This window comes from Onychomys torridus, chromosome 9, assembly GCF_903995425.1.
Source record: "Onychomys torridus chromosome 9, mOncTor1.1, whole genome shotgun sequence".
NCBI classification, from domain to species: domain Eukaryota; kingdom Metazoa; phylum Chordata; class Mammalia; order Rodentia; family Cricetidae; genus Onychomys; species Onychomys torridus.
In genome coordinates this window covers 92,649,872-92,721,960 of record NC_050451.1, presented here as the reverse complement: position 1 = coordinate 92,721,960, position 72,089 = coordinate 92,649,872, and positions in this window count along the sequence as shown.

Here is a 72,089-nt window from a genome sequence, read left to right as displayed (position 1 = left end):
ACTATACTTTTAGAGTGTTATCTAAAAAGCCATTGCCCAGACAATATAATTGAGATTTTTCCCAACTATTCTTTCAATATCTTTATGCTTTCAGATCTTAAATTTAAGCTTTTCATTTTTAAGCCATTTTTATTTTTGTTTATGGTTTGAAATAAAGGTACAGTTTTATTCTTCTGCATGTGTGTATACAGCTTTCCCAATACTATTTATTGAAAAACTTGTCCTTTTCCAATGTATATTTTTGACACCATTGTTAAAAATAATTGTCAGTAAATACCAAGGTCTTCTGAGTTTTGTGTCTTGTTACATTGATCAGAATATCTGATACTCCATATATATACCTCAGCATATCTCATACTAGTACCATTCTGTTTTAATTATAGTAGCCTTACAGTATATTTTGAAATGAAATACTATGTTGTTTGGGTGACTTTTGTTTGTTTTTGTTTCAGTTTCTTTTGCTCACATTAGTTAGGCTGTTATGTGGTTTTTATGATTCCATAGAAATTTGTCTGCTGTGAAAGATAGCATTAGGAATTGAGGATGTACTACACCTGTAGGTCACTATTAGTAGAATGGAAATTACAATAGTATTAATTCTTTTTGTATGTAAACATAGATATCTTTGTAATTTATTTCTGTTAACAATGTTTTATAGTTATAAGTATATGTGTCTCTTATTTCCTGGTCACACTCACTCCTAAGTAAGCTATTATAAATAAGATTATTTTCTTATTTATAATAAGAAAGTCCTACTTGGTTCCTTATTTTAGTGGTAAAAGTTTGAGCTGTTCCCTGTTGGTTGAAGTATTAGTTATAAGTTTTCCCATATATGACCTTTATTATATTAAGGGATTTTCATCTTTTCCTAAACAACCAAAAATTTTTATGAAATGCTTTATCTGAACTGACTGAGATGATTATGTGGTGTTAGTTTTCATTCTGCTGTTAAAGTGCATTGTACTGATTGAGTTGTTTCTTTTAAAACAGGCTTACATGGCAGGAAAAATTTCACTTGTTCATGATGCACTATTTGATGTGTTATGGAACTTGTTTTTTGCACCAATGGTCATTTGAGATCGACTCTTTTGTTTGGCTCTTTTGTGAGGGTATGTCTAGATGTAGTCTTTTTAGTCTTATTATGTGGGATAGAGCATCGAGTATTGAAAATAGTTCTTTGACTGTTTTGCTGAACTCAGCCTTAAAACCACATGGTCCTGCTTAATTTTTATTGCAAGTTTTAAATTTTTTGTTTTTGTTTTGCTTTGCTGTGTATGTGCAAGTACATGTGTGTATATGTGTATGAGAGAGAGAGAGAGAGAGAGAGAGAGAGAGAGAGAGAGAGAGAGAGAGAGAGAGGGAGAGGTGTTGGGCAGGGTGTCTCTCTCTAGAACAGGCTGGGCTGGAATTCACGATGTGGTGTAGGCTGGCATTAGACTCGTGACAATCCCCCTGCCTCTTTCCCTCTTTCTCACTCTGCCAATTGTTGAGAATATAAGTATGAATACTTACACTCAATTGCTGAAAGACTTTCAACTACTACCTTAAACTTTATTTTTTGTCTGTTCAATCTTTGTATTTACTTTAATTCAATCTTTGTAAGTAATATTTTTCTATGTGTTTATCCATTTTGTCTAAGTTATTTTGCCTTGCAATTGTTCAGAATAGTCTTATAATTCACTTTTCATTCCTGAGGAATCTTTTTTAATGTGTCCTCTTCCATTTTTTATTTTGTGTTCTCTGCCTTTTTGTTTGTTAATTTAGCTATGGTTGGTCACTTTTGATTATTTACTTTTTAAAAAGTCAACTCTATATTTTATTGACCTTTAAAAATGCTTTTTTGTTCTCCTTTTGCTTTATTTCTTTTCTGATCATTGAATCATTCTTTGTGGACTATTTATTTATATAAAATCTAATTACATAATTTCCTCACCTTTCCTCCTTTAGCCCCTTCCATACCTCCCCTGCTCTTTTTCAAATCTGTAGCCTGTTTCCTTTAATTGATTTTGTTACACACACACACACACACACACATCCACACATACATACACACACACAGAGATAGAGATAGATAGATAGATAGATAGATAGATAGATAGATAGATAGATAGATAGATAGAGAAGTATGTCAATACAGTCTGATGATTCCTTTTAGTGTTGCTTATGTGTTTATGTTTTTATGGCTCACCATTTGGTATTGGATAAGATTTTAGGGGGCTCATAACAGTTAAACGCTATGCTACCTTTTTCAGCGGTTGTTAATGTCTTGTACCTCTTTACTTAAAGGTTTGTGGCACCATAATATTTCCCCCATCCACATTGGCATTTCCACTGGTATTGTTCAGATCTTGTGTAGGCAACCATACTGTTGAGGAATCCTGAGTGCAGCTTCCCTGTCATATCTACAGGACAGAATCTCACAGCAGATTTCCTGGCCCTCTGGCTTTTACCATCTTTCTGCCCCTTTTTCCTTGTGTGATGTTCCCCGAGTCTTGGATGTAGGGATAGTATTGTAGATGTACCAATTGGGATCGGACACCTCTTCATTTTGAACAGGTCTATAGTGTTTTTCATCTGTTGTAAAAAGAAGCTTCTTTGATGAAGGGTGAGAGATAGACTATCTGAAGGTGTAAATATAAGTATTTAGAATGCAGTTAGAAATTATATTGATTTAGGAAAGTGGTAGCTGTGCATTCTCCTCTAAGACACATAATCTTACTAGTCATGGATAGTTGTCTAGGTTCCTAGTACCAGGCATGGTTTCCCTCATATTGAGTGGGCTTTAAGTTCAATTAGACATGTGTTGTTGATTACTGCCAAGATATAAATGCCACTATTTCAACTTTAAGGATCTTGCCATGGTGATCATTGCTGTGTTTCACAGGCATAACAGCTGAGGAGGACTATTAATTGCTTTCCTTAAATGGCATCTTGTATAACTAACATCTAGTACTAAGCATGTAGTCTTCAGGGAGGATGATTTGGGGCCAGATCCAGCTCAACTCCTGTGTCCAAAGCGCCTGGTGTCTTCAGCAACAGGGACTTGACTTCAAGCTCTGGGAGAGTGAAGGGCAACAGCAATTACTATATTGTTTTGACAGTATCTGAACTCCATTGGCCAACAATTAAAAAGGATGTTTCTCATGCTTGGGTATTGAAGTTTTTATTAAATCATCTATGGCTCTTGGGGGAAGCATTGTTATCCCACATGGCATAAATTCATTTAAATTATATATAATTATATATATGTGTGTGTGTGTGTATATAATGTGTATGTGTATTCTATGTCACTTCAGATGAATATACAACAATATGAGTCCCCATGGCTTTTCAAACATTCTTACTGTTACTGACCCCTGCCCTGTTATTATTGCTCCCTCTCTCTAATTTTAAAGTCAACTCCTGTCTTTCCCATTTTCCTCTTTGTGTCATCTGTATCCTGCTATTTTCCTCTTTAGAGTTCCTTCCACCACTCTCCATGATCCCCTTTTACTTTCTTAGGTTTTGTGGTTACCCAAATCTGAAAATTTGGATCTAGAAACCACAAATGAAAGGGAACATGTGGCACTGGTCTTTTAGGTCTGCATCTGGGTGTCCTCACACAATGTGATATAAGATCAGAAACCATAATATATAAGAAAAAGGCCTGTAAGGTAAAACAAACAAATAAAAAACCAAACCAACCCAAAACACCTCCAAAATTCCATTGAGTTCATTTTGCGTTGGCCGGGCATGGAGTCTGTCCTTAAATGTGGTTTGTATGCTTAGCAAGACTCTGTTAGAGAAAACTAACTTTTCCTTGGCAAGCAGTTGTCAACTGGACATAGCTTATAGATTGCGGGTGTCCATTTGCCCTCTCAATGCTGGGACCGTATCTGACTGACTATGCAGGGCCTGTACATGCAGCCACAGTGTCTTTGAGCTCATATGTGCATTAGCTCAGTTGTTTCTAGAACGCCTTCCTTCATGGGTGCCCTCCATCCCCCACTGGCTCTTACAGTCTTTCCACCTTCTCTTCCACAGAGTTTCCTAAGTCCCGAGGGGAGGGATTTGATGAAGACATTTTATTTGAGACGGAGTGTGCCAACGTCTCTTACTCTCTGCACATTGTTCATTTGTAGGTATTCTCTGTATTTGTTCCTATATACTGCAGGAGGAAGCTTTGCTGATGGTGGCTGAGCAAGACACTGATCTATGGGTATAGCAGAATGCCCTTAAGAATCATTGGGATTGCTACATTTGGTTCCCTCCTATGTCAAGGACCTACCTATCTAGTCTTATGTTCTTGACTACCTCAGCCATGTCAGACATGGGTTCAATCTCCTGGAGTGGGCCTTAAATCCAATCAGATAGTGGTTGATTACTCCCACAACACTTGTGACTTTATTGTACTAGCACATCATGCAGGCAGGCCACCATTGTAGATCAAGAGGTTTGCAGCTGGGTTGATGACTACCTTTCTCCCCTGGTGGCAACTACCCTCTTCTCTTAAATAGTAGTTGTGTGGGACACCATCTAATCCAGTAGTTCTCAACCTCCCTAATGCTGTGGCCCTTGAATACAGTTCCTCATGTTGTGGTGACTCCCCCGAACCATAAAATTATTTCATTGTTATTTCATAACTGTAATTTTCCTACGGTTATGAACCATAATGTAAATGCCTGATATGCAGGATATCTAATATGCAACCAACAAGGGGGTTATGACCCATAGATTGAGAACCACTGTTCTAACCTCTTCCTTTCATCTAACTTGCGTTTTTAAAGCTCAGATAGTTCTCATACAGGCAGCACATAGTTGAAGCAGAATGACCTTCAGTCACTTCATGTCTTTTGATGGGAGAGTTTAATAAATATAATTTAAATGTGTTATTGATACATATGTACTTACTTATTGGCTAATTGTTTTCTGGGTCCTTGTAAATACTTTGTTCCTGCATTTCTCTCTTATTCTCTCTGTGCTCTGCATCCTATAGTGCTAACCTTTTGGTTCCTGTCTCTTTTCTGTTTGTGTAAGTGCTCTGGCTTCTGTCTTGTTATCATGAAGCTTCATGAAACTTGCTGTTTCTATACGAGCAGTAAATTCTGTCTTGAGTTGGTAATGACAGCACCCATATCTTCTTGGCTTTCTCAACTGTTAGGGTGAGCAGTATAGAAAGTCACTCAGTAACCATGTGCTAAATTCTTTCCTGGATTTTCACTATTACAAATACATTAAAATTAATCTCTTTAAATCTGTACATTTTTTTAATCTCTTTTGAGCTTTTAATACATCAAGCTTTATGAATAAGGGCCTAGTTTTCATGGCTTTTTGTATGACATATTAAGATTTCCATGAGTTTCACTAAGTATTGTTGCCATAATGGTGTGTAAATTTAACAATTTATTGAAATTTTGGCAGAATTTGATATTGATATTAATATTGCTTTTTTCTTGTAACTAGACATTTTAATTTTGTACCCATTGCACAATGCAACTGAATACTGCCAAATTTTCACTTATTTAACATTCAATAAATTTCTAGAATTTCTAGCAGGATTCTGGAAATGTGTAAAGGGAATCCCTGACTTCATGGATCTCACACTGTAATCATTTGCCTCTTCCTAAAATATTCTTCATATCTGCCTGCTTCTAGAGTTTCCCCTCATTTGTTATTTCTATTTTGCTGGTATCAGAGTTTTCAATGTGCTTTCTACCCATTATTTAGGGCCCCTATACTAATCCCACTTCTTCAAGAAACCTTTTATGTTCATTTTACTCTTGTGCTGAATCAGTCTGTTCCAAACATCCCCAAAGAATGATGTTTCATCTCTATTATGATATTTGATCTTTATGAGCTTTATAATAGAGTTATTGATGTATACTTTTGTCTGTTCCACAAGATGATGGCACTCAAGACAATAGCAATTGGCTCCTATTTAACTGTGTGTATCCCTCTGTGCCCATGCCCATGTTAGAAAATCTGTACATATTTGTAGGCTTTTTTATGTTCACTCAATTAAAAGCTCAAAGTCCAAAACTTTAATCAACTGCTTCTATGTAAAATAAAATCAACATGACTTTTGGAATGCATGAATTTGTATTCATTAAGAGGTGGCTGACATATTATGCTTTCCATATAATGCTAATTTAATATCTAGTAGATATTCAGTAATTGACATTAAATCTGGGTAGGGAACATTCAGTATTGTTTATTAAACATCTTGTCTTTCTTGAATTTCTGTATTTTTGCAATTAAAAATGGTACGAAGCATCATTTGAATGGCTGTCAACTAACGTTTGCTAAAATGGTTTGATAGTAGAAAATATTGCTTTAGGACTAAGCCAAGTGTTAATTTACATAGCTTCCTGTGTTTACACTTTTATACAAAGGTTTATTTCACAACTGCCAAGTGGCAGAGGGGTTTAGGCTCTTTCCATCAAGTATTAATAAAGCATCCTGTAATACAGATCCCCTCTACCTGCCCACTGGGGACTTGTTTGGATGAGATCCATTTATTTCACTTAAAGTTTGTTACATACTTCCATCACTGTGCTAAATCCCAAGGCACCGTCATGGCCCAGAAAGGCTGCTGTTCATTTGTTTAGAGACTCAAGAAAGATTACTCTTTGCAGACAGTGTCAGGATGTGTCAAAAGTGGGGTCCCTCTTTTATTTTTACTCAGTAACCCTAGGAATGAAGACAATCTGATGTTTCTAATGAAAGTGACTTTTATAAACAAGTCATCTCCCTTGGCTTGCTTGACAAAATACCAAGGCCAGTCCTAGGGAAAATTGAGCAGCTGAGAATGCTTCCATTTAGCCATTGGCCAACATGGATCTCTGTGCCACACTGCCATCTTGGGATGCCCCCACCCCGTTGTCTCTGCATCATTCTCTCCACATCTTCTTGGAGCCATCTTTCTGTTCTACTTTTTCTCAGCATCTGCCATCATAATAGGGATGAAGGAGAACATGCTGCTCTAACTACAACTTGACAGTGTACCAAGCATGTGTTGCCTTATCACCATTCCTTAAGATAGTCCATGAGTGGCTGTTATATTTATCACTATTCTTTCAAATAAAATAATTAAGTTTTCATGAGTTTAAAAGGGTCAACCAGAACCGAAGGTATTGGTCAGTATAGCACTTGCATAACATGTTTATGGCATTGCTTTTATTCTTTAGTAGTGTAAACACACACACACACACACACACACACACACACACACACACACACACGAGAAAGAGAGAGAGAGAGAGAGACAGACAGACAGACAGAGAGAGAGACAGAGACAGAGAGACAGAGACAGAGAGACAGAGACAGACAGACAGACAGAGAGAGACAGAGACAGAGACTAGGGTCTCAAATGTAATGAAAGAAGAGGTAATTTCTATAGAAGGCACCACAATAGCTCTGGCATGTTCTCAGTTTGACCCCACCAGTCTTTTGTTAAGGGCTCAGGTATATGTCCCTTCCTTTTTAACCTGGGTAAATTAATGGTAACTTCATCCAACAATCTGTCTGATGGGACTTTTTCTAGATATAGAGGGCACAGTGACTTCTACTCTGATAGTTGGAACATTTGTGCCCAGACGATTGATAAGAGAGAAGACAGATTACCTTGAGGCCATTGTGTTGTGCAGAAGCTGAGCCGCAGGGAGCCATGCTCCAAGCTCTGGCCAGCAGCCATAGCCTTCCATTTAATTTCTAGTGTTAAACATGCAGATGCAAGTGAAGTGGTGTTAGATGCTCCAGACTGGGCCATCCTCTAGCTGAAACTCACCAAGTGAACCTTTGTAAGTGCTAGACACAGAAGTATTATGAAGACCAGCAAGATGGCTCAGTGGGTAAAGGCACTTGCTGATAAGCCTCATAACCTGAGTTCTATTCCTAGACTCCTCATTGTGGAAGAATAGAATATTCCCATAAAATGTCCTCTGAACTTCATGTGCACTGTGCACTGTGGTATGTGTGCACCAACTCCAAATGACTAAATACATAAATATGGACAAAGTATCACAAAAATGAACATGTCCATGAAGGCCTGACCTACAAAATTTGAGAGCAAAATGCATTGATGTTGCTTGGAGTCACTGAGTTTTGGGTTTCTTGGTTATATATCAAAAGTATTTGGAATAGTCCATAGGAAAAGAAGCTGAAGATGAGCTTGGTGGCATTGTGACTCAAGAGTTCTTGTGCTTAATATTTCCACTCAAGGTGAACTAGCTACCTGATACTACTAGCTAGTAACCTGCTACATACTTTCTGTCCAGATTTGTACATTACAGGAACTCCCTCCCCTTCCCTCCCCTTCCCTCCCCTTCCCTCCCCTTCCCTCCCCTTCCCTCCCCTTCCCTCCCCTTCCCTCCCCTTCCCTCCCCTTCCCTCCTCTCCCCTTTCTTTCTTTCTTTCTTTCATTCTTCTTTCAAGTAAAATAGACATTTATTTCTCTTACTTAAAATAATTCTGGAGGAAGCACTTACTTCTCAGCCTGTGGCTTTCTTTCTTTCATTCATTTGTTTATTCTCTTTCTTTTTCTTCTTTCTTTCTTTCATTCAAGATTTTTTAAATTGAAAATAATTTTTTTACAATATATTATCATCATGGTTTCTCCTCCCTGATCTCCTCCCAGATTTTTCTCATCTCTTAACCCACCCAATTACATGCCTACCTTTCTTCCTTCGCTTCCTTCTTCCTTCCTTCCTTCCTTCCTTCCTTCCTTCCTTCCTTCCTTCCTATCTTCCTTCCTTCCTTCTCTCTCCCTCTCTCTTTTTTCTCTCTCCCCCTCCCTCCCTCCCTCCCTTCCTTCCTTTCTCCCTTTCTTTCATAAACAAACTTTAGAAAAAATATAAAAAATCCCCTAAACAAGCAACAAAGAAAATGTACTATAACACACACACACACATACACACACACACACACACACACACACACACACACACACACCATAAAAATACAAAATTGGAAACTATATCATACAAGCAAAAAACTAGTAAGGTTAAAAAATATCCAAACAAAGCATTATGAGCCAAAGATAAAAAACAAACAAATAAAATTCCAAAAATAGTGTTGAGTTCATTTTGTGTTGGCCACTGACTGATTGGCATGGGGCCTGAAGGGCCAACTCTTTAATCGGGAAGCTTCTGCTAGTGTGTTGGTGAAACCTCAGTCAAGTCAGGGGCTCATGTCATGCTTGCACTCGAGAAACCTTATCCCTGGTCTCAGAATATGGAATTTAATTTATTTCAATGATTAGAAAACATTTTATCAACACACATACAGAAAAATGTATGTCGTAAGTAAATCATTAATATAGTATTAGAAAATGAATTCTTCCATATATTCAATACTTGGGCAAGCAATAGAGCATCGCCAGGTTCCTCTACAGTGTTCCTTTAAATGTATCCTAATCTTTGTTTCTTTTGCTACTGCGTGTGTGTGTGTGTGTGTGTGTGTGTGTGTGTGTGTGTGTGTGTATGCCCCAGTATGTGTGTGTTTGCATGTTTGTGCATATGCAAAATGTCAGCCAAAGGCAGCCTCATCTCAGGTGTAGCAGTAGCATTACTGTCCACCTTTGTTTTTAGACAAGGGCTCCCACTGACCCTGAACCTGGCACGCCAAGAAAGGTAGGCTGGCTGGTCCTCAGGAACCTGACTGTCTCCACCTACCCTGTCCTGGATTATAAGTATGTACTGTGTGTGCCTTTTTCCCCAACGTGGGTTTTGGGGTCAAACTTAGGTTCTCATGCTTGCAAGACCAGCACTTTCCTGCCTGACTTGGTTCCCAACTCCTCCATTGTCTTTTTATAACTTTTCTCCCAGCTCTACAAGGCTTTGTAACTTGCTAGAGTTTGATTAGTGTTATTCTTCTGGCTTATGGCAAGAGAAAGGTGTTGATGGAATTATAGCTTTCATTGTAAATTTACATTTTTTTTTAAACTGAAGTATCAAATTAGTGAACAAAATTGAATCCTGCTTTTCTTTTCCATTTCCTTTTGACTTTTACCTTTTGTGTACATTACATCGGGAAAAATTGTACCAGGGAGAATTAAAACAGAGCAGGCTGCTGGAATTCCTTTTCTGGTTCAGTTTTGCCATGAGACTGTTTGCTTCTGTGGAATCTTGGGAAAAGCTTAAATGTCTTGGTTCTGTCTCAGGGCAACTGTCTCAGGGCATTGAAAGAAGCTGTGTGTCTGGGGCCGAGGTGGCTTAGCAGGTGCAAGTCTGCCGTGTAAGCTGAGCAGTCTGAGTCCCATCCTTGATCCCGTGGTGGAAGGAGAGCACCAACTTCCAAATGTTGTCCTCTGACCTTCCCCTGTGTGATGTGCACACACGCTGTCTCCCCCAAGTAATGATAAAATAAAAGAGCCCAGAGCTGCATGTTTGTTTGAACTCTTTTTATCCAGCTCCTCCTCAGCCTCTGAATCTGTGGATGAGCACAGGCTCGGTCACCTGGCTACCACAACCGATAGTTTCAGCTATTGCTCTTATCACAGGCATCAGCGAAATGACAAAGATTTAAAGAGGGATTTGTTTCTAGAGGCATCTCAGTTCAACAAGCTAACGCACTGAAACACCAGGACTATGGATTTGTTCGCCTATCTTCAGCTGACTTGTAGTACTAACAGTCTGTGTTCCAACCTTTCCCACTCCTAACATACAGTGGGTGTACTGGTTAGTTTGGGTAGTTTTAATTTTCAACCCGACACAGCCTGGGAAGAGGAAACCTCTACTGCAGAATTGCCTCCATCAGATTGGCCTGTGGCCGTATGTGTGAGAGGCTGTGTTGACTGGTGACTGATACAGGGGGCCGAATCCATTATGGCTGGCACCAGGGCTAAGCAGCTGGCCAGGACTCTGTAAGAAAGCTAAGTAGGATATTCTAACAAGAGAACTATATTGGATAGTTTTTCCAAGAGAAATACAATGCAATTCATACATATGAACTGTAACTATCACATTGAAAGAAAATAAAAAGAAATAGGATTAATTTAAAATCTATTGTACTTAATCCAGTACAAATATTTTATTTCAACATACTATGACTTTAGTATTTAACCAGTATGCTAATGATCAAAATGACCTACCACTCTTCATTTGTGCTGGTTTTGAAATTCATGGGCATTGTACACTTAACAGCACAGTTAAATTTTCATGAGAGACACTTGATCTGTATTTAGAGATTCAAAACAGTTACATTGAAAAGTTTAAAGTTTGGTCACACATACATTAAAGGTTTCCAAACATTGGATGTAGTATCTACTTTTAAATTTAAAATTAACTATTTTTTTTAGGTTTTTGTTTTTTTGAGACAAAGTTTCTCCATGTAGCTTTGCACCTTTCCTGGAACTTGCTTTGTAGACCAGGCTGGTCTCAAACTCACAGAGATCCACCTGCTTCTTCCTCTTGAGTGCTGGGATTGAAGGTGTGCTACACCACTGTCCAGCTCTTAAATTAACTCTATTAAAAGCAAATAGAGCTAACTATTCAGCCCCTCAATTTTAGCAACTACTCACAGCACTATACTGATAGTAGTTACTGTATTGGACAGTGCTAATCTTGATGAAAACTATGTAGCTTATGTTCACACAGAAACCCATGAGTCAAATCTTCAGCCATTCACACATATTAGAAATGTATTATTTGATAAGAAACCTTTTCCTGATTAGTTTTACATTTGTTCCCTGAGTTCCAATATTCTTTCTATTTCTAGATAGACTCTTTATCACATATTTTATCATTTTTTTTTTTGCCTTGATGAGAAAGCACAGGAAACACCCCATCATTTCTTGTTGAGCTAAGACCGTGACTGTCAACATCAGCTACACTGCTGGACTTGAATACAGTAACGCCTTTAAGGGGTTATTGGAGTACCTGATGCTATTGAGTATACCAGGGCATTCCAAACTGTATCTTTGGACCAAGGGTGCCCTCTATTCACCTTTCAGATAAATCCCATTGGAACAAAGACACAGACTCCTTTGTGTATTGTCAGTGGATTTTTTTTTTTTTTTTTTTTTTTTTTGGTGCTATAGTAATAGATACCACATGACCCACCAAGCCTGAATTATTTACTCACTGGCCTTTTTCAGAAAAGGTTTCCTGGTCTGCAGAATAACTACCTAAACAACCCAAACTAGAAGGGTTTTAGACACCTCTCTGATTGTCCTTACTGCCATGGTTAGCAAGAGGCTGTCTCCCTATTGATGTCAGGCTTTTGTTTGTTGGTTTGTTTGTTGTTGTTGCTGCTGCTGTTACTGTTGTTAGCTTTTGTTTGTTCCTTTGTCTGAGACAGAATCTTACTGTTTAGACCAGAATAGCCAGATATCCACTGTGCAGCCCAGGCTGGCTTCACGTGAAACCCTCTGCCTCAGCCTCCCAAGTGCTGGTATTACAGCTGGGAACTGCTGTGGATATCGCTCTGTGTAAATAAAGTTCTGATTGGCCAGTGGCCAGGCAGGAAGTATAGGTGGGACAAGAGAGAAGAGAATTCTGGGAGGTGGAAGGCTGGGTGGAGAGAGACACCGCCTACCGCCGCCATGAAAAGCAACATGTAAAGACACTGGTAAGCCACAAGCCATGTGGCAAAATATAGACTAACAGAAATGGGTTAATTTAAGGTAGAAGAAGTAGATAACAAGCAGCCTGCCATGGCCATACAGTTTGTAAACAATGTAAGTTTCTATGTGCTTTCTTGGTTGGGTCTGAGCGACTGTGGGACTGGCGGGTAAGAGAGATTTGTCCTGACTGGGCCAGGCAGGAAAACTCCAACTACAAATGGTGTCCAACGTGTTGGCAAGAATTTCCACCTAAAACCTGAGAAAAAAGATTCTAAAACGGAGCTAAAAACAGCTTTCTAGTTGTCTCTCTCAAGTTAATGGCAGCCTGCTGGTTTGAGCTACTCTGGCAGATTCCTGGCGTGTGCGTCTGACCTGCAGTGTGGCGGGAATGAGGAATCTATAAGTGACACTTTACTCTGCTGCATAGTGGATTTAGCCTTTGCTTGTTTTTTTTTTTTTTTTTTTTTTTTTAAAGATTTCTGGGCTATGCGCTGCTTTGATAGAACTGCTTCTGAGAGCTGATGGTACACATGGCTCCAGACCCAGAGCTGGTGGTAAACTGTACCACCGCCATGTTGAGAAGCAGAGGTGGGCGGAGCCAGCAGCCAAAGCAGCGTTTCAGTCTTACAAAGATGGATATTACACAGAAAATCTGGTTTATGTTGTCTTTGGGATTTTTAACTACAGAAAAAGATTTGATCGTAAAAGCTGTTGAGTTAAACAAATATGTAAATTTTAAAGACACCTTGACTTCAAAATTTGGATATAAGGATATGTTGCTTTGGAAAGGAGTCTCTGCTTTTGTTTTCACAGAAAGCCAGAGGCTGTGGATTTGTTCCAGACTAAGATACATCAGGTTTGATCAGCCAAGACCACCTGAAAGGTCTCCGATGACACCATGGCCCAGATGATCTGACATCCAGAATGGTTTCAAGGCAACTGGCTCAGAGGTTCACCCTAATGGACTACTCCATAATCCTAAAATTTTCTTTGTGTCCCCATAAGATACAGCGCCCCCCTCCAGCAGGAAGTAGTCAGAGAAACTACGCCCACATTCCCAAAATTATCAAGCTGGCTTTGGAGATGGAATTGGCTCACTCCTTCTCTAAACCCAGACATATTGCTAAAAGAAAAGGTTAAGAGATTCTTATGTCCCAAATCAGAAGAGCCCTCTGGTGTGGGACAGAGAAAAACCACTATTTTATTTTAAACAGGTTGATTATAAATGCAATCTCTTTCTAAAGATAAAAACGGGATATGATATAGATATGATAGGATGAAAGGGTAGATTAATGAACTTACTTCTAAAGAGCAACAACTCATTTAAAATGTTTTACATTGGTATAGACTTTAGTCTATTGATACAAATTTTGTTATACTGTGTGCATATTTCTAATCATATTTAAGGTATTATGTTTGTATAGCTCATTTTAAATTGTAATAGATTATTAAAAATAGATTAATAATTAGTCACCTATGATAATCATACTCGTAGCCATGATAGTTAAGTCTTCTAGGTATACATAGAGATATTTCAGACAGATAGGTAATCTTCAAATACTTCAAAGACCTACAGAATATGGCATTTAAAATACTTTTAAAATTTAGACTTTCTGGACAGTGAGACATGTCTGCTCCTGGCAGCACCAATTTACTTCAGAGAGGAGGATGGGCATTGAAGACACTTCATATCTTATCTTCACCTTAGCAAAAATAGCCATTTGGGCAAGAAACTGTTCTTGCCTGGACTGCTTGATCGACTGGACATGCAGGACCCATAGAAAGGTGACCACTAAACTTTGCTTGACATAATGGTCCTTCAGGTTCCTACTTTGCAGAGGAAACTGCCAGACATTCTACAGGACACTGAGAGAAGTGACTGAGAGACTCTAACCCTGTGGGCTGAAGACAAATGCTCCAACTTTACAAAGGAACATTAGGTGACTGTCCAGGCTGCCAGCTGTCTCTGTCTACTCTTGCAAGACTCCCGAAAAATGCTTGCATCCTTCTCCCGGTTCTCAGGTAATATTATATCCTTCTGAGGTCTTTGATGTGGTTGAAGGCTAGATAGTTATAATTTTCTCAGTTATGATAAAAGGTAAGTTAGATATAAAACCTTAGACTCACAAATATAAGACAGATAGGATATCTTCTTTAATATTGTAACTGTGATTCTTGCTTGATAATTGTTTTGTTATATGTAATTGTACTATGTAAAAGTTAAAACCTTCCTTTAAAAAAAAGAAAAGGGGAAGTGCTGTGGATATCGCTCTGTGTAAATAAAGTTCTGATTGGCCAGTGGCCAGGCAGGAAGTATAGGCGGGACAAGAGAGAAAAGAATTCTGGGAGGTGGAAGGCTGGGTGGAGAGAGACACCGCCTACCGCCGCCATGAAAAGCAACATGTAAAGACACTGGTAAGCCACAAGCCATGTGGCAAAGTATAGATAAGCAGAAATGGGTTAATTTAAGATAGAAAAGGTAGATAACAAGCAGCCTGCCATAGCCATACAGTTTGTAAGCAATATAAGTTTCTGTGTGCTTTCTTGGTTGGGTCTGAGCGACTGTGGGACTGGCAGGTAAGAGAGATTTGTCCTGACTGGGCCAGGCAGGAAAACTCCAACTACAGGGAACTACCATGCCTATTTTCTTTCTCTCCCCATCCTCTCTCTTCCGGTTAAAGTTCCTGTATATAACAAGAATTTTTTTGTTAATGTATAGTGCCACAGGCTTTGGAAACATGACAAAGTGTGGCAAGCATTTGTTATATCCAAGCAACGTGACTATCAGAGATTTGAGTCTTGTGGCATTCATTTGATTCTACAGGTGTGTCTTTTCTATTTCCAAGTTCTCAGATCCATTGGCCATTGGTCAGTCCTTCCTCACCCACCATCTCTCACCTCAAACAGTGTTCTAAAGCCATAGATAGCATGTGTGTTGACTTTCTATTTTATAACTGAAAGGACTTTGATTCATTTCAAGAGCACAAGAAATAAAAATAGTCTGCTTCCAAAAAGTGTTCAGTGAATATGAGATACTGTCTTTAAACTATAATTTTTCAGCTACTTTCTTTAAAATGTTAAATGGTTCTAGGGCTAAATGTTAACAATGGCATCAAATTTCCCATGGTACTAGTTGTACAACAGGTACGTTCAGGAGACTTCATTGTGCTCTGTGATGAGTGCTGACTTCCCAGGTCATAGGACCAGACAACATGGATGGAAGAACACAAGCTTTTGACAATTATAGCAGAAACTTTTGTGGGATTAAAGCTTTATCTTTCTAAAAGACAGTTTTGTGTAGCTCTTATGTTGAAAGCAAAACAACCTCCTCACAGAGCTGAGTGTTAGGCTTGATCCTGCATTTTCCATGTGTAGTTTGACTTTGAGACACAGGCCTCAGACTCACTCAGTAATCAAGGATGGTCTTGAACTTGTGATCACACTGCCTTAGCCTACCAAGTGCTGCATTTATAAGTGTGTGTTTCCATGCCTCGCCCAAAATTTGTAATAAATGGCTCTCCATCCCCCACTTTTTTTTCTTGTCATGGTGAAAAACTTCCATTGTGTTAAAATAAGATAAATAAAACAAAAAAGCATGAAGCTACTGAGGACATGTGTTATAAAAACAAACTGATATCAAGAACTTGGGAGAGAGGTTCACTATCAGTGACAAGGGCCTCATGTGTCTTCTGCCTGGAGAGGCAGCTTCTGAGAACGGCTCTTGGAATCTCTCCAAATAAGAAGATTCTGCTCCCTAAATCTCTACATACAGTTGGGGATCAAAGTCAATACTCGGAGGAGACTTGTGATCTGAATACCACCATTTTCAGGTAATAAATAATTCCTTATTTAGATCAGAAATATAATACAACAAAAAGGTTGGAACCGCTGAGCTCTATAATCTGGCACAAAGGAAAATCTCATTCTTCAAATTGTTGCTCGCCTTTCTTTTAGATGGAGCTTAAAAGATTTTGTTTGTAAAAAGCTGGTGAGAGGTTACAAGGCTATTTCAGCTACAAAGATCCTTAGGGTTTTCAAAGTCTCAACTGTTCCCCAAAGGCGCCCTTTCCCTGGGCAGTGTTCAAAGATTCTTCAATATTTTCTTTTTCTACAGGCAAACGAGCATCATTGTTTAGAACAAATAGATTAGATGAGTGTCTTTGAACCACATGTTGAATCGACTATGAAGTTAAATGGCTTTATACAAACACATATAAGCAATTTATGTGGAGGAAGGATTTCAAAATGTTATCTATCGAGATGGAAGAGCTGTGGCTGAAGGGCAGTTATGTTAAAAGCAAACAACTTCCTCACAGAGTTGAGAGTAAGGCTTGATCTTGCATTTTCCACGTGTAGCTTGATTATAAGACACAGGCAACTCTGTCTTTTTGAAGTGGAGCTATTCAATTTGTGGTAGTGCTTAAACTGTGACAGTACTGAGCACTGTGGACAGAGAAACAATTTAAAGCCAGGTCAGAAAAGCCAGGCCCAAGCAGCTACTACTATCAAATATCTAGCTAGTGAATCTTCATTGAGCCCATACTATATACAAGACAGCACGTAGTTCTGAGGGCTTGTCTTTAAAGTCAAAGATTAATTACATACTCTCCAAAACTAGTTAAAGGAAGATGTATGTCATTTGTATAATTGAGGCAAACAGACCTATTGACGTTTGAACCTGCTGCTACCAAGAGCCACATGTAATGCCTCCTCTGTGGATTGAAACAGGTCAGAAGAACCTCTCTCCTTCTCCTTCTGGCTTAGTGATGCCATATGCACCCTGGGTGCTAAAGGATAAAGGAGTCTTTGTATGTGAAAAGCTTAATGGAATTTCTATCAATATATTAACAATTGTAAACAATTGAGGTTCTCTGACATTTGAAGAAAACTGGACATAGTTTTAAAATGTCTTTCTAATAGCCTCATCCTAAAAAAAAAATCTCACTTCACATGTTTACATTGTGATCAATATGTATAGTCACATATACAGGCACATAGACATATACACACACACCCACAGTCACAAACAGAACACAGACACACACATACACAGACAATGTCCACACACAGACACTCCATACACACAGACACAGACAGAAATACAGACAGACAGACAGACAGACACACACACACACACACACACACACCTTGTTCTCCATACTTGCTAGGAAGATCAGAGACTGTTTTGAGATGTATTGAGCCAGATACCACTTGTTTCAACTGTCATTTTCTGATAAGGAGCTTGAAGATTAACCTATATAAAAGTAATTATTTATCCTCAGATAGAAGTAACACAGAGCCCAGGTCTCCTGACTGCCAGCTAAAGTTGTCTTCTCTCTAACACCTCATTCAGATATAACATCACATGAATGGTAAAAATCAAAGACAAATAAAAGCAAGAATAGATTCCCAGTTTTCTACAATTTGAGAGTTCAGGAATACGATGTTTGGGTAAATTGACAACAAATGTTATCATTCCACTTAGACTTCTTTCTTTTCTTTCTTTAAGAGTGATAAAGTATTACGGGTTGCACAGCCTGACAATCAACCAATCTGAATGAGTGTTTGTGGAGCTAGGTGTGGAATGTAGGCAACCCGCCCATCTCCAGGCACTCTCACTCTTTACTTACTGCCTTATTTTGTTTTATAGTCCTTTATTGGAGTTCCATATGGCATCTAGAGACCTGAACGTGTAGTCATTCAGTTAAAGGGTCAAAAGTTCTATCTTGTTCTCCCAAGAATCCCCTTTCCATGTCATGGAGCTGCCAGTCATTGCCCCGTACCTGAAGTACCTGTTATGAATCTTATGATAAACTGCTCATCACTCTGAAAGACACCCCTGCTACCCAAACACACACACACACACACACACACACACACACGAGAGAGAGAGAGAGAGAGAGAGAGAGAGAGAGAGAGAGAGAGAGAGAGAGAGAGAGAGAGAGAGAGAGAGAGACAGAGAGACAGAGAGACAGAGAGAGAGAGACAGACAGAGAGAGAGAGAGAGACAGAGAGAGAGAGAGAGAGAGAGAGAGAGACATACTTTGCTCAATATTGTCCTCTATTTGTCCAGTTAAAATCTATCTTTCCCAGTCTTGTGGTGTTGGCAAATTTACTTAGATTCTAACCTTGAACTACATTGTTATCTACTTGGGGAATCACTCCACCCCAAATCTCCTAACTATGTAACCACCTCCATAACCCCCATCAGCCGATCATGTCAGATCTTAGCCTCTATGATCAGCATTGCTTACATGTTACTCTCATTCTGTGTTTATAAGTTGACAAGAAATACCTTAACAAATAATGTGTCTGAGCTAAACATCCATCCTTAGTAAACTGAGCAAACAAACATCGGATTGTTATGTACTTATTTCATGGATGTCTACTAACACATACTTGTGAATAAGTGAACTCCAATAGCTTTTACAACACAGGTCAGTATCTCAAACCTTATTTTGAGCTGGAAAAACCATGCTTAAAATATGTTTTCTTTTCTGGTCCCATTTCTATAAAATCTAAAAGCCAGCTGTATCAGTGTCTGTGCTAGTCACAGTCACTCAGTCCTTACAGGTGTCCCTGTGTGAGGAAGTGTTGGTGTGGGAGGAGGGTTCTTGGCTACTTCCCTTCCTTGAAAAAGTTGAATGAGAAAAAGGAGATGAAGTCTGGTAGACAAGCAGAATGCACCCACCAGAAGTGACAGCTCTTTTCCTCTGGGGAAAAGAGCTGTCCTCTTCTCCCGATGCAGGAGACTATCCTCTGGCTTTTGATTGTCCCTCAGAGAAGAAGGGAATAGGAAGGGCCCTGGACTTTCACTTGAGAGTGTGTCTGCTCCTAGGAGCCATTTGTATGTAATTCTCCCCAATTTCCTACCTGACTTAATCTCTAGACATGCTAGAGTATAAAGGCTTGGAAAGGCTAATGGAAGGTTAGAAGTCAGCCCATGAGTCTATGGGGAGAGCCATCATCTTTGCTGGGTGAAGTGCAGTTACACTCTGGTTTATAGCTCCTCACTAATGCTCTGTAGGTAAGCCCCTAAAACTCATTGAGTCTCTGGAGTGCACTTGAGTGGAATGCTAGTTTGTTTTGGGTGTTGGGACCTTTTAAGGAGAGGTAAGCATTGCTAAAGTCTCCCTAGGGAAGGGATTCTCATAAACCACCCCTGAGCACTAAGCCCCGGTTTCTTTTTATCCTGTATATGTATAAATACCAATGCTTCAGCAGGGTAGCAATGGTGCATGCCTTTAATTCCAGCACTTGGGAGGCAGAGGCAAGTAAATTTTTGAGTCTGAGGACAGCCTGGTCTACAGAGTGAGTTCTAGGACAGCCAGGGCTGTTACACAGAGAAACCCTGTCTCAAAAAACAAAAAAAACAAACAAACAAACAAATAAACAAACAAATAATGATGCTTCTTGTTGGTGTAGAGTGAACACTTTTCTGCCTATTAGCTGCCACCCCCACCCCCACCTATGAATAATAGAAAAGATGTCTGAGCTTTCAAGAGTCCTCTGGATTCTTTCTTTGGTGTATCCAGAGAGTACTCTGAGATTCTTGAGGGACTGGGTTTTCAGAATGCCAAGAAAGCAATCTATGGAACTAGCCATTAGGATACTGGTTGCCTTTCAGGGAAGCAGAGGGAAGGGTTAGGGTGTGGCTCGAGGGGATTCTGGGACAGCCATCCTCCAGCTGTTGTACAATGTCTCACAAAATCTAAACACTAATAGAAAGTCCCACAAAAGTTACTCAGAATTGCTCAGTATAAGTTTTCCATGTGATGAAATCCCTTTGTGTATTTCTACAGATAGACTTTATTTTTAAATTTAGTGGTGAATTAAGCCTTGCAGGGGAACTTTGAAATATATTGGATGTAACTCTCTCCCAAATCAATCAATCAAATAGGCCAATTTTTTGTGAGTTACAACTATTTCTGAGGAATCTTCTAAAATATCACTAACTTAAAAATTATTTACTGTTTGTTTTCAATAGATCATGACCTCAGTTCCCCTCCTCTACTCCTCCTAGACCAACCCCTCCCTCCCCTCTTCCCCAGATCCGCTCCTCCTTCCTTTCCCTTCAGAAGAGAGCAGGCCTCCCCAGGATATTCACCAACACAACCTTAACAAGATACAATAAGACTAGGCACAAACCCTCACATCAAGGCTAGGTGAGAAAACCCCGTAGGAGGAAAAGGGTCCCAAGAGCCTATGGAAGAGTCAGAGACACCCCCACTCCCACTGTAGGACACAAAACCATAAAACTAACAACCACAGCATATATGCAGAGGACCTGGCACAGGCCCATACAGGCTTCCTGATTGCCCCTATGAGCCCTGGCATTGAGGGTATAGTGGTGAGCATAGCTGCCTTCCAAAACATCTTTTTTTTAAATCTAAAAATCAAAACAAACAAACAAAAACCTTCTCAAAGATAAAGACAGAGGTGTAGTGGCAAATGGATATGTGAAGCAACTTTTATAATTTTTTTCTCCTCTTCAGCTTGATTTTTGCCATATGCTAGAAAATCCATAAACGCTGGGAATGAGGAATGGTAGAAATGTCAACTTTTGGTCACCACCAACTTAAGGAGGCAGCTAAGGCCATGATAGAGTAGAATCTTTGGCACTAAGAACTTTGACTTTTGATTAATTAGTTTAGAAAAATCAGAACTGCAGAACATGCCAGAGTGCCACATTAACCAAGCACCAGCTACAAACATGCTACACGAGAGCATGCTTCTCAAACATGCTATACGAGAGCGTGCTTCTTGAACATCAGCTTTTGCTGCTTTAAAAATAGCAAGTGCTCACCTTAAAATTATTTTTAAGATACAGGAAAGTATAAAATAAAAATGATTTCTAGTTCCACTGAAGCAGCACCTTGACAGTTTGTGGCCTTTTCTCTCTCGTCTTATATGTAAAATATGGTGTGTGTGTGTGTGTGTGTGTGTGTGTGTGTGTGTGTGTGTGCGCGCGTGTGTTCTCTATTGAAATGAAATCAGGGTCTGTACTCAGCATTAGAACTGGCTTTTTTTTTTTTTTTTTTTTTTTTTTTTAAGACTGGAGGCTAGTGACAGGGATTCAGGTGACATCCATTAGGATGAAAATGACTAAGCCTCCATGTTTTTGATCCAGACTTTGACTCCTTGACAGGCTAAATGAGCCTTCCTTGTTTGCTTGTCTCAAATCTTGAGACTCCTTCAGGTTACCTGAGTTTCTGATGCTTTCTGCTTTCTCTACTCAAACTCCCAGGATACAGTAATCCTACATAATCCTACACCTGCCTCCTAAATCTCACAGATTAGTTTGTTTCATTAAACAAACTCCCCAAATCCTACTTTGATCTAAATGCTTTCTTAAATCCCTGAAGTCACTGTAAATTTTGCTGAAGATCTTAAAACTTGCCTCATCATTACATAAAATTAACCTTCCTTCTGGTATTCATAGTGTAAAACATTTACTGGTTTTATTTCATGATTGTTTTCATTTGTGTGGTTTTAAGTGTTCTGCTTTTCTGCACTGACAAAGATTGATTTCTATATCATAAAATGGGGGAGGATTGTGCTCCAATTAAACTACTGATCTGCAATGGTGGTGGTGGTGGTGGTGGTGGTGGTGGTGGTGGTGGTGGTGGTGGTGGTTTGTGTGTATGTGTGTGTGTGTGTGTGTGTGTGTGTGTGTGTGTGTGTGTGTGTATCTGTATTTTCAAATGCCCAGAACTTCTTTGTAATTCCATTCATCACTTGTTTTTCCCAAATGATCTTTATAGTTATAGCCTCATATGTTATGCTTGGACTCAAATGCATTCTGAGACGTCTCTTTGCCAAACCCAAGGTGTATAGAGTGGTAGACATAAAACTGGGAGTTTTATTTGGCCTTCAAAAAGAAAACCTTCACTTGATCTTTCAGAAACTTGAGGCTATTGAGTGTTCCATCTTAGAATGATGGAACTAAATAATGGCTCAGACCCTGTGGCTACATCACTGTTGCTAAATATTGGTTGAAGTTGTAGAATGGATTTATTGAGTATCCCTCCATGGAAACATTAAAATATGCTAAACCTGGGCTTGTAAAGCAGACTCTAAGATGCAGGGATTGTCCTCAAGAAGTTGACAAGGTGTAAGATTTATCTGGAGGAACAATATGTATGTAATTAAAAAGTGAAAGACATCCGTAAGGTACAGTGTTTGGCTTCACATTAAATATAAAAAGTCAAAAGTAAAGTCAGTTTTCAAAACAAGATATGCAAATGAATAGTGAAGGAAGTTGATTTCACTGGCAGTCAGAGAAACTAAAACAAAAACGAGATGCCTCCTTTATTTCCTCCCTCCCTCCCTCTCTCCCTTCCTCCCTCCCTCCCTCCCTCTCTTCCTTCCTTTCTTTATTCTTTCCTATTTTCTTTCTGTTTTAACCTAACTCTTTCCTTTGTGATGCTAAATTGTGGAAAGATTGGAGGTAGCCAGTACTGTCAAGAGTGTGGTGAAACAAACCCTCAGAATGTTGGGGGTGGGTGTCTTTGAGACATTTCAGGAAAGTAAACTGGAAATATCATTAATAATGTGAAAAATCTCAAAATAACCATTAACTCTGTCCTACTCCTGGAGTCTGAAGAAACAAAGGCACAAGAACAATAGGTGTTTATTTTGTTCAATACCATTATGTCAATCTAGCAAATGGTAGCATGTTATATGTGTACCAATAGGGAAATATCTAAATACTCTGTGACAGGGCTTCACAGTGGAATTTTATGTCAGTAGTAAACATACATGTAATTTGTGGAAAAAAGGTAAAGAATAAGGTGTATAACAAATAGAAACACACTCATCAGGTGAGGGTGCAAGTGCAGGCAAATGAGGAAATGTGGAGGGAGATCCCCAAACAACTGGCTAACTGCTTGTACAAGGAGCAGTTACTGAAACTTTTGATTTGTCCCATGCTGTGCTAGACCCCAGAGAAACACAGATGTGTGAGATGGAGTTGCTGACCTCCAAACAGAGTGGAATTGTGTTTGGACAGAAGCAAACACATAGAAAGCTTAGGAACAAGACAGAAGCGTACATAATTGCATACCAAATTGTTTGGTCTGTATTCCAGGCATGAAAGAGATTGGGAGCTGATCCTGAAGAACAGAGGTAGGCGGCAGGGCAGGTTATGGACAGAAAGGATGTGAGTTGTGTCCTTTGGGAATGTTGTTGAAGTTGTTATCTCTTTCTTTCTTCACCCTAGGCCTTTGGTGATCTGTATCTGAGTTATTTGTTACCAGTCATTTTTGTTTTTGTAAGTTCATGCTCGCTTAATGTTTTGTATCTTGAATAAGTTAATTCTCAAGAGTGGTTTTGAGCAAGACCCCAGGGTTAGCATCAGATGGATTTTAGTTAGCTGCTAAAATTCAGTCTGCTTCCATCTTTAGGAACGTGGTAAACATGGCTAGTCTCAAAAAACTTAGTTCTCCTGATTTACATTGGTGACTGGGAACCCAGGAAGGACCCGCTGGGGCTTATTCAATTCCTTCTTTCCAGTGAGAAGGGTGACTGAGGAGGTGGAGTTTTGTCACTTGACACCCGAGAATAACCATTGCACAGATCCAGCCCCAAGAACTCTACACATTGGGAAGGGTCAGCTGGCAAGGGCACCCGGACATCTGCACAGATCTGCATTTGTGTTCATCACAACAGCACTCTTGTGTATTTATTTGCACGCACACTCACAAGTGCAAAGATGCAGTCTCAAACTTAATTAAAAATTGAAAACAACTTAAAGTGTGCTAGTGTTTCGCCTGACTTCAGCATGATCTACCACGTTGACAAAATTTCATAAATCTCCTGCAATAGAAAATTCTATGGCACAAAACCATTTTATGCAGCAATATAGGTACTTAAAATATTCAGCAACTTTCATCATGTTTTGCCTCTTGGTACATGAGATTTTTATGTATTTAATAGTTACATATGTTATATATTTTAAACAGTATTTTTTCTAATGGCCCCCAACAGTACATTTTTCTAAAATTCTCACATCTGTGTTTTGTTCTTGCAGTTTAGAATGATAATCTTAAATTGAATACATCTAGTCACAGAAGGTATGTTGATGGGAATTTCCTAAAGGTGGCTGGATCCAGTGCTGAAGGCACCAGAAGGCCTCATATCTTGGTGAGAGAAATGCCTCCTTCCTTTTTTTTGGGGGGGGGGGTGCAATTCTGGGAGGCATCAGGAGGTTCCCGCTGTGGCCAACGTTGCAGCAGGTACACAGAAATGCAGAGGGAGGAACTGCGGGGGTCATTTGTTATTTATTTATAAACTTGTTGTGCCACATCATGCAAAATTAACACCTTTAATGGGCTCCTGACTCAGTTGCTTAAAGGACTGCATTTGGCCAGCCAAGACCACCCCTGGGTTTCCAGAACTGTGGCTGCATTTGCTCTGAGCAACTGGCTTTGGGGAGTCTACCTGTCACCAGAATCCTTGCACTCAGCGGTTCAGAAAGAGGACTGTCCCATGAGAGACCGACCAGTCAGGAAGTGGAGTCTATGGGGCATTTGTGCTTGAAGAGAAGAGTGATTACTTTGAGTGTAAGTTCCTTTCTCTATCTGGTTAATGAAGAGGTTTACTCCAACATTCATTCATTATAAATTGGGGGGATGGCTTCTCCCATGTGCCAGCGTCCAGAGGGTCTCCTTCCTGTAAGAGTTCATAAATAATCAACGTTTACAATGAAAAGGTTTTGTAAGCATTAGCTTTTCCTGTCATAAAAATTCCCTCATGCTTCTAAAGGAAGACCAATACAATTCGCAAACAAAGATTCTGGAGCCAAAGTGGCTTTTAAATGGAAAGGGGATGTGCCTGGGAATTTAGGAGAAAAATCTCCTCTTCCATACACAATTGGCTCTGATTTCACACTAAAATATTGTTTGAACACTACTGATAGCCAAGTAAATAGAGAAAAACATTGAGTTAATCAACAAACATTTGTAAGCTCACTAGGTACTAAGTATTGTGTTTAGTAGATATACAGGTTCCAGCAGAATTCATGGTTTAATAGAAGGGAGAAGCCAGTGACAGGTCACCGAAATCCAGCTTAAAGTGTTACAGTAGAGGTCACAGCTTAGTGCTGAAGAGGTGAGGGGAAGGAGGAAAGGGGATTTATGGAAGACACTGGGGCAGGCTGCCTAGAAGAGGTGACAACTTAAGGAATTTTCCTAAGCAGAGGAGTTAGTTTTCAACCAGCCACCTGAGCACAGGAGGGACAGGGGCGTGATCTGAAGTCCTGCCAGGTTCCTGCAGTGCCACCGTGTTGTGCTTTGGATGTGGCATCAAGTTCAATTCTTCCAATAGGAGAACGCCATTTGCTTCTTACTTGTGAGAGAACAGAGGAGGTAACAATTACCAAGCAACTGCCAGGTTTTGGAATCTGCAGGTGGATCTGCTCCCCTCTGGTGCCCTTGTTCGGACTCTCCTGCATTCCTGGATACCTGTTTCAGAGCAGAGGGAGCCTGATCTGCTGGGGGGTGGGTGGCACACCGCAAGGCAGCGAGGTGAGGAGGAAGAGGGTGGGCTTGCAACCAGATCACAAAGCGTGCTGAGTGCTGTGAGAAGTGTGAGCTTTAGTCTGTATTCTGTAAGAAAGGGGACACCACCCATCAGAAAGCTTTGATTGTGCGGTGGTTGGGGCCAGAAATGCAGAGAGGGAAAGAGAGATGTTTTCTTGTGTTTTTGTTTTGTCTTAAAAGGATATTGTAGCTAGAGTTTTTCTCTCCGGTCCCACCAAGCCCCGGCAGTCCCGTAGCCCACTTATAAAATAAACATATAGATGCTTATATTATTTAAACTGCTCGGCCATTAGCTCAGGCCTGCCGTTGTCTAGCTCTCACTCTTATACTCAGCCCATTTTTGTTAATCTATATGTTGCCATGTGTTCCATGGCTTTACCTGTCGCTCCCTGGACGGCAGGCTGGCGTCTCCTCCTCTCCTCCTTCCTGTTTTCTCAATTCTCCTCTCTGCTAGTCCTGCTTATTCTTCCTGCCTGGCTACTGACCAATCAGTGTTTTATTTATCAATCAATCATCCACAGTGGTAGTTAAACTTTGGAAGAAGTTAGTAAGAGTGGTAGGGAGGATGAAATGGGAGGGCAGTCTGCTATGAGATATAACATAGCTTAAAACACTTCCAGTAATTGTGCTACAAGGAATAGCCGTTCTAGGATTTATAGGCGTTGGAAGTATACAAACATGAAAATTGTTAACCATGATGTCTTAGGTGAATTCTTGAATCTCACCTCTGCCTTCACCTAGTGTCTCCTTCATCAGAAAACTGCGAGGGCTGACAAGATATTCCCCGCAAAGCATTTGTCCAGTTCCTGGCTCACTGCACTTTTCTAGTGACTGACAAGCCATTGGACTATGAGTACCTTCCAGGAAAGTCATATCCGTCTGTTCGGTGAGTTGCCCTGAGTCAGGGTACCCAGATCACTCACGGACAGGTCCAGTGTGGTGGTCAGTAGAATGAAGGTGCAGGAGAGTCGCAGAGATCTAGAAACTCTTCCCAGAGGAGCAACAGCTGCATCTGGAAAAAGATGGAATGAAGTCTAGAGCAGGGCAGGGGAGAGGAAACCAAAAAAGCTTGAGGCACTTGAGGTAAATGTAGTTACATTTTTATATTGTGATGGTGTTACCCTTATTTCTGTTAATAGCAATGGTTAATTTTGGCTTTCTTCCTTCCATTCTCTATGGTGACATATGGTGGGCATTCTTTATAAATATGGAAAAAATTATAGAGGTCAAGTGCTACAAGAGTATAGCAAAATTTGTGAGTATGGTATGGATTTGGAGACATAGGACAGAAAGATTTTATCAGGTGCTTGACTGTGCTCCAGTTGTCTGGCAGAGCTGGGGGCTGGGCTCCCTTGTTTCATTAAGATGTATGCCCTGCAGAAGTGCAGACAATGCTTGGTGTGCTGCTTAAGGATTACCACCAACACAGATTCTGAATTCTTATACTGTGCCATGGGTTATGGACTTCTGTGATGCTCGATGTATTGTCCAACTCACTATCACCTTAGAGTCACACAGACCTAGGTCAGAATCCTAATCGCCTGTTAATAGCCACATGGCCTTGGAAGATTATTTCCCTGCCCTGGTATTTAGCCTCCTCATCTGCAGAGTAGCCATTTGATAATAAAGATACATCAAACCTGCAGGACAGTCATGGGCACAAGTAAAATGATAAGAAACACAGATCATAATGCAAACAACAGAAAAAACATCCACAGGAGTTATCACAAACATTTACCAAATACTTATATTTCCTAATTCACACTCATGCTGATTAGTTTTCATCAACTTGGAAAGAAGGTAGGGTCACCTGGGAAGGGGGCTCATCAACTAAGGAACTGCCTCCACCAATTGTCCTATAGGCAAGTCCATGGGTCATTTTCTTCATTAATGATTGATATGGGAGATTCCAGCCCATGGTCTGAAGTACCAGCTCTGGGCAGGTGGTCCTGGGTTGTGTAATAAAAGTAGCCAAGCAAGCCATGGAGAGCAAGCCAGTGAGCAGTGTTTCCCTATGGCCTCTGCTTTAGGTTTCTGCCCTGGCTTCCTTCAGTGACGGATTATAAAGTGTAAGTGGAGGTAAACCCTTTCCTCTCCAAATTGCTTTTGGTTATGATATTTACCCCAGCAGTAGAAACCAAATTAAGACAATATCATAACTACCTGTGATACCTAGAGTTTGTGTACTTAGTAAGTACAGAGCTGGCTCATGTACTTTGAAGGAGTGGGCAACTATTCTCTTGCCCAGCACAAGGTCTGGCGCTTGCTGAATAAATGGGTGAACGGATACAACTTGGACAGGAGGGTGAGGGAGTTCATTGTAGGCAATTTACGCTTTGTAGCTTAGGTTCACTCAGACAATAGTAAATGGCCACTCTCATCAAAAGGCTGGGAGACTATCAATAGCACATCAGCCAATATCACTTTTGCTTTATCTCATTGCCAGGAGGATTTTAGGTAAAAGTAGATGAACAAATAATCTAAAAACAGTTAGGTCAGTACAGGCTGTGGTGGTGAGCAGGCGGTGAACATATCAGTTTCACACTATCCCGGATCTAGAATGTAAGACACTGGGTTACTTACTCTCCTAAGAATGCCTTAATTCCCCACCCAGCAGCCTCAGAGGTAGTGCTCCCAAGATTTGTCTAATCAAGATGGCCCTTACTGGCCCTCGCCTTGAGAACCTCCCCCTGGCAACCCTTTTCTGGGAGACTTCTTCTTTAGAGAAAGGGCAATTATAAATTCAATCTCTGCTCTTTTGAGAGGTAAATTTTCTTCCACTTGAAAATGTTAGAACTTAAGAGCTATCTCTTTGAAGTATAATCAAGGAAGAAGTTAGCACCCCCTCTTCTTTGGGAAGGGAGGAGCCTAATTTAGCAAAGTAATGTAAACTCCTTGACAAACTTCACTAGCTGGGAACTCCAGGTTGCCACTGACTCAGGTCAAGGTTAAAACAAATAAAGAGAAAAAAACCAACCAACCAACCAAACAAACAAACAAAAAACAAAACAAAACAAAACAAAAAAACCTTCCTCTTGATTGAGTTGAATTGAGTTTAATCTTTCTTTTGTTGCAACTTTCTTCAATAGCTTTCTTGGCCACTTTAAGAGAATGTTTGGTACTCTTTTCTTTTACAGCTCTGTAAGTTAAAGATTAAATTAAATTAAAGTCCGATTCCTGGCTCTTATTACAGTTGGCCGACACACATCACACTCTACTTCCATGACTGTATTAGCCATTAGCTTTGTATTAAAGGCTCCCCCTCTGTCCTTCACATGGCAAACATGGCCTGTCCTCCAGGAAAATTCCACCCATCTCACAGAACAGGGCTAGTCTCCTTCTTGGTGTCCCTTGGCACACTTTGCATGTCCCTTAACCTGAACTCCTAAGACATGTTCCTTGCTGCCCTTTTAGCATCTGTATCCTCAGTAGTGTGAGGATTCTGCCTGGTCCACTCTGCATATTCTCTATGGAATTGTTGATCATAGATGTTTCTGAAATGGTTTCTGAGATAACTGATATGTGAGCATAAGGAATTCAGGCAGAGTCTGTAAACAGAATGGAAACATAAGCCTACAAAAGCACAGCTTCTCTAGGGCTTCTGAATGGGAGCTAGATTTCTAAGAAGTCTTTCTTTATCCATAAAAGCTAGACAATTACTAGCCATAGACTTTTCTAGAAGCAAAAGAGGAAAATTCTTTATTGACCTTAAAGACCCTGAATGGTCCTAAATGTTTCTTGAGAGTACATGATTCAGAGGAACTGGTCAGTCCGTTCATTTGGGGAGTTCTGCCTTTTAAGGCTTTGTGTTTTACTTGGCAGGATTCCAGCCATGCCTGAGCATCATGTCCTGTATGTGGTATGTGTCCTACAGCTGAAGGTACCAATGGCAACAGGAGAAGTAAGGAAAGGTCAAGGGAAAGAAAGCTACAGCAGCCGGTTTCTCTAGCATTCGGACTGGTAGGTATGTCCCATGCAGGACATGATGGCAGTCTCTATTGTTCAGGCTGTCCTTACCACTTTGCTGATGTGCCTCTCATCATCCTTCAGTCTCAGGTTTGCCATGGAAGAACAGGGGTACACGGAAGTAAAACTGTGGGGATTCACCTAATACAGGGATCATGTTCCTGCATCAACCCTGATTAGTCTGAGTTAGAGAATTTTCTTTAAACTGTACCGCAACCTGGCTGGTGCCCTTGTAAGTAACGGGGTCCTCTTGGAAGGATTATATGGGATACAGAATAACCAATGTCTCTATTTACAGGGCTGCAAACAGTACTGGAAAGAAAATGAGAAGGGGGATTAGTCACAAAGTTTGAGAATCTACTCAGACTTTCTCCCTCTAAAACCTTTTGCGATAGGTAGATCTGACTTTTGAAACATTCCCACTAAACATTTCACTAAAACTATTCATTTTCCAGGGTAGGTATAGTGGCATTGTCAAATTTCACTTTCTTCAAAGATCTTACAAGATTATAACATAGACCCATAATTATTTTCTGATGACACTGTTGAACCCAGTCCAAGCTTCTAATCCATGAGCAAATAAGTAGGTGATGTTCTAAGTCAATTACCCGGTTTCTTATTACACAACAGTGGTTAACCAAGGCATCCCTCTCATGTTCAGTCACTTTTTACACCCTGTGGAAGATAACACTTGGGAGTCAGAGTCATTCAAATGTTTCCTAAATGAATAATAGAATTAATGAACAAATAAATGAATGATTAATAATATTATCACACACACATTATATATATATATTCAATCAAATTTCAGTTTTTGGAGAGGCCACCTTTCTCCTGTGGATGTTGTTTCCTCCAGTAGTGGCACGCCACCTGACGTATACTGTTACTCTAGCAACAGCAGTTGTGTTACATTTTGGTTATTTGTTCATACATTTCATTAGAGTATGGGCAATTTGAGGGCCAGTGCTGACTAGTAATTATTCTGTATCTTTAGGGCTTTAATATTGATGTTTCCAAAAGATGCATTCTTTGAGGTTTTAGAAATATGATTTTTATCTTTAGAAACAGGATAATAGGCAGACCTGTAGGTTTGTAAGTGATTTTTAATCCTGGATGAAAATTAAAATGTTCTGAACTTAAAAAAAAATTTAAAAAAGTCTACATGCTCAGCATCGTCCCAGCAATCAGTTAGGAATCTGGGCCAAGGATGAGACAGAGCAAGTGTTCGAGCAGGGCCGAGAACCTTGGATTTTAAACAACCACCACATATCCTGCATTAGCACCTGGGGAATGGCTCTCCAGGAAGACTTACAGGAGATACCTGAGATCACCAAATGTTCCAGTCTTCCAAGCTAAAGCATGAGTGATAACTGAAGAGCTGTGACGGCATGCATGAGTCCACAGACCCTGCACAGAGGGATCCAGAAGCTAAGGCTGCTGTGGACGATTGTACATGGGCTTGTTACCTTTTTCTTTCTTTTTAATCAAAGCTGAAAATAGTTTTTCTTTTGCAAATGCCGGTTTTATTTTCTTATAAGGAGTTTCTAATGATTTTGGAGTTTGTATCTTAGTATTGCTTTTGAACATTTTTTAAAACATTTTAAACGTGTTTATTTAAGAAACTTGTTTGCTTCAACAATAGCTCACTTAGAACAAATCACTAAAGATTACCTCTCATATAAATGGAATATTTACACTCTAAGATCTGAATTTGACAACCGTAACCCCTGTATTCTGATTTCTTAAACAACTAAGACATATTTGTCACTTGGTTTTAATGTACTTTTTTCCCACTTGAATTCACTATGATTAAAAGTTCACAGCCTTGGTTACGTTATATAATTTGAGAAATAACCAACAATGTCCCTAGTGATTAAATATTCAAGTTTGCAATTATTTTGTAACTTTTGTTCTGCTCTTCGCTCACTCTAAAAATTATCATAAAATTTTGAAAGATGTCCTCAGTGTAGAATATGTCCATAAAATATTAAATATTCAATTTTCCTCTATCATGGCTTGAAAAATTCATAATTACATGATGATCCACATAATAACTCATTCTGAAAAGTCATATATGGCACTCCCTCTGTGACTGAGTTAATAATTTACTGCTGTGTGGGATTTTCACTCTGCACTGTTAGTCTTGGGAACATTTATTAAGCAAATGTTCATTTGCAAAGATCAGGATGTGAATGAAGAGGGTAAGAATTTAATGAGGAGTGACAGACAGGTGAACTGATTCCATATAGAACTTTAGTACGAGGGGAAGCAGAGAGCTTCATCTTCTGTTGCCTCGATAGACACCTGAAATGAAATATAGAGGACAGAGGGCAGGGGGGAAAATGATGCTCTCCTGCAGGGCCAGCAGAGGGATAAATCAGAGGAAGGGAGAGATACAGTTCAGGCTATTTGAAAGGATGCCAGGGAATGTGCTGCTTTGGTTTGTGTAGCAGGAAGGATGGGGACTTTTTAATTTTAAAGTCCCCAAATGCTACCAAAGAGAATTTCTGTTTTCTTCTTTTCCTTTGTTATTATGTTTTCACTGACAGTAGCTTGAGTGATGAAAGCATGCAACTGAATATTAACCAGGCAGAGCAAGGGTTTCAATGGAACTGGTTACAGTGGAGGCTCAGAGTTGCTCACAGAGACGGAGATGGCTGGGCAACATGGAAGAGTGAGCCTTAGGGATGAATAAGCACTGCTCTATCATTTGGATCACTTCTGTGGAGAGGTATGCAACCTAAGTGAGGCAGTTTTGATTTATTGGGTAAGAAATTACATCATATTAGTAACCTGAGACTTCACAAGTCCATTTTATTTTGAACAAATCTGTTTTGATTTTTTTTTGTTGTTGTTGTTTGTTTGTTTGAGACATGGTCTCTCTATGTAGCTTAGGCTGACCTTAAACTCCTTATCCTCCATTTTCTGAGCACTGGATTACAGATGCAAACCACCACTCCTAGCTTACCCAGACCTGGAGCATGCAGTAATGATGGGTCGCCAGGAGAACTCTACATGTATGACTTCTGGTTAAAACAGTCCTGTGGTCTTATTCTAATATTAGCTTCTGACTGGCACATGCCAGGACTCAACAACATGGGTAGCTAGCTTCTGAGTCATCTCCAGTTGCTTTTGGAATATGATGAGGATAAATAAGTACATAAACAAAGCCAAGTGGAATCTCAGTAGAAGGAGCCATAGAGTCTAAATTTTAACTTGTCCTTGCTGAACCCTACACTTTATCCATGATCAGTTTGCCTGTAATTTCTTACAACAAAATCATCAACCCAAGGAGCTCAATCTTCAAGACTGATAGAGACTGGAAAAGGATTTATGACCAAGTTCTTTATACCATAATAAGTCAATTTCTTCATCAAAAATATTAGCTACCAAGGTCTAAATGAGGTCATTTTCAAATGCCAGGCATAAATATGGTGATTACTTACTTGTATACCTGCAGTAATTCTTCTGACTATAAATTTTAACATGATACAAGGCAAAATTTTAATAATATCATTGAAAAAGCCCAAATTGTGTCCCTATTAAAGAGGTAGTTAATATGATAATAACATTAACAGTAGCTGTTGGACAAACATTTTTCTTCAGATATCAAATAAAGAAGTTCATCTTCAATATGTGTGCTGGCATGGTAATGCTAAAAGCATGAATATTTATATATAAAATAACACCCCACACAGACCATTAAAAGTTGCCAACAATATAAAAATATACATTTTGTAAATGCAGTAAAAATATTTTGTAGGGTATGTAAACTGGAGACTCCAGCGAGTTGCTCAAAAATTATTTGGTTAAAGGGTAAATACACCTTGTACATCATAATGAAAGTCTTATAGGTAGGGGTGGAGATTAACACTTCAGGCTGTCTACAGAATATTAATAAAATTCAATATATTTTCTAAAAGGTATAATTTATATTTTGTGGAAATGAGACCCTTTTCTAATAAAATTCTTCTGTCCTTCATTCTGTTCATATAATTTTGCTATAAATCATCCTGTAGGAATTTTTTCTCCTAAATATTCATCTCAGGGAGAGCCTATTTAAATAAGCCCTCTTAGCAAGATCTTCAGAATTAAAATTACACCACAAGCAATACTTCATCCAATATGTTTCCGTCTATAGAATTTTCTTATGCCTAAAATAATATTTTTTTGAATTACATTATGTGAAGATGGTGGATTCATGGTGACTTAGAAGGGAAGACACAGCACATGGAAGACAAACAAATTATCCTTTGTCTTTTTAATTGCACTGTCTTTGAGACTACACCACTGCTGCCCCTTTCCTATTCCCATCTACATATATCGTGCAGAAAACCTTAGGGCATGATTCTCTGCTCACCACAAAGAATGAGAAGGAGGAAAAAGGCTGCAGGATATACTGGCTTCCTGTAAACTAGAACATTTGCTCTTTCATGCTCATTTGAAGCTGATTTTCCTCCTCCCTGCCTGCTTGCCATTAGAGAAAATGCTTTCATTTTGCTCCTGATAGGAATATAATAAGTAACTTGAATTCTTAGGATTTGAAGCACAGTATGGAGAGTAGACAGACATATCAGGCATCCACACATATATGTGCACACTTCAACACATGTTCATACATGCATTTGTGTTGATGAGAGGTCTGTTATACTGGCATGCTTCTAAAGGTCAAATTGATGCTTAAGAGATTGGAGAGGAATTTTGATGGTGAAATTAGCAAGTCCCTAGAAACACCTGTGTGCTCTGATTTATTCATTTCCCTCTTTCTCACCCCCTCCCTCCCTCCCTCTCTCCCTCTCTCCCTCCCTCCCTCCCTCCCTCCCTCCCTTCCCCATCTCTTTTTCTTTTAAGACAAGGTCTTAGTACATAGCTCAGACTGGTTTGGAACTCACTTTGAAGTCCAAACAGGCTTCACATTTGTGATCCTTCTGTCTTAGCCTCCCAAGTGTTGCTATTAGTCATGCCTCACCATGAAACCATTTCTCATACCCACCCTGTGAAGCAGGTGGAGCAGGCTTTATTGTCTCCCTTTCCCACAGGAACTGGACCAGTCCCACTAGGTGGCTTCTCATGATTACAGGTCATACCACTGTTTTCTGATGCTGGTAGGATTCTTCCATGACTGCAGTATGATGTGACATGAAGTCAACTGTCTGTTCAACAACTTTCAATCCTCCTGAATGTTTATGAGATCCTTATTCCACCTCAGCATCTAGCAGGAGATGAAATAGAACCTCATTCTTAATGTGTGCATGCTAGAGATGGAGAGATGGCCCAGTGGTTAAGACTGCTTACGGATCTATCACAGGACTGGGGTTTGGATCCCAGCACCCATGTCTCATAGCTTACAAATGCTTTTAGTTCCAGTGCCAAGGCATTCTATGCCCATCTAGTCTACATGGGAACTTGTGCATAGTTATGTGAATGTATACAGACATAAGTAAAATAAAATAAAAAATTAAAAGTGTTGTTCTGAGATATATCTGGGAGATGAGGAAGGAATTTTTTTGGTCCAGTGATGCAGCAGGAAAAGAAAGATGAGTGAGGGTTTATCATTCTTTAGTGTTGGGAAATGGATCCCAAGGAAGGATCAGAGAAGCCCAAAGGCAAAAATGGCACAGTGAATCCTGGGACTCTCAAGAGGGGCTGACTGAGACGCAGAATGTCAGTCAAAGATGGGCAGAAGCTAAGGAAACATGACGGCCAAGTCATAAACTTTGTGATTCATGCAAAGTAGGCTGAGTTACATCACAGGCCAAGGAGGAGTAAAACGTTTTCAGTAAAGAATCACATGCAATTTTTGCTTCAGTACTCAACCCAAGAATTGACAGGGGAGGTAGTAGTTGACATGGAGGAAAGCCAACCAGTTCTTCCAAATTGCTGTGAGAAATGAGGACATTGAGAAGAAGGCAACTTGGGGCTTTTGTCCTTGTCGTCCTAAGAGTATTAATGTTGGTAGTTCCTTTGAACATCTAGACCAGGTTCACCAGGTTATTCATCTGTCTTGGTGGATGTTAGGAATGTTTCAGAAGGATAGCACATCTGTTTGGAGACTTTCAGTTTTAACGAAGACTCCAAGTAGAAACAGCTAGAACAAGGAGGCAAGTTTATTAATTCACGCAAAAAACTAAGTCAGCCCATGTGGTTGTTAGTCAGGAGCTCAATGACCATGTCTAGGAATATTTCTCCAATCTCTCTGTTTTACCACCCTTGGTGTTACCTGTCTCGCATCTGTCTAGGACCCCTCATGGCATGTTATATGTGCCCCTTCATCCAGTCTTCTAGTATATGTGAGGCAAGGCCAGTGGGGATGAGTTGTCTGTAAAGGAGGTTAAGGCTAGTAAAGGAAGTAGAAGAAGACATCATCTTAGGTTCCAGGAGAATGAAGAGAGCAGAAATGTGTGCCATTCAATTTTCCCGTCCTGAGTTTGGTGTGAGGAAGTGGCAATAGGTGTCAGGGAACAGTGAGAACTCAATGCCCACATTCCACCACCTCATTTGGAATTCTGGTAGGATGGTGAGCTCCAGAACAGTGATTCCCAACCTTCCTATTGTTGTGACCCTTCAATTCAGTTCTTTATGGTGTAGTGTTCCCTGACCATAAAATTATTTGGTTGCTACTTCATAATTGTAATTTTGCTGCTGTTATGTATCATAATGTAAATATGTGATATGCAGATATCTGATATGGGACTCCTGTGGGGATTATGACCCACAGACTGAGGACCACTGCTCTAAGATCCTTACTCTGAAGGAACAGAAATGTGGTCAGAGAGAACAAACATCTAGCTGGTACCATTGAGGCTTTCTCTATTATCATACGTTGTGGAATTCTCATTGACACATAACTGTCCTGTCTTGGAGACAACACAACAAAGAACTGAATGACCCCTGAGCTGAACTCATAGTATAATGCACATGGTAGAGATTTGGATTTTCCCAGAAGGCTCAGGAATAACCAAAAGTTCTCCACCTGCAGTATTTCTAGACTCAGGACTTTGCAGAGAAGGTGGAGTCAGCATGCTGAGTCACTGGCAGGCACAGCCAGTGTAGGTCGAAGGGGAGTGTATAGATAGTGCTGGTCTCCACTCTTGCCCAGTTCCATACACTCTTCCTCTTTATATCTGGAAGCTGGATTTGGGGTAGAAGCAAGGGAAGCATTTGTTTTCTGATAGTTGAACCAACCAAGATGAAGTGTAAATTAACATTTCTATGGTTAGGATGTCTGGTCCCCTGAATCCCTAACCTCTAACTGAAAATATTAATAGATAGAGGATTTTGGAATTTATTCAGTCACAGGACAAACCTCATGAATGAAATTAGTGTTATTTTTGTTTTTGTTTTTTTAAAGGTGAAAGAAAAACTCTGTTGCTCTTTCCTCATATCCAGGTTCTAATGAAAAGACAGCTATCCGGGAGCCAGGGAGTTGGACTCGACAGATACATCCAAACCTACCAGCATCCTGATCTTGGACCAGAACTGTAAAGAATAAACTTCTGTTGTCTATATGTCACCCAGTGTGTAGTTATTTTGTTATGGCATTCTGAATAGACTAAGAACTGCCCTCCATATAAACGTTACTCCTGACCTGTAATAGACTCCTGAGATGTAGGTTTCCACAAATGTTTCTTCCTCATTAATGTCTCAGGTCTTCTGGTAGGAGCTGACTGTGAGACATAAACATTTCCAGCAGGCCTACTCAGGTGTATAGCTTATCTACATGATTGCTACTATGTCCTACTCTAAGGATATTTTGTTTGTTTGTTTTGTTTTTCGAGACAGGGTTTCTTTGTACAGCTTTGGAGCCTTTCCTGGAACTCACTCTGTAGCCCAGGCTGGCCTTGAATTTACAGAGATCTGCCTGCCTCTGCCTCCTGAGTACTGGGATTAAGGGAGTGTGCCACCACTGCCTGGCTAGGATATGTTTTTAACTCCTGTTCATAAATCCCTACTTAGGGGCTAATGTAGCTGATAAGCTAAGCAAATCAAAGTGTTTGTGCTCAAGAAGTCTTTACTCAACAACATTTTTTCTGAGATAAGGACTAACTCCTTAATTGGAATTAATTTGTGCTCAATTAATAGTAGGTACTATAAATTGTATTAATCAGTGAAGGAAACAGAAGCATTGAGAGGTTGCAGGTCTCTAGGGAGTTTCACCTAAAGCAGATAAGTCCTAATGTAAGTGGTGACAAACAGCTAGTTGGCTTTGAATACGTAAAGGGTTGTGTTGATAAAATCAGGAGTGAGAAAAATACCTTGAAGTTCTAAAGGTTTTGTGGAGATGTTAGCGCTTCCTGTTTTATTGTGTTGTCTTGTTCTTGATGTCATAAGCAGAGCCCATGGGTCAACACTATCAGAAGATGGATTGCATCTCCACTTATGTGGCATGAGAAAGGTCTGTCGGTAGGGTTCAGGCCAGCATGCATCTCTCCTTTTTAATAACTTTTATATTTATTTATTTTGGGATTCTCTCTCTCTCTCTCTCTCTCTCTCTCTCTCTCTCTCTCTCTCTCTCTCATGCAGGATTCAGCTTTTCCTCTTCAACACTGTTGATCCCAGAGATGGAATCCAGGTTGTCAGGCTTGGTATCAGGCCCTTGTCCACTAAGCGATCTTGTCAGCTCCTCTCCTTGGGGATTATTACCCACTTAAGGCTCTAAAGTTATACCATTCTGAGGCATAATATTTCTTTAGTAAGCATTGTTGATTTGTGGGGTTCCTATAATAATAATAATAATAACAACAACAACAACAACAACAACAATAATAATAATAATAATAATGATAATGATAATAATAATAGCCTGGAGGAGTAACTCAAAGGCAGGCACCTAGTGACTGTGGGTTTTCTACTGGTGGGAGCCGGAGCCAGCCACTGCACAGAAGTAGTTGCCTGTCTGGGTTTGGGCTTCGACAGCACCTCCAGGATCACCTGGGAGTTAGAGGTACAGCTTCTAAGTGTGCTGAGAGCTGGTTAGAGATATAGAATCAGGGCCCCGCCCCTGGAGCTGAAGTTGGAATCTGCATGCTGTGAGGTCCCCAGGTGATTCCCTGCACACTGAATTTACAGAGATGCTAAGCTAGATTCTCACAGTCTTCTGGGTTCACATGCCTTGAGATCTTGGGATTCTTCAAGCCCCAAAGGCTGCTCCCTAAGAACAATTTCTAAATCTCACTGAGAGGCTTAATTCTCATCACTGAAAAAGAGGAAAATTATTATTCTCCTTTTCTCAGAATTTATACCTTAGAAATCATCTGCTCCCCTTTGTCCTTTAGAAGACCTTTGGGCAGCTTCATGACCTGGGACTGTTTTCTCAAGGACTTGAATCTATCTCTTTGAATGCAGTGCTAAGGGGAGCCAGGGGCCCTCTTCCAGCTTCTGTGAGAGGCTAGGGTATACTTTAGGTGGCATTTCTCAAGCTGCAAGAATATCTCTTCCCCTAGAGGTAGTCGTTAATGTTTCCTCTAGACGAAGGCCCATAGCTAACTTAGATGAGGACCCCAAGTACCAGATATACTTCAGAGTGTGATACAGAGGAGGAGCCTCTGACACTAGAAGGAGCATTGTGACTGAGGGGACCACCAAGTACTCTTGCCTGATCAGTGATTGCTTCTCTCGATGACATCTGTGGCATGGGTTGTCTGTGCTTAGCTACATAAAGGGGTGTGATTCTTCTGCCTTTGCAAACTCAGTGGAACATAACGTCACATCTGGCTTTACCAGTTCTTCAACAAAAATACCAGTGCCTGCTTTGACTGCTTTGTGGGAGATTTCTGTGTGGAAAAAGAGTTTGCTCTTCCTTTGTCCAGTGACTGATGGAGGCAGATACAGAGATCCACGGCCAGGGACCAGGCTGAGCTCTGGGAATCCAATTGATGAGAGAGAGGAGGGATTCTGCAGGTGAGGGACATTGAGATCATGATGGGAGGACATGCAGAGATGACTGGCCACACTAGTGGAAACCAATGAACTGTGGACTGGTGGCTGTGGAGCCCCCATGGGACTGGACTACGTCCTCTGGATATGGAAAACAGTTGTTTGGCTCGAACTGTTTAGGGGGCACCCAGGCAGGGGTATAGTGATGTGTCCCTGGTACATGGTTAGGCTTCTGGAATCTGGTGCCTGTGGTGTGACACCTTGCACAGCCTTGGTGCAGTGGGAAGGGGCTTAGACCTACCTAGGCTCAGTTTGCTGGGCTCTGCTGACTTCCGAAGGGAGACCTTGATTTGGGGGATGTGAGGATGTGGGGTGGCTTGGGAGAGAGGGCTGGGGGGTGGGAGAAGGGAGGAGGGGGATCTGTGGGTGGTATGTGGAGTGAGTAGAAAATTTCTTAATAAAGAAAAATGAAAAAAGAGTTTGCTCTTTAATTATATTTTCACGACACTATTATTATATTGGTAAATTATTATTATTATTATTATTATTATTATTATTATTATTATTATTATTTTGGTTTTTTGAGACAGGGTTTCTCTGTGTAGCTTTGCGCCTTTCCTGGAACTCGTTTGGTAGACCAGGCTGGCCTCGAACTCACAGAGATCTGCCTGCCTCTGCCTCCCAAGTGCTGGAATTACAGGCATGCCCCACCACCGCCCGGCTGGTAAATTATTATTTTTATTATCTGTCTATTTCAGCATTACTGTATCTTCCTTCCTCCCTCCCTCCCTTCCTTCCTTTCTTCCTTCCTTCCTCCCTCCCATCCTTCCTCCCATCCTTCCTTCCTTCCTTCTTTCCTTCCTCCCTCCCTCCCTTCCTTCCTTCCTTCCTTCTTTCCTTCCTCCCTCCCTCCCTCCCTCCCTTCCTTCCTTCCTTCCTTCCTTCCTCCCTCCCTTCCTTCCTCCCTTCCTTCCTTCCTCCCTCCCTCCCTTCCCTCCCTCCCTCCCTCCCTTCCTTCCTTCCTTCCTCCCTCCCTCCCTCCCTCCCTCCCTCCCTTCCTTCCTCCCTCCCTCCCTCCCATCCTTCCTTCCTTCCTCCCTCCCTCCCTTCCTCCCTCCTTTCCTTCCTTCCTTCCTTCCTTCTTTCCCCTTTTTTGGCATTTTTTTTTTTTTTTTGAATTGGCATACAAACTTTTTTTTTTTTCCCAGGCAAACAGTTCTTGAGGGACAGGTGGAAGATGGTGTGAGCAGGTGTGTGTGTCAGAGATGTCCTGAGGAAAAACAACAGCCTCTACATATGGCTTTAAATCCAAGAATGCTTTTCTGCACAGGGAAGAAGCTTTGGGAACTAGATCTCTGCTTAATCTGTGACCATGGAACAAAGAAGGTTTTTTTGATTCACACAGAAAGGTGTTTAATTTGGGAAGATTGATAAACAAGGAAAACACAGACCTTTTCTCCTAGAGAATTGTCAGGGTAACACTCACAGGCCATTATTTTTATCATCATGTCAGTCAATTACACATTCTCTGTGTGTGTCCTCTATTCATCTACCATCATCCATGTAGGTGTATGTGAGGAATCATCTCATTTGTCCTCTGTGGCACTGGAAAATATTTAGTGAAAATACCATAGCAAACCCCAGTGCCAACAGACGAGGGAAATGCGGTTTATTGTCGTTCACTCCTAAGGTGACTTCTTAGGTTATAAAGCCCATCCAAGGATCATATTAGCCAAACAGGACATTTGAACACAATCTGCATAATAGAGCCAAGCAGCATTAATATTTTTTTCTACCACTAAAAATGTACAAATCTTTGTTTGAGAGGAAGTTTCTGGGGGACGTTCCAGAGCTTCCTAGCTTAGTCTGCACAGCATTTGTGTCCTCCAGCCTTTTCATAAGCAAGAGCAGCAGCATTTCTGATTGAATAGCCTCTTTTGTCAGTATCAATACACACTTAACCTTTTGAAGCCAAACACACATTTGAAGTAAACAGTGAAATATTTCTTTATTCCCCCAGAAGGCCAAGACTCAGATTATTTGCCCATAATGTGACTTAACTCCTGAATATTGCCCCCTTTTCACCTCTGATATTTTGACCCCATTCTTGACAGAAGCCATGAAGCATTTTCTGCCTTAAAAAAAAAATAAAAACAAATAAGACCTCACATTCTGCATAACCTCAGAACACTAATTCCACATTGGAAAGCATCATTTACTACTATCCTACAATTTTATATACAATTTTTTAAAACCACAAATTTAAAGCTATCTGGTATTACTTTTCTTAATTAAGCTGGGCTGCTCCCACAATTCAAAAAGCTTCATTTTTTTCCAGCTTAAATTAAACTCCCTGTGCAATGCAGTGACCAAAACAAATAATCTATGACCTACAAACAAGACACTCACAGTCCCTGAAGAATTACGCTCTTGTTTCCTGTAGGTTATACATCTTTGAACCTCTCTTTGCTGTAACGACCTTCTGGTGCTCATTAGCATGCTGATTACCATTAACACAGCTATAATGCAGCAATTTTCTTGGTGTATGTCGAGGAGAAATGCTCATCTGAATGCAGTCAAGGGACAAAATTAACTGCATAAATCTACAGCGTGAACTGGATCTCATCCAACTTTGCATGGGTTGTCTCTCCTCTCCTGGTTGTGACATCATCATCTAGATTCCCACTGATGGCTTAATAAGTATCTCAGGGTTTCATATTTAATTTCCTTTCATCTCTGTATATTACATTTTGACTTAATTTCAAGAGTGTCTGACCCCCTTATTAGCATGTCTCATAATATATATTTACCTTTAATCTTTCAGCAGTACCCTTTAATGGCTCCTGTATAAGATTCCTATCTATTTATCTTTACATCATTTCCTGCTTTTACATCCTTAGTAACAGTAGATTTTAAGTACATTCATGCACAGTGACATATTTCAAGAACTAGAAAAAGGTTGGGCTATGTTAGCTGTGTATGTTATTAGAGGGAGACATAGGTATTTTGGGAAATAGAATTTGATGAACATGCATGAAAGGAAGTGATGCTTTAGCAGGATGAACAGTGCATAGATGAGACCTCATTTGCCTCCTGCCACTGTCACAGGCAGTCAGGGTTTCTCCGAAAACACCTGTCTTCAAGTCCGAGCTGGGTACTGCTCTCAGACTCCAAGCTGTGAAGCAGACTGGAGAGCTCACATGCCACTAAAAATTCTCACTCCAGACTGAGTGAGTGCTTCTCTGAGAGTGCTTCTTTAAAGATTATTGCTAATGAATGGCATCAAGGAGATTTGCAAAATCGGCTCCCATAATGTTTATACATAATAGGAACTGTAGGTAATATGACAGAACCAAAGACACCATTAAAACGTGATTTGATGTAGCTACAAAACAAACCACAGCCTAACAATGACTCTAAAGGGGAAGAAACATTATGCATGTTATAATCAAGTATGGGCAATATTCAAATTTTATTCTTTTAAAATGCTGAACTCTAAACAATACAGATTGAGAAAAGTATAGGTAGGCAGGTTAGGTGACTACCTACTAGCATTCATGAACATAGACAGGGTGTATCCAAGTGTCTTAGTTAGGGTTTATATAGCTATGAAGAGACACCATGACCATGGCAACTCTTATGAAGGAAAATATTTAATTGGGGTGGCTTACAGTTTCAGAGATTTAGTCCATTATCATCATGGTGGGACATGGCAGTGTGCAGGTAGACATGGGGCTGGAGAAGCTGAGAGTTCTTGATGGGTAGGCAACAGAAAGTGAACTGGGTCACTGGGCATAGCTTGAGCATAGGAGATCTCAAAGTTCACCCCCACAGTGACACATTTCTCTAACAAGGAACATACCTATTCCAACAAAGCCACATCCCTAATAGTACCACTTCCAGGTAATCATTTTCTTTCAAACCATCACACCAGGACAAGCTGGTTATCTACACTACCTGAATTGGAGAGTGCTGGGTTCAATTGAGAGACTCTACCAAAATCCATAAAGTGGAGAGTGATCAAGGAAGACATCATGACTGCCTTGTGCCTTTACACACACACACACACACACACACACACACACACACACACACAGAGAGAGAGAGAGAGAGAGAGAGAGAGAGAGAGAGAGAGAGAGAGAGAGATATTGGCGGGGAGGGGAGTTACAAAATAAAAATCTTGAGTTCTGGGTACCTTAATTTCTAATTTTTAATCAACCATATTTAATAATTTTTAGTCTGCAAGCATACTGAGTGCCAATTGCTACCCCAAGGCTATTCAAGCCAATAAGAAATTGCATCTGATGATTTCCTAGCACTTCTCAGGATGGATGGAGCCAATGGAAGGGTGGGACAATGGTCAAATTCTACCAAAGTGCCAGTCTCAGCATATTCTGATTTATTCTGTATAAGCAATTGCTCTGGAGACAGGGTGGAGAGACATGACAGAGAGGGTATGAGAGCTGAAGGAAACTACTTGCATTGGGTTTTGAAGGTAGGGTAGGATTTCATGGACTCAGAGGGTGAAGTACAGCATCCTCTTCTCATTTTGATTATTGTAATTGCAGAAATTGAATCCCTGGGGTTGAAAGCTCTGAAGAACCCAACAACCTGTTCTCTACTCATTGCTGCTACCTGAAGGACCATCCTGCTTTGATCTTTGCTCTGTCTTTGGGATAGATGAAACATCATTTAGTCTGCATATTCCCCATTTTTATATTTCTATACAAATTTAAAAGTTGTCATATAATGAAAAGGGAAGAAACTTGTTGAATGTGAGGTCCATCTGTGTGCATCTCATCCCCCCACTAATCACCATTGTTAATTAGATGGCTGGATGGGCCTCCCCTTTTGGTGAAGTTCCTTTTGCATCCCTTCCTGGGCTGGGTGCTAGAAAAGATATCCTTCCAGTAGAGGAGAACTATTTTTGCATCAAAGGTATTATATGAATGAATACCTGTGCATCACTTCCCTGGTTGCACCCATGAACAAATTCCCGAGAAACTTGTGTTTATTATTACTATCACAAAAACATACCATTTAAGGGCTGAGGACCAGCTTCAGCAGTTCAGCACACTTGCTGCTTTTGCAGAGAAATCAGGTTTGATTTTTAGCACCTACATGGCACTTCACAACTATTTATAACTCCATTTTCAGGGGGTTCAATGCCCTCTTCTGGCCTCTGTGGGCACAAGACACATGCATGCTGCATATGCACACATACAGTCAAAATACTCACACACTTAAATAAAAATAAATACATTTGTGAAGAAGATGATTTAGTCTATGTAAGCATTACATTTTTGAAAGTTGTCTCAATGAGATTCCACTTGGGGTTTCTCTTAAGGTTTCTATTGCTGCTGTGAAGAATCATGACCAAAAACCAAGTTGGGAGGAAAGGGTTTATTTACACTTCCACATTGTAATTCACCACTGAAGGAAGTTAGGACAGGAACTCAAGTGGGGCAGAAACCTGGAGGCCTGAGCTGATGCCGAGACCATGGAGGGGTACTACTGACTGGCTTGCTTGGCTTGGCTTGCTCAACATGCTTTCTTATAGAAATAAGGACTACCAGCCCAGGGATGACACCAACCACCCTGGACTGGACCCTCTTCTATTGATCCAAAATTGAGAAAATGCCTTATAGCTGGATCTTATGGAGGCATTTCCTTAGCTGAGGATCTTACCTCTCCAATGACTCTAGCTTGTGTCAAGTTGACACACAAAACTGCCCAGTAAAGCTTTGAACACAATTACGTAAGTAAATCTTATTATGGTTACTGTTCTAAAATTGATTGCTTAATTTAGCCTAATTGTGTATGACCTATGTCTGCACTATCAAAGCCTGTTTACAACATCAAGTAATCTCAAAAGGCTAATATAGTTTTGAATTTTTCAAACGTTTTTGCTTAAGCAAAATAACAACACAAATATCCCTGAAACCATACAGGGAACACAAGTAAATTCTGTAACCTCAGAGCCACATATGTTGCTACATAGCAATGAGATCTTCCTTTCTCTCCTCTCCCCTCCCCTCCCATGCCCTCCTCTCCCTTCCCTTTGTTTCCCTTCCCTTCTCTGTCCTCTTCCCTTCTCCCCTCCTCTCCTTCCCCTCCCTTCTTTCTCTTCTCTTCTCCCTCTTCCTCTTCTTTCCTTTCCTCTTGTTTCTCTCTCTTCTCCTTTCTTCTACTTTGTATTAATATTTTACTGTTTGAAATTTTCATGTATGGATATAATGTATTTTGATCAAATCTACTTCTCATCCCCTCCTCTCCAACCCCTCCCCTATTTTCCCACCACTTTCCATTCCAACTTCCTGTTTTTCATTTTTTTTTTAAACCCACTGAATCTACTTAGTGCTATCTGTATGTTCATGGGTGTAAGTCATCTAATGGAGCATGGGTTTCCTCTCATGAGTCACATCCCTAAAGAAAATTTACTTTCCTTCCCCCACCAGCCATCAATTGACAATAGCTTCTCAGTTGGATGTGGAACTTCATGAGTACTCTCTGGTTCATGCTGGGATTTTGACTACCTTAATTATGTGCAGGTCTTGTGAAGGCAGTGGCAGCCATTGTGGGTTCATGTGTGTGATGGCTCTGTCAGGTCTAGCAAATAAGTACTGTTTCACTGCAGAGGTCCACCACTTCTGGGTCTTACAGTATTTCCACCCCTTCTTCCTTGATGATACTTGGAACTTAAGGGAAGGGGCTTTAATATAGGCATAGATTCCCATCTAGAGCTGAGCACTCTATAATCTTAAATATTGACAATTGTAGGTGTCTGTATTAATCACCATCTACTGCAAAATGAAGCTCTTTCTGATTAGGGTTAAGACATGCACTAATCTATGTTCATAAAGATAAGAACTTAAGGGGGCAGTTTAACAATATGTGCTTTTAACAGAATAATGGTATTACTGTTCCTCCTACAGCATATGGCCTAGTCAGCTATAAGCTTTTGACTCAGTTAACAGTACTAGACATGTATTCTGTCTTGTAGACTGCATTTTAAATTCAATCAGAAAATTATGGGTTGCTGCCATAATACTGAGACTGATTTTATGTAGGTCAAGCTAGCCTTAGACTTGCTAGGTATCCAAGGATGAGCATGTATTTCTGATCCTCTTTTCTCCCAAGTGATGGTATTACATGTGAATTGCAGTACCCAGTTGACTGCTTTCTTGATATGCCCTGTGGCAAGGGGTGGGGGAGAAGTTTCTCTTTTTTTATAATAAAGGACATTAATTTCATAATAAGGGTTTCTACCCTTATGCTATCATCTAAACCTAATCACCTCCCAAGAACCCTGTCTCCAAATAGTATCATTGGGGGCTTCAACATAAGGATTTTGGGAGGACACAGTTTGGTGCACAGTTCCTGTGCCCGAGTGTGACTTCACTGGAAGTTCACTTCCTTTATTGTGAGGTGAAGACACCAGCACACACATGTGAGATTGAGAATAATATAAGTTGTTAAAAGCATCAATTACAGATGATGCTTAATGAACACTAGAGGCTGAAAAAATATTAGTGTCAGATTCTTCTTCTCCTGCTCTCCTGACAGGGCAAGGAAAAATACTCTGGCAAGCTATCTATCATTATGCATTATGATTCACTCTGTATTAGTAATATGAAAACAGTGCTGTGGGTGTGCACAGAAGGAAGAAATTAGTTCCGAGTCTGCCCTGTAGGCCCTGTGAGGCTGAAAAAGAGATATTTAAATTGGGTTTTGAAGACAGGATAAAAAGCCTGGACCAAGAAGGTGGGCAGTCTTTGCAGTTGAGCAGACTGAATGCATGATCACAGGGTATTTGCCTATAGACTCTGGTTCACATAACTGGGAAGGTCTCCCTAAGGAAGTACAACACACTCCTGGCCACTTTGTTTTTTCTTTTACAGTTTCTTTGTGATATAGAGGGGCCCGCAGCTGAGCATCTGCAGGTAAGGGAAGAATATATTGTGTTATTACAGAGCACAAACTAGGAAGCTGGGGACACTGCTGTAGAGTTGTAAATATGAATTCCTTTGCCAAAGTTTCTAAACATAAGGAATCAGGCATGACAAGCCTCAGCCTTTAACAAGCCAGAGCCTCTAAGCAGATCTGTTTATGTCCTTGAAAGGATTCCTGATAGGGAAAACCCCTTTGCACACCTCTCATGCTAGAAGTCTCATACATGAAAATCAAAGTGCATTTCACAATGGGCTAAACTAATAGAGCCACATACTCACAACTTAGGGTAACCAATGTTTCTTCTTTAAATGTCAAATCCTCTTTACTTCGTGTGTGAGGGAATCACATGCTAATGTTAATGACTAGAAAATACAGATAAACAAACAATAAAATAAGTCAGCTATGTCTTTTGTCATCTAAAGAGGGAATATTTAAATTCCAGTGGGTTGAATGCTCATGTTTATTTTTCTGCATGTAAGATTTTTATCTCTCTAGATAAGTAGTTTATTTTATTGAATTTTATTAAAATATATTTAAAACCCCTGTAACTGCTGTTCAGTATTTCAGTGTTGAGGCTGTACAGAAATTCTATATTCTTGTTCATTTAGCTTTAAAATTCTGTGATAGACTGTCATAACTTGAGAATTTATCCAAGTTCACACTTCTTAGGATAAAATACTGTAAACTCAATGTTGTCATTTGCAGATATATGTGTTTTAAAAGAAATTGATAAGTGATCCAACCTGCTGGCTGCAAAGCATACATTCACCCATATAAAATTTTACCAAAATGTTATGAGAAAAGTCTCCACCTGTGCATTATTTCTGAGTTGGGAAGTAGTTTCTTTAAAATAGCACACTTGGTAAATGGTTTAAAAAAATAATATTTAACGGGGAAGGGTTAGTAGGTCTTAAAACCCAGTGGAACTGGAGATAATATAAAAAGACAGGAAAAAAAAAACTCTGTGGAAGTGGACTACAAAGATATCCACACTGTGGGTAGAATAACCTGCTGAGGTTTTGAAATGTTATTTTTTATTTATTTGGTGACACCAGGAAATTGGAATTTTATGAAATGAATTAATGAGGTGACCACAGAACAAAACGAACACAGGGGATTTTAATAATAAGGTAGTTTTCAGGCGATATCATTCACTCACTCATGACTTACTGAACCTGAGACTGAGTTTAGAGAAAGTTAACAGAAGTTGCAAACAGAGCAGCAGTGTTGTAAAGAGGGCTGTGTGGCCCAGTATGTGGTGACGACGGGCCAGCATGGCGGGCTGGCTGTTGAGACAGAGCTGTGTTCAGATCCACCTCAGGTCCACTTCCATCATTTACCAGCTGAGCAACTTTGGCATGCGACTTTCTTTCACATCTTGTCTTCTCATTTATAAAATGAGCATGAGCAAAACCTCCTCGAAGGGATTAAGCAGGCTACTCCAAAGCAGTTAGGAAATCAGTGGTCAACAAGCAGTGGATAGACTTGTAGCTGAGAGCCCAGTAGTCTTCTTTATGGTGTGCTGTAGACTCAGATGAGGGTCTGTCTGAAAGGCAGTGGGTACATCCTAAGACCTGTTCTTTATCACTTTAACATCCTTGCAAATGATAGCACATAGGTAGAGTAGACACAAAGCTACCAGTTCTCACATAGGAGGAAGTGGAGAGACGCCCAGTGGTCCGGCTTTACTGAGATAGATGGAATCAAATCAATTGTAAAACTAATCTTTGCTGGTGTAAAATATAAAGATATCAGTCTTGATGTTTAGGAACAAGCCTCCATTCTAATAGGCTTCTTGGATCAAGATGAAAGATAGCTCATTTTTTTTTCCTTAAGAAAATGGATTGGATATTACTAGCTATGCAATACATTTGCAAATAGCTTTATCCTTTCTGATGTGAAGGAAGTGAGAATTCTGGTCAAAGGAGAAATCAGATTCTGGAAAATGAACCCAGATACAAAGAACATTTAGCGAGAGGCTGGAGACAATTGATCGATGATTCAATGGTAACCATCTTGAGATTAATGGACCAAGGCCAGTGAATATGGAATAAGGAATGGCTAGATACCAAAATGCTTATTTTCCTTTTTACCACTTTCTTATTGAGCTGTACTCATACATAGTGCTCAGGAGAACCAAACTCTAATTAGTTCAAATGCATTAGATATCATTTCACTACAATGCACTGATATAATAACCTATAATGCTTCAATATAGAGAAAGTGGACTATTCTCTGTATAGCTGATTAACATATACTTCTAGAAACAGGATATTCATATATAAAACAACTCCTCAGTCTCTAAAGATGGCAGGCTGACTTTTTATAGGCAGGTCACATTCTAGAGACAGAAGTATAATAAACTATCCCAATTCCAGCTAACATGAGATGTTGTTTTACATAATGAATGCCAAGCATGGTTTGTTACAGGAGAAGTAGCTTGATATGTGTAAGGTTGGAGGTGGGTTGAACTTCTCACTGTGAGGTTGAAGCATACAAAACAGTGAAGCAGATCCCATGTTCCTTCCTTCCCTCTACATGAAGAAATGGTGATAGTCCAGTCTTGCCTGTAGCCACTACCTTTATTCACAGGCTATTCTGAGCTGAGTCATTGGTTTAAAAGGATTAGTGCTTGCCTACTACCAAATATTAGGTGATGGAAATTAGGTTACAGAATATTATCATATCTCAAAATTGCCTAAAGGGACCGTGAATTCACAAAACACATTTTATGAAGTATTTTGAGGATTACTTAGGATGAATGATTATTTAATAAATGTTTGGGTATGTTTCGTTTGTTGGCAAAGCTGTGCTTTATAAAAATAGAAATGGAATCCTTTCACTGACCTCATATTGTTTCGGGGTCAACCTTACAGACCAAATCAATGCAAGAAATACCTGTGACCAAATTGGCTAAAGTAACATCCGTAACATGCTTTGCCAGCTCTGGAAAGTGACATTTAAAATTTTTTCCTGCTGTTTTGGAGGAATTTCTACTTGTTCAGTAATTCTTACACAGAGTGTTGTGCTGATCATCTTTCCACCTTTGATTAACACTGATACCATACTTAGTTTAAAAATTCAAACATCGTATTATTTCTTTCCTCTGGGGGCACTAGATCCAGTGACATTTTGTTTTGATGAATGCAGAGTGCATTGTCTTCAATTTCCCCCAAAGGAAATGCTAGTAAAAGGAGAGAGATGACTTCCCTTCTGTGTGCAGATCCAGCAGTGCAGGGACAGACATGCCCCTGTGGCTCAGAGAGGGAAGAGGACCAAGGAAAGAGCACAGTGTGTGGTCCCGAAAAGAGTCTGCACGGGCTACCAGCCAAGCATCACTCTAAACCAGTGACTGTGTTTTAATTATAATTGTTAGCTCACATTAATTGTATGTATTAGTGGGTTTCACTACGGCACTTCAACACATGGATATGTTGTTCTCTGATCACAAGACCCTTTCTGTAACCTTTTTACCCCCCCCCCCACGCCCTCCATTTCACCTCAATTGGACTCTGTCTTCCAATAGTCTTTCTTTAAGTAGTATGTTTATTTTTATGTCAACTAATTACTGAGCATTTATCATGTGTGTGGCTACATCATAATATTCTTTCAGTACCGGGGCTAGGGAGATGGCTCAGTGGGTAGAGTGCTTGCCCCTCAAGAGTGAGGACCAGGGTACAGATTCCCAGAATCCAGATAAAAGCTGAGCAGGCTTGGTGACTATCCACAATGCTAGCAGAGTCAAAGGCTCACTGGGGCCAAGCTGAAATAGCCAGAGATGGTGAGTTCAGGGTTCAGTGGAAGATGCTGCCTTAATAGATAAAGTGGAGAGTGAATGAGGAAGACACATGGATTCCATGAGTCCTCACGCACACCTGTGCCCGCACGTGTAAGCACATATGCCACCCCACAGTGTAGGAAAACCTCAATCCAGATGCTGGCTTATCTTCTAAAAACTCCATGCCCCAGTTGTTTTGACCTTCAGCAGGGGAGAGCACTGGGACTCAGAAGCGTTAAAAATCATGCTGCTAAGCATTGGGCATGGAAATCAAATCAAGGTCTAATTCCCAACCCTGTAGCTCTGCTCTCTAGCTGCTAACCACCTGCTGTCAAGCACACTAGATTTTCATTGTTTCTAAAAATGTCTATTTAAAAGTTGGGGTTTTGGGAGCTGGAAAACTGGCTCAATGGTTAACTTGCTGCTCTTCCAGATGACCCAACTTCAGTTCCCAGTATCCAAATCTGGAGGCTCATAACTGCCTGTGAATCCAAGGGACATGACATCCATTTCTGGCCTCTTTGAGCACCTGCCCATATGTGGTATACACATACAGAATCACAGACAAATAAATACAAATAGAAGAAAATAAATCTTAAAACACAGAATAGAGGTTTCCATGTATCTACCTCTGAGGCAATTCTAAACAAGTTCACATGCTTTTCTACTTTTTTTCCCTCATGTGGTACTGTGAACTGAACTAGGCACTCACATATGGTAACCAAACATATTACTTGAGTTATGTACACTGGGCTATATATCCAGCCCTCTCTCCCCTTTTATTTTGGGACATGGTATCTGTTACTGCTCAGACTAGCCTTGAGCTCGCTTTGCAGCCTAGGACTGGTCTTGACGTTGTGATCCTCTTGCTTCTCAGCCTGCTGAGTAGAGTAGCTGGATTACAGGCCTGGATTTTATTTTACGTTTTTCTAGTGATTTGATTAGTGAATACTGTTACTGCTTCTTCTGGCACACGGGGAAGTTCTGTAAGCTGAAGTGGTAGGAAAGTTCCTAACTTTTTAGCCTTTATTTATGACATAATGGCACAATTTTAGTTACCAAAATGTTGAGAGTAGATCATACCACCATCCCAGAAACAGATGAAAGTATTTTATGTTCTTCTCATTAAAAAATCCCGTAATAGGATCGAGTAAGAAAAAAAGAATAAAAGGAAAAAGGATAATCCCTCCTCTAAAGAAGAGTACTCTTTGATATTTGGACTGCATATCCTTTAAGTCTGCCTTTCCAATTCATGTACAATAGCAAAACAAAGTCATGGTACACGTGTTATTTTTCACTAGCTTCAAACTAACCATATACGAATATTTCTGCTTTACTAATTACCAATGTAGGATATAAGCTTTAGGAATTATCATTGGACTCAACATCATCCTTCCACCTTTGACTAACACTGATACCATACTTAGTTTAAAAATTCAAACATACTTCCACCAGGATATGCTTTTCACTTTTATCCAAGAAAAATAAAAACTGATTATCAAACGTATCTGTACTGTTTTCTCCCAATGTTCTTCTTTTGCAGGAAATGTAGTCCTCTCAAAAAAAGTAACAGATTGACACAATCTGCAACATCAACTTCTCTTTGATGGTTATAGTCGGCATGAGCGAAGCCATTTGATGCTCTGCTGCTGTGTACATTTTGCTCCATTTTGTTCTGGAAGTGGGGTCAATATGGTCACAGATCGAAGCCTGGGCACTTGGGCAGCAGTGAAATCAATGCGGTTTTGCATTTCCTTTATTGATAGGCTTTGGAGGACCACACTTAAAACCAAGTCTGCATTCACATTTTTGGCAAGCCCTGATCCAAAACGAAGGTGAACTGTTTGACATCTGCCAATAGCCTGCCGAGTCTCCCTCCTTTGAAGTGAAATAACAATGAAGTATCTTATTTGTTCTTCAAATCTCTATGACATCTAATTACTTCTTTCTGTTTACATGCCTATGGATGTATTTGTTAATCTTAAATAACTAACAAAAATATAGATATGGGTATATATCTATATTACAGAGCCTTCCCATCATATTTTTTTACTGATAAGTAAATGCAACAGATAGCCCTACAAGTTAATAAGCAATCAGAAATAAACCAGATCAAACAAAGAACACAAAAAGGATACAAAGATTTTATCCCCAACTTGAGAGGAAGACAGCCCCCTGGTGGATTTGGGCTTTTGCCCTTTGCTCTCCCAGGTGCTCTCCTCAGTCTTAAGAACTGATGACTGCTGGAGCCAAATAGGCAGTTGAAACACAGGACTATGTTGGAAGTGGAAAGGTAAATCCAGCATTTCCCATGTGGTTGTGCTTGGATTTCACGTGGATTTGCTTATTTCCTCCCTAACCTGGAGCTTCTGAGAGGAATCATAAAGTGCAAGATACCCTGACTGTAATGCTAATCAGCTCTTCAAGGGGACCTTCAGTAGCTTCACATCTCAGCATTCAAAGCACCTGGGGTGGAGGGAATGTTCTGTATTTATTTGTTTTTAATCTCCTGATCTACCACAGACTGGACTTTAGTGAAATACTAAACAATACTTTTGCTAGTCATGAAATACCAAAGCTCTACAAAAGGCACCAGACACTGTCTTCTGTGAGTCAGGACCAGGTAATTTGAATAGGGAAGGTGTAATGGACTAAACAGTGATGGGGCTGCTCAGAACCTCTTCCTGGATGCTGAAAAAGTACAAAGGAAGAATCAGATTCTGTAACTTTTCTAGGATTCCTGGGCCATGGCTTGTTTGATTTTTGGTTTTAAGTTCCTTGGGCTTCTTGAGGGTCTTGTGGCAGGCTGTAGAGGCTCGAGTGAATAATGCTCCTAGCACAGCATATAAACTGATAGGGAAGTGTGTGACAGTTTTATTTGACACAATTTCAATGCATTACTTTCCACATTTCCTGTAGAAAATGATTTCTTAACTTCTGTGTTGGGAGAGACCATCATTAACAGACAGCACAAAGCTAAGCGTGCACAGAAGCACACTGAGAACATGAGTATATGTGCAGCCATATCGCCATGTGCCAGCCTTGTGAGAACTGCTTAAAAATCCAACTGCACCTCAATTGTATGACTCACCTGTCTTCTTTTTATTATTTATTAATTAGTTTTGAGATTATCTTTTATTAGGACATTTCTCCCTTGCCTTTCCTCCCTCCAAACCCTCCCAGGCACCCCTCCCTGCTCTCTTTCAAATTCATGGCCTCCTTTTTTACTAATTGCTATTGCATGAATATATGCATTCATATATACGTATTTATTCCTAAAATATAACCTGTTGACCTCACTTGGGTGTCACTGTTACTTGGGTGTCTGTCTTCAGCGCTGATGGTTTGACAATGGGCAACCATCCGGCCGGCGGGCTCTTCCCTGGGAAGGACCACTCACTCTCTTTTGGGGTTGTGGCTTTGTGGGCTTTCCTTCACACAGTTTATTGTGTGTATCGGTGTTGGCCTTGTTCGGCTCATGGTTGGGGTCTGACCTGCTTTCGTTTCATTCCGTTTAGGTTTGTTTTGGAAAGGGAAGCAACTCCTCTCACATAGGAAGTAGCTTAGGGGATGCTGGCAGGGCTTGCCTTAGACAGTGATCCGTGTTCTTCTCTCTCTGCTGTGAGGTAAGGGCTGTCGGAGAGCCAACGTGTGACTGAAATGAAATGAGTTTTCTATATTTTACTGTGGGAAAATACATTTTTTATTAAATGGGGGAAGTTTCAGTGCATCTGAAAGCTTTTTGAACACATCTCCAGGACAGGATTATAAATCCATGAAAGGTTTATAAGAATGCTGCTCCTGGGACGTGAGGCTTTGGTGTGCCTCCACATCTTCCTCTTGCCCACTTCCATTCTACAGACAGGCAACAGGCTTGATTGAGCGAGTCAAGAGGAAACCGTTGAACAGATCCCACCCAAGGGTACCAGCCGCTGAACAGATGTGCCAAGAGTGATGATTCAGTTGTTGAAAAGTACCTAGTTATTGCACAGGGTTTCAGGGAAGCTACATCCAAAGAGTTGTTTTGGAAATAAATCAAATCATCCAGGTTGGGAAAAACAACAACAACAACAACAACAACAACAACAACAACAATTTATTAGTCTAAATTTAGGCAGAAAGCATTGGAACAGGACTGTACTCTTCAAGGTTTGTGTAAGAAGATCATCACAGTATTTTCATATTATCTCTTCCTTTATTAATTCATCCGAGCAGTCTATTTGCTTTTTGGTCCAATGTTACCCCACTGAGCAGACATGTTTATTTTATTTTTATTTTATTTACTTTTTTATTAAGAAATTTTTTATTCATTTTACATATCAACTACAGATCCCCCTCTCTTCCCTCCTTCTGCCCCCCAGCCTTCCCTCCCAACCCATCCCCTATTCCCTTCTCTAACAAGGTAAGGCCCCCCCCCATGGGGAGTCAGCAGAGGCTGGTACATTCAGCTGAGGCAGGTCCAAGCCCCTTCCCCTGCACTGAGGCTGTGCAAGGTGTCCCACCATAGGTGGAGGGCTCCATAAAACCAGCTCATGCACCAGGCATGGGTCCTGATCCTACTGCCAGGGGGCTCCTTCAGCAGAGCAAGCTACACAACTGTCTTGCTTATGCAGAGGTCTAGTCGAGTCCTATGGAGGCTCCACAGCTGTTGGTCTAAATTTCATGAGTTCCCACTAGCTTGGTTTGGTTGTCTCTGCAGGTTTCCCCATCATAATCTTGATGCCCCTTGCTCATAGAATCCCTCTTCTCTCTCTTCGATTGAACTCCTGGAGCTTGGCCTGGTGCTTGGCTGTGGATCTAAGCAACCATCTTAATTGAGCTGTTCACAATGATGCCTAGTTCTTTCTCAGTGAGAGGTGCAAGCTAATTCAGAGCCCAACAGACCTATTAGTGTATGGAAACTTTAAATGGCCTTTTCCATTTCTTTGCTGTAGCTACTTGATACTGCGCTGGCCATGCAGACCCTATTCAATTTCTCTTTAGGTGTCTTTGGGAATACCTCGGAATAACCACAATTTAGTTAATCTGAAAAGGAACATGTGATGATGTGGTTCATCTAGTCAGTCACTTTTTATTTCTTCTTTCTTCTAAAAGTTCTGTTTTCAGAGTATTCTTGGCTATCAAACCTATGGTTTTTATTAAAAAACAAACATGTACCTGAAAAAGACTTCAGATATCACAGATCTTCAAAGAATGAGGGAAGCCATAATATATACGCCTCACGATAAAATCTCACACAGAAGAAATGCATGCTAATAATGATAGGTGGGATAATAAATTCTAATATTTCTGTGTATATCCTAATTTATCAAATTACTGGTTTTTTTAAGTGACTTGAAATTAACTTAAATAAGTTGGAAGCTTTAAAATTTTTTTCTCCATCTTGAGGGTCCATCATATCAAACACGCTGCTTTTAAAGCCAGGTATCTAATGTATTATAAAAGAGGAAGAATTGTGATTTATCATGTGGTGACTATTTCATCTGCATTTTTATAAATACAATATGAAAATCAATGATGACTTCTCATATCTGGAATGTAACTATATGGATTAGATATAAGACTAGACTGATGATTAACTCTGTTATTGCCTCAACTTCGAATTGAGAATAGTTCAAAACTACTTGGGAAATATTTCAGGATTTTTCAAAATGACAATGTGTTTCTGACACAGATAAATTCTCATTTTATGTGGACAAATAAAATGTGCTTCAACTCTTTAATCACCATGAATAAAACACTACAGAGGTTCAAAATCTTAACCTTATTTTCACATTATTATATATAAGGCTAAAAATATATATTGAACATATATTGATTTTGCTTTAGTTCATTCCAATCATCTTAGAGTCTCCATATAAAAATGTAGCAGCAACTATAAGCATTGCTCCCTGTAGTTACTCATAACAATATATTCTATTATATGAGTCAATTTTTCCAACTTATAGTTTAAATTAAATGGGAGTCACTCAATTCATCATCTGTAGATCCTAAAGTATGATTTTGAGTTGAAATTTGTAAAAGAAAAAATACTTTATGTATCAGTGACAAGTCTACATATACTTCATGGACCTCAAATATCCCCTGGGATTCACTGGGGACTTTGAATCACCAAAGATATCAACTGTGAAGTTGTTTGGTAGGAAAACTGTGTTTTAGTAGATAGAAATAAAATATAACATCTGTTTGTCTGTTTATTAAATGATTTCATCGACAATCTTCATGTTACCTGTTTTTTTCCATTTTTGAAGTCGATTTTGACAACTCAGCCATGCCTGTCTGTCTGTCTACTTCCCACATTCTCTAGTTCTCTAGCTCCCTGGAAACTGACTAGTACTGGCAACCAGTGTTGTTGTGAAGGAGGCAAGAGGACAGGAAGACAGAAAATGAGGGTGTGTGATTCCTTTGCAGACAGGTATCTGTCTTATACAGAACATATATGCAGCGAGAATTCAAAAAATCATATGCAGAAAACGGAAAAGAATATTTCCAGTTACAACATTTTGATCTGTTTTCCTCAACACAAAATTGTAGAGTTAAAATTACAGTAAAGACCTAAAATTTTCCATAGAGGACACAAATGCATGTTCAACCACCTCATCTCTACCAAACCCCCAATTGATCCTATTTTATTTACTTTTATTATTTTTGTTTTGCATGTCTTGAGTAGTTGCTTGAAGGCATAAAATATTTAATAGGAGAGTAGTTTGCACAAGTTTTGATAAGAAAAAAGCTATGAACATGAAGAACAGCCATTACCATAGAAGACTGAGCACTGATACTCTGTGGATTGTGCAGGGGGACACTTTCGTCTAAGCATTTTCTTCTCTAGTCCAAAGATCTTAATTATTGCATTTAGAATACTTCAGTAGTCTCCAGAGTGTACTATTATTCATCGAGCTCAGCACAAATGCCTATGGAATGAACTACAGCAACACGTATTTCACAGACAGAGCAGAAAGCCGCTAACATAAACTAATCAAATCTCTAAGTTGTGGAAAAGAAATAATGAGGAGACAGAGTGTGATTTAGCACTAAAGTTTCAAAAAGTCAAGAGTCAGAGCCCATCATGGTGTCTTACCCAGCTTGGGGAGCTATAGGTGAAGGAGGAGGTCACTGTGGTCAGTGATGGAGCCACTGGTGCGTTAGTTACGCTGTAGTGCACAGCTCTCCCTGCTTAAACCTAGTGGGTCACAAAGCAAACAAAACAAAAAGACCCAAGTGGGGTTCGGAGACTTGGTTAGAGGAGGCGGTTGGTATTGTAAATGCAGGATAGAAAAGGTATGGAGATGAGTGTGACCAGAATGTGTTATATCCACGACTGAAAATGACGAAGAATATATTTTTAAAAAGGAATCAGAGCCCTGGAACTTCCCTTTGTCATTTTCCTGGCTCTGTTCTGGCTGCCACAGTGGACTGAATCCTCTGACCACGAGAAAATAAATCTCCCCCCTCTTAAAAAAAATCAAGAATTGCCGGGTGGTGGTGGTGCACACCTTTAATATCAGCACTCAGGAGGCAGAGCCAGGCAGATCTCTGTGAGTTCCAGGCCAGCCTGGTCTCCAATGCGAGTTTCAGGAAAGGCGCAAAGGTACACAGAGAAACCCTGTCTCGAAAAACAAAACAAGCAAACAAACAAACAAAAAATCAAGATTTAAAAATTTTATAAGGAAACAGTTCTCAACTTGGAAAATGTACAATCCAATGTTTATAGTGCGCTTAGAGTTGACTTATCCAGAAAGCAGGAAAGTGGATTTGACATTTTGAACAGGGATATTATTTTAAAAATAATATTCTTTCCTCCCCCCATGTCTCTCAGCGTGTGTGTGTGTGTGTGTGTGTGTGTGTGTGTGTGTGTGTGTGTGAAACATATGTGAGGCTTTTATTTGTTTAAGGTAAAATTTGTATGTAAAGTGAATGTATGTCAAGTATATAGATGAATAGGTTTTAGAAAATATCTGTTCCTTTTTAACCTCCTATACAACCCATATGTAGAACATCATTTTAGCTTCAGATCCATTCCTTCATTGCAGGTAGCAAATATAACAGGCACAGTGTCAAGAAAAATAACAGTGAGTTATAAACTATTGAGGTAAAGTTTCCTGAATTTTAATAGTGAATGCAGTAGTCTACAAGAGATTTTAAAACCTGATCTTATATACTGAGTGAACTGTGGGGAGACAGAGGAACAGTTCCAGTTTCCTCTGAGTTCTGCATCCCAAACAGCTTCCAGACTACACAAAAGACTTCAGTCAAGACTTAACAATTGTCCTAATTTTCTCAGGGTCCCTCAAAGATTACCAGCACCCACTAATCAATAGGAAGTAGTCTACAAAACTACACGCACATTCCCCAAATACTGGTTATAAATGTTTATTTTCATTTAAGAGAATTTGGTTACAAATTGTTATTGGTCTTCTAAAAGAAGAAAAGGGGATATGATATAGAAATGATGGGGAAAAGGCCAGGTGGTTGTGGCTTATGCCTTTATTCCCCGGACTTGGGAGGCAGAGCCAGGTAGATTTCTGTAAGTTCAAGGCCACCCTGGTATACAGAGCAAGATCCAGGACAGGCACCAAAACTACACAGAGAAGAAACTGTCTCAAAAAAAAAAAAGGAAAAAAAAAAAAAAAGGAAAAGAAATGATGGAAAAAGGTTAGATTACTGAGTCTACTTTAATCTGGAAACAACTGTTAATCCAGAATAGTTACATTGGTATGGATTTTAGTTTATTGATACAAATTTAAAGTTAATTTTGTTATATTGTATAGGAACTTCTACTCTTGTTTAATATAATGTGTTTATGCAGCTCAATTAAAAATATAATATATAATTAAGAAATACAGATTAATAGTCATCCATAATAGTCAAATTTATAGTCATGCTAGGTTTTCTAGGTATACAAAAGTATATTTCAGATAGACAATTAACCTTCAACACTTGAAAGACCCATGTCGTATAAGGCAATCCTAACAAAGAACCAATGGCCCTAGGGCAAAGGCTGGGTGCACTGACTGTAGCTGGGGGCCAAGAAGAACTTGGATACAGTAGAGGGTAGCAACAGGTCTAATGTCAGTTCAAAACTACAGAATTGCTCTCTTGCCTTCTCTCCATGGAGCTTAAATGATGATCCCCTAGATCTTGAATCAACTGTGGGAAGACAGAGGAATAGTCCTGACATTTCAGAAAATTAAGCACTTTGCTACCAGATAGAATGGGGCTCAAAGTAGGCATGGGGTTGGACTATAGAAATCATACTCCCCACGCCCTTGTTCGCTGATGCTGTAGATCAAAGTCAAGGCTTTGTGTGTACTAGGCAAGTATTCCACCACTGAGTCCTTTTTTCAGAACTTCACTCTTTAAAAGTGATTTTACTTAGCTTGGGCTGGGAGGATAAACCAGAATAGCTGAAAATTTGTGATCTTCTTGCCTCTGGCTCACAAATTCTGAGATTAAAGAGCCATGACACATGGCATAAATTTTTCTCCTTCCTTCCTTCCTTCCTTCCTTCCTTCCTTCCTTCCTTCCTTCCTTCCTTTCCCCCTCTCTTTTTCTTCCTTCCTTTCTCTATTTTCTTCTGTTATGTCTAAATTCCAAAAAAATTGCACCTACCACAAAAGCTGTGTAAATAAGTTGAGTATCATATTAGAAACTAAAATTAGTAATAAATGAATATTGCTCAATCACACTGTCTAATGCATGAATATAAACAAGCAGTTTTATGTGCACAATTTTGTGTATATCATTCAATAGCTTGAGCAAGTCACAGACAATTTTGCTTTTACACCAAAATTTCCATCACTATGAAATGCCACCCCTGAACATCCTTTAATCCAATCATCCAAGAAATCACAGAATGATACTACTTGTCATTTATTTAATATCCCATTTTCTATGGAGTTTATGTCTCAGATGTGAAGATAGAGGAAGGCCATAAAATAGCATCACCAGAGGAAAAAAATTGTGGTGGTCAAGGTGTGATAATGTCAATCAAGAGAAGTTGCAGAGAGGAGAAATGTATAAAAGAGAATTTTGAAGTGTTCGTTAGCACTGCAGACAGGAAGGCGAGCTCCAGGTAAGGACACTTAAGGCTTGGTAGTGGTGATTTTGATGAGGTGGAGAAGGAGTGAAAGATTCACAGGTGGAATAACTCTTCTTCAACTTACTGTTTTGTGAAATCCTGCTTGATGGTAAGGGAGAGCCTACATAAGGTAAGGATGGATCTGGGAAGTGTTGCAGGAAGAAGTGTTGGGGCTGAATAGGACAAAATTGCAGTGATGAATGTATGAATTCTCAGAGGTAATGAAGATATAAATATAATGGTTTTTCTCTGCTGAGTAGTAAGTACTCCATTATGTATATGTACCACATTTTATTTATGCATTCTTCAGTTGAAGGGCATCTAGGTTGTTTCCAGGTTCTGGCAATTACATATAATGCTGCTATGAACATAGATGAGGTTTGCAGGCAAATGAATGGAACTAAAAAAAAAAAAAATCATCCTGAATGAGGTAACCCAGACTCAGAAAGACAAACATGGTATGTACTCACTCATAAGTGGATACTAGATGTAAAGCAAAGGATAACCAGACTGCAACTCACAACTCCAGGGAGGCTACCTAGTAAAGAGGACCCTAAGAAGACACAGGGACCACCCAATGACAGAGAAATGGATGAGATCTACATGAGCAAATTGGACATGAGAGGGGGTAATGGAGGGCAAGGGTCAGGGGAAAGAGAGCTTAGGGGAGCAGGAGATCCCAGCTGGATCAGGAACAGGGTGGGAGAACAAGGAAAGAGATATCACAATAAATGAAGACCCCATTGGAATAGGAAGAAGCAAAGAGCTAGAGAGGTCCCCAGAAATCCACGGATACCTCCAAAATAGACCACTGGCAATGGTCAAGAGAAAGCCAGAACTGACCTACTCTGGTGATCTGATGGCCGAACACCCTAACTGTCGTGGTAGAACTCTCATCCAGTGACTGATGGAAGCAGATGCAGAGATCCATGGCCAAGCCCCAGGTAGAGCTCCAGGAGTCCAATCAGTGAGAGAGAGAGGAGGGATTATATGAGCAGGAGATATTGAGACCATGATTGGAAAAAGCACAGGGACAAATAGCCAAACTAGTGGAAACACATAAACTGTGAACCAATAGCTGAGGAGCCCCCATGGAACTGGACCAGGCTGTGGTGATATTGTATTCCCCAAAGTATTGTGCACCCTAATATCTTATCTGGGGTCAGAGAACAGAACAGCCATAATATTAAACATAGAGGTTAGGTAGTGGTAGCACACGCCTTTTATCCTAGCCTTCTGGAGGCAGAGATCCATTCACATCTCTGTGAGTTTAAAGCCACACTGGAAACATCCAGGCATGTGAGCCTTTAATCCCAGGAAGTGAGCCTTTAATCCCAGGAAGTGATGACAGGAGGCAGAAAGGTATATAAGGCGTGAGGACCAGGAACTAGAACTGGTTAAGCTTTCAGGCTTTTGAGCAGCAGTTCAGCTGAGACCCATTCTGATAAGGACACAGAGGCTTCCAGTTTGAGGAAATAGGATCAGCCGAGGAATTGATGAGGTGAGAAAGCTGTGGCTTGTTCTGCTTCTCTTCCAGCATTTACCCCAATACCCAGTTCCGGGTTTGATTTTTATTAATAAGACCTTTTAAGAGTCCTGCTACACTAGGCCCTCTGGATAAGTGAGACAGTTTAGGAGGACCCCAGGCACACGGGACCTGTCCTTAGTGCATGAGCTGGCTGTTTGGAGCCTAGGGCCAATGCTGAGTCACTTTGCTGAGCCTTGGTGTAGGAAGGAGGGGACTGGACCTGCCTCAACTGAATCTACCAGGCTGGGCTGATTCCCCATGGGAGACCTTGCCTTGGAGGAGATGGAAATAGGGGTGCATTGGGGGGAAGACTGGCAGTGGGAGGAGGGAGGACAGGGGAATCCATGGCTGATATATAAAATTAAATTAATTATAAAATAAAAATATTTAAAACAATGGAAATAATTTTAATGAAACAGATAAAGGATTTTGACAGAAACTTATAAGAGTTTAAAGACATGTAACAAAATTTAAAGGCATAGAAAAATTGTTCTGGGTCCAAGAAGGAGATGTGCCATTTCCAAAGGAGACTCAGCAGCAGCACAGGCAATGACATAATTTCTGATCACATGTATTATGTCAGCCCATTTGCTGATTTTTTTTATGATCCCAGTCATATAAAGGTCTGGTCAAATCAGTTCTATGGTTTCAATTTCTCTCTTAAGTCCTGTCAATGAATTTTGTCAGAATCATGAGATAAGAATTCAAGACTCCCTCCTCCTCTTCCCCTCTCTCCTTCCCTTCTTTTCCCTGAACTCTATTTATTCCCAGAAATATCATGAATAATAAGAGAGAAATATACATGTAGTGTGTTCTGGTACTTTTCTTTGCAAGGATATTCCTATTCTGTGTTCACAGCAAGCTCAAGGGGTAGGCACTATGAACATCTCCATTTTCTAAGGAAATATTTGTCCACAGAACTTTAGACATGAAAGGCAAGTGTGAGCAAGGGTGTAGCCCTGTTTTCCAATTAGCCCTCACACCACACCAGCATCTCACATGAATAAGACACCAAGGTCCAGACCACTTAAGTCTGTTGCCCCAGGGCATGCTTCTGTTATATTATAGACCTGGGATAAATGTAGGTCAGTTCACATCGATTTATCTCCCAACTATACCAGGCCTTCTCTAAATTATAATTAAGAAAGAAAAGTGGCACCCTTAGCCACATAGCTATATAAAATATAAGAGGTGTGTATCATTGGGATTGGGTAAGTGAGATTTAGAGGAAGCTGAATGTACACCCAGACCAACTCCCAGGTACATGGGTTTGTACATTTGTGCTATGCACATGATGTCTTTAACACATCACCAGCAAATGGAATAAAAACATACATGGAGATTCTAAACCCTCCCACGCTCTCAAGACGCCCTGATAACCGAGTTAGCATCAGTGCGATGGAGCCACTTTGATCTCAGCTCCTATAAGAGCTCTGAAGAAGGCAACTATTAAAATTTCATAGGTCATAATTAATGATCCTGCTCATGAAATTGCTTCTAATATCTCTGACTCCAGATAGACAGTTTACCTGCAGGGAGAATTTTTTTTCTTTCAGCAACACATAGAAGATCATAAATTGGCCTGGTTCATTAATTTAGTAGGTCCTGGAAAGCTAAAAACCTCTTCTTTCTAAACTGATGGTTTCAAAATAAGTTTTATGTTGAGAGAGAGAGAGAGAGAGAGAGAGAGAGAGAGAGAGAGAGAGAGAGAGAGAGAGACCTATCATGTATCCACTTCTGTATATACTGCCGTGGACTTTTGGTTGTGACGATGAGATATTTCATTTTCAATGTCTATGGCTGTTTTTCTACCCCCATGTCCTGTTGTCTGTATGTTATTCTTCCGTAGCTCTGAGGTTCACATCGTGAGTGTGAGGAAAATGTACTTGTTTTGTGGCATGCAGCAGTGTGGGCAATAAGAAGTGGTGACACTCCTTTTGGACTGTAGGGACTTTTCTTTTACCTACTTGGACTCTTCCTGTAGTCTTTCTTCCCTCACCACCTACATCATTATGGAGCAAAGAGCCCTCCCCAGCCAATTTTATAATTATTAGCGTACAGTGGAATCAAGAGAGATATCCCATCTTCCTCCAGCCTCCATAGTGTCCTTTATTTTTTCTGCCTCTCTTAGGGGAATGATCTACTTGGGTAATACCTTGATGTGGTGATGTATTATGTCCCCCAATAAAATTTATCTGAGGATTAGAGAAAAAAGCCACCCACTACAGTAAACATAGGAGTCAGGCAATGGTAGCACACACCTTTAATCTTATTATTTGGAAGGCAGGAATCTGTCTGGATCTCTGTGAGTTCAAAGCCACACTGGGAACAGAGCTAAGTGCGTGACACATGCCTTTAATTCCAGCGCTAACCAGAGAGGTCTGGAGGTCTATACAGAAAGATAGGAAGTGACAGAGCTGGGCAAGAAGAAGAAGTGATATAGCTGAACAGAGAGAGAAAATGATATAGCAGAACAGAAAGGCAGATAGGCATGGGTAGACAGGAAGTAGGTCTCTTTGGAAGCTGCGAAGTTGGCGAGATGAGGTTAGCTTGTGGCTTTTCATATTCCTCTGATCTCTCAGGTTTCAACTATGATATCTGGCTCCAGGTTTTTATTTAATAAGACTGTTTAGCAATCCATCTATACCTTGATTTGAATGTAATTCAAAAAGGTCTACCAAGTTTACCTTTTCTTATGGAGTATACGATTATAAACTGAGTTAACAAGGGATAAACAAGTAACATTTTAAATTAAGCAGCAGAACGAATTGGCCAATTTGACAGTTTAGATGATTGGTTCTGGTTCTCGTCGGTTCGTGGATTGCTGAACCTAACATTTCACCTGAAATGGTCTTTATATCTTTCACAGAGTTTTTGATAGCAGTGCACTAAAAATCACTAGTTGGCAGGCAAGAGAGCTATAAAATATGCCTGAGATAATATACCAAGTGACATACCAAAAAATGTTGACTTGGTTTCTATGACCCCATGCAAATGGGCAAGGTGGGGGGACAGATGGAAGCCAGTTAAGTACAGGATGAAGATAAGGTTTATACTACTTGGTTATTAATTTAACCAATGTTGTCAATACTATACTTTCTCTTCACCTTGCGGATAGCTGGAAATGGTGAAATTATCTTCAGTTAAATCAACTGGTACCTTCCATTCATGCTATGATAATATTGGACTAAAAAAAACTTGATAGAACAACACATCTCACATAGATTTAAAATATCATCACGTAGAAATTACATCTCAAGAAACCAGAGTCGGATACGACACATCAGCCTACAGTGGGAAGGGTCAAGTGCTCATTACAGTTCCCTAGAGAATGTGTGTTATAAGCGACCTTCCCTTCTGCAGCCTCTCTTAGCAAATCATATCAACGCTGCTTGGGGAAGAGACAAACTAATCACTTGCACATACTAAATTTGCTCCAGGCCATTGTGTGATAAATTGTCCAATTTCTCTAAGCAAGGTAGCCCTGAAAAAGAAACAAAATTCAGTCTCATAGAATATAAAAGTTGTGTTCTGATTAGCCTTTCAGGGCAATGAAAGACTAAAAGTCTACATTTTCGTAGACAACATATCTTGTACTGCTGGGTACATGGTGCATGAAAGGTGTGGCTGCTTACAAATCATTCACTGGATGAGTCTTCTTGGCTAGAGGGTCTTGAATGCTCATAAAAATAATATTTGGTCTCATTGATTGGCTTGCATTTTTACATCTCAAAGCCTGGAGTGTGTACAGAGGTCCCGGCAAGCTTCACAGCTGGCAGGGAAACAATCCAGGTGTGAGGAAAAATAAAACTTAGGTCAACATGACTTAGATGATGCTGGGTCAAAACTTCTGAAGTCTGATCAAGAGGTTTATTTTTCTTTACACATTTAAACACGATAAAAATTTTGGGAAAAATTTCCTTGTGACAGTTATCACAACAAAGCTTTAGGCACTGCTGTAACACGAATCTTAAAAGGTCTTATTAATAAAAACAAACCTGGGCCAGGTATGGGGTGAATGTTGGAAGATCAGAGAAACAGAACCAGCCACAGCTTCCCCACCTCACCAGTTCCTCAGCTGATGCTGTTTCCTCAGACTGGAAGCCTCTGTGTCCTCATCTGAATGGATCTTAGCTGAACTGCTGCTTGAAAGCCTAAAAGCTTAACCAGGCTCTAGACCCAGTCCTCATGCCTTATATACCTTTCTGCCTCCTGCCATCACTTCCTGGGATTAAAAGTGTGAGTCACCGTGCCTGGCTGTTTCCAGTGTGGCTTTAAACTCACAGAGATCTGGATGGATCTCTGCCTCCAGAATGCTAGGATTAAAGGTGTGTGTGATGTTATTTTCTGGCCTCTATGTCTATCTAGTGGCTGTTCTGTCCTCTGACTCCAGATAAATTCATTAGGATACACAATATAATATATCACCACACTGCTACACATAAACTTTTTGCAAAATACATTTCTTTAGCAAAGCACCTGTGACCCTTTTCACAAGAATAGGTTCTATTGACTGAGAAACAGTACTCAGGAATCTGGGTCTAGGGAGGGAGGATTTGTAATAAGAATAAGAATGGGTTTTATTGACTGAGAAACTGCTCTGGAGTCTGGGCCTAGGGAAGAGGGATTTGTAATCAGCATTTGGGTAGGTTCTAATGACTGAGAGACAATGCTTAGGATTTTGGGGGACTTTACAGGATAGCAAAGATCCCAAGGTACTAACACATCCATTCACAGCTTTCCGGGTGGAAAACAGGTGCCAATTCCTTCCATTGAGGAAAAAGGCCTGTGTGTTTAACAATTCTGTTTTCTCTAGTGCCATCTGTAAGCTCATGCCCTCTACAAGTAAGACTGAGTACAACTTGGAATATAGTAAATGATGTCAACCTACCCAACTAAATAACCTCAGAAACAGCTTTCACTGGCTATAAAAGTAGGAATAATACTTTAGATTGTGGTAATTTCTTCTGAACAGATGGTAAATGGGCCATTAAGTGGGGTTAACATGTGTGATGGCTATATTTATTGACATCACTTTCTGACTCTTACTTTGACATCCTCCATCTGAGATATCAGTTACTTTAATTTTCATAGTAATACAGATGGACTTTACCAAAGGAATGACTCAGAAAAGTAGTTACCCAGCATGCTAAGTGCCCCACTGATGTTAAATGTTAAGGAAAGTTTAGTTTAAATACAGTGTAATGACTACCTTTCTACATGATGGCTCAGAGCTTCAGTATATTAATGCATGCTATATAGACATAATAACAAGAGTCATTTAACCTAATTATTTGTCTAAAGATTTCTTTTACCTTAAGATTTTTTGGGAATGATGTTCTTTGAGATACAGTTAGCCAAACTTTTAATTTGCTCTATTTAAAAATGGATGTTGACCTTAAAAGTCATTTCCAAAGACTATCATGTAAAACTACTATAAAGAATAGAAATGCATCTTGGAAGGCATTGATATGCAAAATAAAATTTCATGGGGCAAGTTTGGAAAAATCTGCGGAGTATACAGAAATTCAAAGGTGAATAAGCCCTAAATGCCTTTTTCTACCCCGGACCTCTTGATGCTAGCCCAATGAGCTCTTAGGGGACAATAAGAAATGGAGATATTCCTCTCCATCTGTTAGATTTGGGGAAGTGGAGCAATATATGAGGGTTATAAAATTATGGTCTTCTGGTGACAAATCAACTTTTGGCATTGTGGGAACATAAAGCTACTTCACCATGATAGTGTATGTAGGCCCAGAAAGTCCCATTCTTTCTGCAGTATGCTCAGGAAGACTTAATTTTCCTTTGGAAATCGATGCTGTGAAGGCAATATGAAGGCCTAGACTTGACTTTATAGACTCCATCTTAGGGAAGACTTAACCATCTTAAAACACCTGGTAACTGGGGCCTGTACTCAGTTCCAGGAAGAATCTCAGGAATGTGCCATGATAATTCAGATACTCTAGAAGTGGCCAATTAAGAAATAGGCAGTAAAGTTTAACAAGATCCAGATGCTCCTGCAGACATCCTATTGGCAGTTTATGGCCCTTGCAGATAACCAGATATCCTGTCAGCAGGTTGTGGTTCCACACCATATGTCTATCCCAATAGTTTCAAATGTGGTTTCATGCTGAAAGTCTAGACCAATAGTTTCAAAAAAATCACCTAGCCCCATATCCCTTCTACCCAATCCAAAAATGCCAGGGCATGTAATTCCTGGCTTGTGGTTTTTTTTTCCCTTTAAAATCCCTCCTACTCCTGAGCCCGGGGCTGCAGCTGCATTTCCCTCCATCCACCGGGTAATGATCCAGGTTTGAACCTGATAATAAAAAGACCCTTGTGTGCTTGCATCAGAAACCAGCTCCTTGGTGGTCTCTGGGGGTTTTGAGACATGGGTACATTTGATGCATTGGCCGGGAATCCCCACCACCCCCACGGACTCTGGACCGGAGGGTCCCTGACCAGCCAGTAAGTGTATGTCTAAGTGTCTGTCTGTCCTGTCTGTCTGTGTTCAGTTTTGTTTCTGTGGCATACCTAAGTCAGTGATTGTGATCAGGAATGGTTAAGGGCAGATGCACCAGAGGACGGTGGTCACAAAGGCCTGGAAGACATTTAGTGGTCCCTGGTAGAGGGGGTGGAGAACCCCACATCTATTTATCTGTAGTGGGGTGGAGACACCCCATATCTGATTGAGGACAGAGGGCCCCACATCTGTTTGTGGTCAGCTGACACTGTTTCCCTCGGAAAATTGTTTGCCTTTCTGTTGGAATGTCCTGCCTATATGAATGTGTGAGAAATGTGGCCACATGTATGTGTGTTTTATGCCTGGGCTTGTGTGTGCATTGTGACTCCTGTGGGCAGCCTTTGGGGCCCGATGGCCAGTAGAAGGGACAGAGAGCCCCTTTGGTTGCACTGGGACAGACTAAGAGTACTCCTCCATTGCTTCCTTGCCTTCTGACCAGGAGTACAACAGTAGCAGGCAGGCAGGGGAAGCACACTGTTGTGGTGCATTGAGTCAGGTAGGTGGCCGCTGGGCAGCCCAGGGGCTGCTATGGGGACTCAGGGCACTGTTGAGCAGCCAGAAGCTAGGGCAGACCCTGAGTACTACAGCCAAACAGGGCAGGTTCAAGGCCGCACACCCCTCTTCACAGGGAGCCGCAGGATGGAGACTTTGTGACATGGCATGGGCAGCAGCTGGAGTGGCCCAGGGGCTACCATGTGGACTTGGTGTGGCCAGGCACTAGGGTGGACCATGAGCACCACAGAGCCAGGACACAGTAGGTTCAAGGTCAGGCCCCTGCTTGGGGATCTTCAGGGTAGAGACTTTGCAGCATGGTGTGGGGTAGTAGGTGGGGCCTTATGTAGCTCAGAGCATGCCTGACCCAGGTACACTGTGGGACTTGGTCAAAGCCCTGAAGGGGCCAAGCCAGGACATGGTGTCTCTTCCAGTCTGCCGCTGTCATGCACTTGAGAATCTGGGGTTAACAACAATCTTTTGAGTCCATGCTTCTAGCTGTCCCCTTCCTCTCCCATGCTGATGGGTGGGGCTCCCAAGACCTGCCCTGGGGCTGCCCGCCAAACCTGACCAAGGTTTGGCTCCAAGGGCAGAATGGAATGCCACTGCCTATGGTTGCTAAGCTACAGTAGCTATGTTATAATGTTGTAGCCAGGGCTGCTTTGATCATTCAGATCCAATCGATGCTTCATGCCAGTACAGTGTTGATGCAAATTTAGAGTTATTCTTGTTATGGTATATGCATGTAATTCTGTTTTGTTTAAACTATTGTAGCTTTTACAATATATTCTAGACTATTGAGAGGAATCATAAGAAAGGTTTTGGTAAGAGTTTCTGTGTTTAAAAAATAAGAGAGAAATAATGAAATATTTACTATAATAATGAAATATCTGAGGAATCAAAGGAATGGACTGAGTGTGCATGGAAGTTTGTAGAAGGCCAGATGAGGATGTGGACTATGTTTGTTGTGGTTTCTTATACCTGCAAACACTGAATTTAAAAGCTAATTCTGGCTGGTTTTCATTTTAAAACTAGCTGATGATTCTTCACTGTAAACTGTTTATATTAAAAATGGAGATACATATGTATGTGTGTAGGTGGACATGTGTGTGGCTTGGATTTAACTCTATGCGTAAATGTAAGCTAGCTTCAACTGTATGTATGTGTATGTAACTTGTATCTAACTGTGCATAGGCATGCAAGTAATTATTGTTTCTTGGCTTGTGACCTCATCATGATGTAGCCATCTTTTACTAAGGTTATAAAGATCCATTCAGTTAACAAAAGCTAACTTAGAGATTTACACCTAAGTACTTACATCTTTGCCTCAATAATATTAGTGGGTTAGCCTACTTTTCTCCCAAATATACTGTCCATTATGACATTATATCCAACAGAAATTGATTAGAAAGAAAGATAATGTCTCTGCCCCCACTGTGGTTTGAATCTTCAATGACACAGATTCTAAAGGCTCAGTCACCAGCTCCTGAGAGGTAAGAACCTTCAGAGAGTGGGGCTGGTGGAGGAAAGCAGAGTCCTTGGCAGCATGTCCTTGAAGAGAATTTGGGGACCTCTGGCCACGTCTCTCTATCTCTCTACTTCCTGAGGACTTACAGAGCCTTGCTCACCATGTTGTCCTGCTGTGCCAAAGTCCTGAACAACCATGGGCTGGAACCCCTGAAACCATAAGCCCAGATAGATATCTTCTTCTTTTCATTGGTTGTCTCAGGGACATTGTTACAACACTAGAAATAGACTAACGTTAATTGCAAATGATTTGTCGAAGACTTCACAGGGCTGCTAGAATAAG